The sequence below is a fragment of the Magnolia sinica genome, chromosome 4 (genome assembly GCF_029962835.1).
Source record: "Magnolia sinica isolate HGM2019 chromosome 4, MsV1, whole genome shotgun sequence".
In the NCBI taxonomy this organism is placed as follows: Eukaryota; Viridiplantae; Streptophyta; class Magnoliopsida; order Magnoliales; family Magnoliaceae; genus Magnolia; species Magnolia sinica.
This window is the reverse complement of record NC_080576.1, coordinates 78,802,896-78,874,984: the sequence shown is the minus strand read 5'-3', so window position 1 is coordinate 78,874,984 and position 72,089 is coordinate 78,802,896. Positions and strand designations below refer to the sequence as shown.

At 39.7% G+C, this 72,089-nt stretch overlaps 1 protein-coding gene across 8 annotated transcripts; it reads right to left on the bottom strand.

Annotated features, from left to right (window-relative positions):
* Window positions 1-36,077: 36,077 nt before the first annotated feature.
* On the bottom strand, window positions 36,078-70,642 carry LOC131243260 (LRR receptor kinase BAK1-like). 8 transcript variants are annotated; one of them, XM_058242465.1, is made up of 7 exons: window positions 70,348-70,642; window positions 62,741-62,873; window positions 62,212-62,283; window positions 59,334-59,477; window positions 38,106-38,131; window positions 37,264-37,362; window positions 36,078-36,319 (listed from the first exon to the last, which is right to left on the bottom strand). In XM_058242465.1, exons 1-7 carry the CDS (start codon window positions 70,424-70,426, stop codon window positions 36,240-36,242), a joined length of 633 nt encoding a protein of 210 aa, XP_058098448.1. In that variant the 5' UTR covers window positions 70,427-70,642; the 3' UTR covers window positions 36,078-36,239. The 8 variants fall into 8 exon arrangements, with proteins under 8 accessions (XP_058098448.1, XP_058098450.1, XP_058098444.1 ...); XM_058242467.1 differs by having other exon boundaries at window positions 36,078-36,363; window positions 70,348-70,639; XM_058242461.1 differs by having other exon boundaries at window positions 38,060-38,131; window positions 70,348-70,636.
* Between the last annotated feature and the right edge of the window lie 1,447 nt (window positions 70,643-72,089).

The following is a 72,089-nucleotide window of genomic DNA, read 5'->3' as shown; positions in this document are numbered from 1 at the left end:
TACTCAGTTATATTCTTAGCTAAGACTAGTATAGGTATACCGTCGTCATTGACATTTACATCGAGTAGGTCAATAATAATAAATTGATCAACCTTATATAAACCTTCTCTGCATGTAATTTTGACGGATAATTCTTCAATCGAGACATCGCTTATACAAGCGAACATGGCCTGCACAATGGAACGGTATACAGGTCCACCCCAATTCAAAATATTTTGCCATCCTACAGTGACAAGGAGAGGAATGATCTAAAATTGAGTGAGATGGTTTGCATTTATCGGCCGCTCAACAATGATCTCCTATTGACGAAAATCTCACACATAATCGGGATCATCACCGGGAGGCCGTAGGGTTCTAACGCTAACACTAGATGTTCGAGAGCTTGAAGCTCTAGTTTTCTTCGGATGGCCTTCCATAACAAGATAAAGCAAGAAAATCTAACAAAGAAAGAATGGGTTGCAAACCCAACAGATTTTTTGTTAGAAAACCCAACAAACCACAAGGAAATATGAAATAAATGCAAGATTCAAGCAAGATGAGACTCAAGGATCCTAAATCCAAAAGGAAATGAAAAATGGAGCACTTACTTGCAGGAATCGAAGATGGGTTCAATGGGTCGAAGAAGGGCTAAGTAAGGAAGATGAGGTTTTTGGAGAAAAATGATTTTTTCACCCTAAAAAGGGGTATTGGCCTACGCACCACGACTAGTCGAGTATATGCTCGACTGGTCGTGCTACGACTGGTCGAGTATGTGGTCGACTGGTCGTGAGGGCACAAAAATTTGCATATTTTTATAATAAAAATAAATTACAAAAAAATATACAAAAATACAAGCATGTAATCATGAAAATCTCAAGTAGAATTACACATACCAATATCCAATTTTAATTTAGAAAACCTGTTTCTGTCAAGTGGTTTAATGAATGTGTCAGTAAGTTGATTTTCAGTCTGCACATAGTCCAATGAAATAACTTTTTCTTCCACTAATTCCTGAATATAATGATACTGAATGTCAATATGTTTGGTAAGGGAATGTTGGATGAGATTCTTAGAGATATTGATTGCGTTAGAGTTATCGTAATATAGAATCATTGTGTCTTGCGTAATGCCGTAATTGTTTAACATTCTTTTTGAGTACAGGCATTTCTAGCTGCGATATATTCAACCTCGGCTGTGGATGGGGATACGAAACTTTGTTTCTTGCTATGCCAGGTAATCAAATGGTTCCCAACATAAAAGCAACCACTGCTAGTGGATTTTCTATTGTCTATATTCCTAGCCCAGTTAGCATCCGAGTATCCAACTAATTAAATATTAGTATCATGTGGATACCATAGACCTAAATTAACTGTACTTGCGACATACCTAATAATCCTCTTGACAGCAATAAGGTACAATTCCTTAGGATCTGATTGATATCTTGCACAGATACCTACGCTGAATGCAATATCTGATTGACTCGCAGTTAAATATAACAGACTACCAATCATACTGCGATACAACCAAGGATCTACGCTCTTACCTGATGCATCTTTAGAAAGCTTATGAGTTGTACTCATAGGAGTATCAAAGTACTTATCACTTTCAAAACCAAACTTCTTAACCAAGTTTAGAGCATACTTGGTTTGAGAAATGAAAATACCGTCTTTAAGTTGTTTCACTTGTAGACTTAGGAAGTAATTCAGTTCTCTAACCATGCTCATTTCGAACTTGGACTTCATCAACTCTGCAAACTCAGTAGGCAGGTTAGAACATGTAGAGCCATAGATAATGTCATCAACATATATCTGCACTATAAGTATGTGTTCATTATTTTTCTTAACAAACAAAGTTTTATCAACAATCCCCATAACGAAGTTATGACTTAGGAAAAACTTAGTCAGTTTCTCGTACCATGCCCCGGGAGCTTTTTTTAAACCATGGAGTGCCTTTTTTGGGCAATACACATAATCAGTGTGCCTAGGGTCTTCAAAACACTTTGATTGTTCTACATAAACTTCTTCATGTAAATCACCGTTCAAGAAAGCACGCTTGACATCTATTTGATAAATTTTAAACTTTTTGAAACATGCAATGGATATGAATAATCTAATGGATTCAAGACGAGCTACAGGGACAATGGTTTCATCATAATCGATCCCTTCTATCTGTATGTACCCTTGTACAACCAGTCTTGCCTTGTTTCTTATGATATTCCCTAACTCATCAAATTTATTTTTAAAGATCCACTTAGTTCAAATGAAATGTTTATCAGCTGGTCTAGGAACCAAATACCACACATCATTTCAAATGAATTGATTCAGTTCATCTTGCATGGCTACTATCCAGTTTTCATCAGTAAATGCCTCTTTTACATTGGCCGGCTCAATTTGGAAAGTAAAACACACATAATTACATATGTTTTCTAATTGTTTTCATGTAAGCACACCAGTGAGAGGGTTACCTAGTATTTGATCAGTAGGATGGTCTTTAATTGATCGAAGTTCAGTGTTGACTTGATTAGATGAGGAGTCAGATTTGTTTATTATATTGACTTCATTATCTTCTGAACTTGTAGACGGTGTATTCAGGTGATCATCAATAACCACAGTTATGGATTCCTGAATGACACCAGTTCTCTTGTTGAGAACATGATATGCTCGACTATTTAGAGCATACCCTAGGAAAATCCCTTCGTCACTTTTAGTATCAAACTTCCCTAAATTTTCATGGTCACACAAAATATAACACTTAGTTCCAAAAACTCGAAAGCATTTAACTGTGGGCTTCTTGTTAAACCACAGTTCATAAACTGTTTTATCTTTTGATTTTCTGATATAAACTCGGTTTATTATATAGCATGCAGTATTAACAGCTTCAGCCCATAGATTTTTAGGTAACTTCATGCTATTCAATATTAGATTAGCCATTTCTTGAAGCACAAAATTTCCTTTCAACAACCCCATTTTGTTGAGGTTTCTCAGGTGCAGAAAACTCATGTGATATTCCATGATCATTACAGAACTTCTCAAAATTGCAATTGTCAAATTTTGATACATGGTCACTTCAAATTTTAGAGATATTCGTTTCCTTTTCAGTTTGGATACGTTTATGTATCTTTTTCACTTCATCAAGAGTTTCCGACTTTTCTCTCATGAAAGTTACCCATGTATATCTGGTAAAGTCATCCACAATTACCAGAAAATATTTCTTTCCACCTCGACTATCCGTTCTAGTTGGTCCAACAAGATCCATGTGGAGGAGTTCAAGGGATTTAAATGTCGCAAAGGAGTTCACTTTCTTGTGACTACCCCTTGATTGTTTCCTGATTTGACATTCACCACAAATTTAATCCATTTTCTTCAATTTGGGTAGACCTCTTATTAGATCGGCCTTGCTCGGTCTATATAGATTCCGGTAGTTTACATGTCCAAGGCGTTTGTGCCATAACTCGGTTTCATTAGTTTGGACCATGTAACAAGATAATTTAGACAGGCTAGAATCACTTACAATATAACAATTCTCAAATGTTCTTTGACCATTCAATATCACACAACCTTTCTCATTAGAGATCTCACATCCTAGATTAGTGAATTTGACACTATGTTTATTATCGTAGATTTGTGAAATACTCAAAAGATTATGCTTAAGACCTTCTACAAATAAAACATTTTCAAAAGGAGGAAGATTGAAAAGTTGAACCGTACCTTGGCCAATTATTCTGCAGTTGCTTCTGTCACCAAATGTGACTGAACCGTCAGTCATTTCTTTGTAGTTGGTGAACACATCTCTGTCACCTGTCATGTGTCTTGAAAAGTTTTAGGATTTTTAAAACTGCTTTGATTTAAGCTTTCCCCTTTTGAGTTGGAGGACTCTCCTTTAACAAACTTAGGAGTTGTAATCTTATTTTTCAGAGGTATGTTTTTATCATAGCCCAGACCCGATCTATCTCCACACTTTCTTGATTCGGTTAGTAATTTTTCTAGTTTAGGGTCTCCCTAGGCATACATCCAAGTATCATTTGAACTCAAGATGGAAGAGACTTCCATTTTTAGTTTTTCATTTTCTGATTTTAGGTTTTCAAGTTGAGATGTTTTAAAATCTAAATCACATTTAGTTTTTTCAAAACAATCAGAAATATGCGACTATTCTAAAACTAAGTTTTCAAAATCCTCTTTTACTTTTAGAAACTTTTCTTTTTGAAATTTAAGTTTGATAGCAATCTTACAACTTTCCCTATATAGGGCATTGTAGGCATCCTGAATATCATCTTCATTTTCAGGGTCACTCCTCAGATTTTTCATATTCTGATGTATCACAACTATCTGTGGAAGTGACTCTAGTTAGAGTCATTAAGGCCTTGACCTTACTAGTAGATTCGGGTTCTGAATCATCTGACTCAGAAGAGGCTTCAGAGCAGGACGATTCATCCCATGTGGCCAACATGCCTTTTCTCTTTGGCTTGTCCCTTTTAGGGCACTTATTTGCCAAATGCCCATATTCATGGCAGTTGAAGCATTGACTGCCTTTTAATAATTTTCAATTTTTAGTTTTACCAATTTTCTTCTCAGAGGGTTTTTGAAAATCAATTCTCTTTTTTCTTTTAAAAATCTTATAAAACTTTTTAGCTAATATGGCCATATCATCCTCTTTGTTTTCACAATTAGAATTACTATCTTGAGAAATACATTTGGATGATTTCAGGGCTATAAACTTACCTTTTGGAGCTTTGAAATTTAACTCGTAGGTTTGTAGAGAACCAACAAGCTCTTTCACCCTCATATTATCCGTGTCTCTCAGTTCGTGAATGGCTATCACCTTGGAATTGAATCTCGCAGGAAGTGATCACAGTATCTTTGCGCAAACTTTGCTTTCTGGGTTGCTATCTCCAAGACCCCACATTGAGTTAACTATGTCATTCAATTCTGTATAGAAGTCTATGAACAATTCACTTTCTTCCATACGTATTTCCTCAAACCTAGTGGTGAGGATATGAAGTTTTGACTTTTTGACAATAGTCGTTCCCTCATGTGTCATTTCTAAGATATCCCAGGCTTGTTTTGTAGTATCACAAGATATTATTCTTTTGAACTCATCTGGTGATAGTGCACAAGTGATTGCATTTAAAGCTTTGGCATTGGCATTGCTCTCATTTTTCTGAAGAGTAGTCCACATATAATACGGTGTTTCTTTAACGGACTTAGTTCTTCGATGCCTAGAATTTAAGACGTCGGTGGGTTCCATCTAGTCACTGTGGCTTGTCACACGCTCTCATCGATGGACCTCAAAACGATCTTCATCCCGGCTTTCCAATAAGCATAATTGGAGCCATCAAAAGGTGGTGGCCTAGTGATAGAGAGGCTATCAAAATTTGACATATTAGAAGCTCGAATCACTTAGCTCAGGAAATTAATCCAATGGAATGAGCTATTAGGCTCTGATACCACTTGAAAAGGGCGAGCCCCAAGTCCTTGGGGGGGGGGGGGGTGAATAGGACTATGCCAAATAAAAATAAATGTGGAAAGATAACTCAGATAGCAGAAATCTAAAACAACCTCAAATGCACAAGTATTGAGTGGTTGATACAAACATTGTTCTAAAGACAACCTTACACCAAAAACCAATGGCTTATGGTAGGACAACCTGATTTTTAGAATGATGATAAGTATCAAAAACTCAAATTGATACAGAGGCAAATGAAATAAATATGGCTATTATAACAATCATCACAATTGAATAAAATAGATACAAGCATTCACACACATAACTAGATACAATCATCCACCACAACACCACGAATATAGTGGTTCGGTGTGTACACCAACTATTCGTAAACAACCACACCTACTCCACTCCTAATAACCACAACCCACGTGGTATTGGCTTTCACTAAGAAAGAAGGTTTTCCAAGGTTCACCTTATAACCTTTACTGATGTGTTTTTAAATGGGTTTACACAATAATATAAAAAAAAACTCTCACACTGAGATTTTCCTGGCTGATCTTAGTCAAAACCACAAAAGGAGATTTTCCTGGCTGAATCTCTCAAACCACAATACAAAAAATAAAATCAATACTTATCTAAAGAATAATCTTTGATGTAGCTGGTAGAACTGTCTCTTTGTAGATGAAGATGTTCAATGTTCAATCTCACAAAAGAAGGGGTTCTAGGTCTAAATGAATTTTAAATTAAATCCAACCTTAGGTTACTTGGATTCAATTTCTTGATTCTTACGAAGGGTTAAATCAAAATCCCCTTTATATTAAGTAGAATGGAATCAAGAGATCAAGAAATTAAGAAACCAAAAAGCTATTAAAATGATTTATAAATACCTCACAATAGCTTCACAAAAGTGGGGACTAATCTCTCAGAGTGGTGGCTTGAATTGGCTTGGAATGAATGAAAAAATCTGAGAAATGTCCTCAATTTATAGGCTGCAATTCGGTTCCCTCGACTGGTCTAGGGTTCGGCTCAACTGGTCCTGCCAGAACCAACTTTTAAATTTTTTGGCGCGATCGGATAAAACAGACTCTCGACTGGTTGAGTGGTTCACTCGACTAGTCGAGCACAATGCTCGATTGGTCGAGTGAATTAAATTAGCGTTGTTGGAGTTTGAATTAAGCACTGCTCGACTGGTCGAGCCAGTCTCTATGACCGGTCGAGCAGAGTACTCGACTGGTCGTAAACCAAACAACCTTATCCGATTTTTTGAGTAAAAGCCTAGACTGGTCGAGAAAAACCCTAGATTGGTCGAGCTAATGCCTGGACTAGTCGAACACTGACCACGACTAGTCGAAGCAAGCCTAAAATAAGTACTATGACCCGAATTAAATATGCAATGTTAATGACCTAATCATAAGGTCTTTCTAGGGTCACGTATACATTAAATGTGAGTATTGAAATTGAAACATCGGTCGCTTTTGGTAGATAGGTCACTTTAAAGCACATAAAGCTTGACGTCATATACTTGAGCTTGTGTCTCGAACTTGTGTCTTGAACATGTGACTTGAGACTTAAGCTTGATTAAATGTATTTGAGCTTGAACTTGAGCTTTAAGCTTGGACTTGAGCTTGAGCATGTGATGGACTCGAACTTGAGCTTGAGATAGCTCACTTGGACTTGAGTTCTTGGACTTGGTGAACTTCAATTTGTTCTTGTAGTTGAACATGTATAATTGTAGTACACTAACTGTCAATGTAGATAACATGAAGCTTGTAAGATCCATATCCTAGCCCGTACTATTCCGTAGGCTTCCGCGGTCCGACCGGTCGAATTCCGACAACCCACGATCCGTAATCAGCAGTTGTGCACGATCCTAAGTTGTATCCCATATTCTAGAGTCGGCTCGACCCAAAACTTGTACCCTAACGACCGTGCCATCGCCGCGGTTCCGTTGCCGTGTATTACGCGCCGAGGCGATACCCAAGCCAGGAGATGTTGGCCCGCGTTCAATTCGAGGAAAATACCGCGCGTTGCGAATACCGCGGGAATCTCTACTACACTTCATATCAATCCATCAATCAATGTTAAGTACACAACCTTACCTATCCCATCCCTCTCTCATTCCCCAAGTCAACTCTCTCTTACATAACCCATACCCATCCCATTCATTTCTTACCACAAGTCAACAAGCACCATGCTCTCTCATCCCATCACTCCATCTCACCACTCTTCTCTCTCTCATTTTCTCACTCCATTCCATGCTACCATGAGAGCAACCGTCCAAGCTATCTCCATGAGAGAGAGTTAGTGTGGCTCACCTTCCTACCACCCAATCCCACCCTCCAAAACTCATCCACACCATTAAATCATGTTCCATGAAGCTATAGGATACCTTGGCGGAAGAAGGAAGAAGAGATCTTGAGGTGGGTGTTTTTATAGGATTAGATTTATAATTTTTGCTTGGATTTGATGATTTGAGGGCCCACTTGTGGTGGGACCCACTTGATGTATGATTTGTATGAGGGGCCCATAGTGACGGGGTCCCTCCGCTACTCTGATCTCTCTCTCTCTCTCTCTCTCTCTCTCTCTCTCTCTCTCTCTCTCTTGATGTGTGGCCCACCAATGATGCATGCGTCTCATCCATGCTGTGGAGCCTACCTTAATGTAATGCCTCATCCAGGCCGTTCGTAGGACTGGACAATCAGGAAAGCACGTATAACAGCTGTCCATCTGGTGGGTCCCACATGTGTGGACCCACCATGGTGCCTGTTCATCCACACCGTCCACTTGGACATTGGAGTAGGATGGACGCTGGAGTACCTCCACCAGCTATACAAGCTCTGTTTTGAAGTCTAACATGAGGTATGTATTATACTCCAACCGCCCATGTGGGACCACTCCACACGTGCTGCATGTGTGGAGGTGGCCCCATTAGAGGGATGCCTTGTATACCGTTCATCCATTTCCACATGGTGGGCCAGAGTCATGTGAGATCCACACCATCTAGACACGTGGACGGTGAGTCCCACCACGAGGTATTGTTATATCCAACTGTCCATTCACGTATGGATTTCACACGTGTCTGTGGCTCTGATCATAGGCATCATATCCTAACCGTCCATCTCTGTTATGGGCCAGCTCCACACCGTCCAGCTGTTTGGACGGTGGAGCCACACTGGTTGTACATCCTAGTCCACCGTGCATGTGGACCTCACCTATGGGAAAGCCGATTGGTTGATGTACCTTACATCAACTATATAGCTGATGTATTGACGTCAACAAGCTGGTAGGGACCACCATGATATATGTGTTTCATAACTAGGCCGTCCGTACGTGCTAGACGGTCCTATGGGACCCATGTATGAGATATGTGTTCGATCCACACCGTCCAGTGATCTGGACGGTGAGGACCATCGTGATGAATTTTTGTAGTCACGTCGTCCAGGTGTTGATGTATGTATTAAATCCAAGCCATACATAACGTGGGGCCCACCATGCTGATTGACGTCAACAAGTTCTGGGGTCCCACATGATGTACGTTTTACCAGCAATCCACATTGTCCATGGCTTGGGTGTGGAGTCCAGGTGATGTGTGCTGTATATGCCTGTTGCTGGAGGGAAATTACAAATATGAGGTAGGCCACCACGTGGACCCACGTTGATGTTTGTGTTATGATCACACCATCCATCTAAAGGACCCACTAGATATATGGATTTAAATCCACACTGTCCAGCAATTTTGTGGGCCCCACTTTGATTTATGCATCTTATCTGGACCGTCCAGACACCCAGCGATCCAGACCGTCCAGATGGTGCTGACCCATCTGGTGCATGCATTTTATCTGCACCGTCCATTCATGGGTCCAACATGGCGTGTGTTTCATCCTTCCCCGTCTAGATATTTGGGACGGTGGGCCCACTGTGGCGCATGTGTCGTCCGCACCATCCAGATGGCTAGATGGTGGGACCCACCTTTGATAAATATGTTATATATCCACACTGTCTATTAGGTGGACCACACCACAAATGCAGTGGAGGATTGAACGGCTACCATTGAAACCCTTTTTGGGTCACAGAAGTTTTGGATCTACATGACATTCGTTTCCCTCTTAATCCAGGTCTTTGTGACCTTATGATCAAACTGGATGGAGAATATACATTATGGTGAGCCCCACCTTGACGAATTTATGGCCCATCCATGGGGCCCACCCGGAAGTATTTATGGCCCATCCCTGCGGCCCATTGTGTTGTGTATTAGGTCCATGTGGTGAGGCCCATCTGATGTATATAAGGCCATTATGTAAGGCCCGTCGTGATGTATTTGTGGCCTTTAAATCAGGCCCACGTGATGTATTTATGGCCCATTGATGCGGCCCACTTGATGTAATTTCGGCCCATATGTGAGGCCCATATGTGGTGTATATCAGGCCCAAGTGGTGAGGCCCGATGTGATGTCTGAGGCCCATTGGTGCGGCCCATTGATGCGGCCCACTTGTTATATCTGAGGCCCATGGGTCGTGGCCCATTGAGATGTATTAATGGCCCATGTGATGGGGCCAACGCGTATTTGAAGCCCGTGGGTCGTAGCCCATTGTGATATATATTAAGCGCATTGTTGTGTATTCATGGCCTATTTGGCGAGGCCCATTGTAATGTAATTAAGGCCCAGGTATGAGGCCCAATATGATGTGTGTTAGGGTCTTGAGTGAGGCCCATAGTGATGTATATTATGCCCTTGTGTGAGGCCATGGGCCCACTATGATGTTTGGCTCTATGTGGGCCACTCCTTAGGAGCAATGTTGGTTAAATGTCCACAATGTTAGGCAATGATGGTTAGATGTCCACATTATGACCTTCCCTTAGGCCTTGTTTGGCCGATTGTCGAGGCCAATTTCGATTTGTCGAGGCCGATTCTGATTTTTCGAGGCTGATTGTATAGGCCGATTCCGATTGTCGAGGTCGAGTATCGAGGCCGATTTCGATTTGTCGAGGCTGATTATATAGGCCGATTCCAATTTGTTGAGGCTGATTGTATAGGCCAATTCCGATTGTTGAGGTTGATTCCGATTTTTCGAGGTCAATTTTATAGGACGATTCCGATTGTCGAGGCCACGTATCGAGGTCGATTACGATTTGTCGAGGCCGATTGTATAGGCCGATTCCGATTGTCGAGGCCGATTCCGATTGTCGAGGCCGATTGTATAGGCTGATTCTGATTGTCGAGGCCGAGTATCGTGGCCGATTCCAAGTGTCGATTCCGATTGTCGAGGCCGATTTCGATTGCCAAGGCCGATTGTCAAGACCTATATGATGTATATGCAACCCATAGTTAGGCCCATTGTGATATGTATTAGGCCCATGATGCATGACTCATTTGATGTATTCGAGACCCATGTGTAGGGCCCACATGTCATGTATTTGAGGCCCATGAGCAGGGCCCACCTGTTGTGTATATGTAGCCCTTGAGTAAGACCCATTGTGTTGTATATAAGGCCTTTGTGTGAGGCTGTGGGTCCATTATATGTTTGGCTTTATGTGGGTCATTCCTTGGGGGCAATGTTGGTTAAATGTCCACATTGTCAAAGCCGATTGTTGATGCCGGTTATTGATACCGATTATGAGTATGTGACAGCATAGCATCATGATACATGCCCATACGCATCATCTGTATATTTATTGTGAGATGTAATTGACCCTTGCATATGCCATAGTACAGATGTTTATGAGACTCCCTTATAGGTGGAGTTATCCCACATGAGCGCACGGTATGCGCAGGATTGATGCATGATTGGACTACATGACTCATGCATCTTATATTGTGTGATTGTGATTATTGTACGCCTTAGCGACATTAGGGCTGTGACCTCTACAAGCCTGTCGTGGATGGCTAGATGGGACACCGAAAATGTTTGGTTCGAGCATCTGGGCACTTTGAATGTCCGTGGGTGAAAATCCATAAACCTCCGAGGCCAAGAGACGCCCCAATGTTTAGATCGAGTGGATACATAAGTACCCGAGTACCGAATACCAGTAGGCTACGTCTCCCAATGTGTCGTGGTCGGTTGGGAGGAGGTGTGGCCTTATCCGCCCAAGTGAGGGGGCTATAAGCTAGGCTGAGTTTCACCAGTTCCCAAATGGGTCCGCTATCGACGAGCCGGGTAGTCATTGGTATACTACTGGCAGGCGGGTAGTGAGGTCTTTTTCACTCGTTGGGCTATGCAGTCGGTTGGGGCTGTAGCCAGCTTGGAGTGTACTAGACCCCGGTGATGATTCCAAAGATGTATGGTGCTGATATGTGGACTTATTGAGCAGGAGTTGCAAACTCGTTCATTCATTCATTATTCACTCGGGTTGGTAGTGCACAACTATTTGTTACGTGTACCTTTGCAACGGCCAGGATTTCGGTTGGGGCATGCGACTAACCTGAGATCAGGAGTTTACTACATTGAGTCTGACTGCCCAAATTTAGGTATGGGATTGGTTTGGATAAAGTCCCTTGTGATGGACCCCATAACCTGCGATACTACATACTATCATCTTGAATTCACTCTAGCTTTTTCATTTCATTCGCACCGCATATTGCATTGTATCTGCAGCATTTAACATTTTGGGTTGCTATGTTTTTGTACTTATATGACCTAGATGGACTTTGTAGGATTTACATATTGCATTGTACCATCACCATATGATATTGGCTATCTTTGACTCATTTTCATAACTGATTTATATTGCTTACTCTGATACTAGATGACTCATGGACTTGTCAATATTTTTTCTTACTTTGATATTGTATGGCTTGTGGACTTATCGGTATCTCTATTTACTCTGAAATTACATTCTGAGCACGTATATTCTGCTCACACACTTTCACCACTCACTAAATTTTTTATAAGCTTATGCACGATAGATGCGTGCAGGTGGCGTTAAGTTTTAGCAGTGTGGAGCTTGGAGCATGCAACGGATCTCTGGAGTTTTGATTTTCGATATATGTTTTTCCCTTTCAGCATTGTATTCAAATGATTATATTAGTGGATATGTGATGATGATGTTGCCTTTGTGATTTGGGTAAACTTGTGGTTATGCTTCTTACGAGAAAAATGTACGTTGGAAAATTCACGTTGTAGGATCCCAAGATCGAAATCTGGCGTATAGATGCTGGGAGCCAAAAATGGGGTACTGCGGAGGTTATCGGCACCGGATTCAAGGATCGGGATTCCTGCGAGTCCGATCTCCGAGTTTAGGACGTGACAAAGCTCATCTTTGAATGAAGGTGAACTTTTCATCTATTTGAACTTGAAGGTGAAAATTCCATCTATCAAAACAAGTCAAACATTCCGAAGTGTTTTGGTACAACAAGATTTGACAATACAGGGTACTAGATTTACAACATAACACTTACAGGTTGAGCACCAAACCCGACCCAACCGGCTAGACTTTCAGCCCTATAACAAATGTGATAAACATAGTCATAAATAGGATTTGCCACCCTTGGGTTAGTGTTGGAAAACTATAACCCGATTTGAAATTGCCTTGGGCTCAAGTTAGGCTAATTGAAATTGTCAAAGTCTGACACAGGGATGAACGTGATGAGGTCGATCATCGTCTTCCTCAAGGATAATTACTTCAAATCCACAGAGCTTCTTTGGACTCATCACAGAGACTTCTTGAATCCACAAGGAAAGAAAGCAAGAAAATAGAAATAAATTCTAAATTTAATTGATGAATGAAATAAACAAGTTACAACCCTTTAAATAGGGATACCAAGCAATAAGAGAGAAATCAGAAGCAAACTATAACTAAAACTCCTACAAATTCATAACTTACTATAAATAGTAAATTTACTTTTTATAATAAGTTTCCTATGTGGCTTAACCACGTTATTCTCCCAATTATTCTAAGCACTTTTCATGTTGGACACAACTCCTAAAGCCCAATGGATGAAGAGTTATAATCAAACTAAAACTTACTATTTATAGTGAAAACGGAATTAAATATGGAATTTGATCATTGATTTGATGGAATCTCGCAAATTTTTTAGGTGGGCAACCCAGCTTCCACCAAGTTGGTTGGCTAAAGTAGCTCATTCTACCCCAAAATCATATATTTTACGCCTGATAACTCATTCTGGATTGTGAGATACGCCCGATCTAAGGTCCAACGGTCCGGATCACTTTTGTCATCGACTGGGCCTTTTCTGATCCATCTTAGCCATGAAACTGTCCGCGACCTGCTCTACATCAGTCCCCTCCACTTCAAAAGAACTCGTCCTGCTCTGGTTCATGATACTCAGTCAAGTCCCCGATGTTGAAAGTCCATGAGATCGCCATGTCATCTAGAAGATCAACAACATAAGTGTTATCATTGATCTTTTGGATGATTGGGACAAGTCTAATCTTCTTATTCTTCAACTTGTTGTATGTCTTGACCGAAAATCTTTCTTTGCGCAGATGGACCATAACGCGACGCTCACCTCGAACACTTTTTTATCGCCGATGCTTGTCCGCTTGTTCCTTGTATTTCTTATTCGAGACATGTAACTTGGTCTGCACTTCCGCATGGATGCAGATGATCTTATCTGTCATATGTTCTGCTGCAATGCTCATGCATGAGAGCTTGGGCAGAGGGACGAATTCAAGTGCGTCGTGAAGCACTCGTCCGTAGATAATCTGGAATAGTGATTTTCCTGTCGAGCGATTCATCATGTTGTTGAATGCAAACTCTGCTTGAGACAAGGCCAAATCTCACTGCTTCGGTTTTTCACCTAAAATACAACGAACGAGGCTTCCCAACATGCGATTCACAACCTCGGTCTACCCATCAGTCTGTGGGTGGTAGGCGCTACTGAATTGAAGTCGTGTATTGAATCGAGTCCACAAAGTCTGTCAAAAGTGTCTAATGATCTTCGTGTCATGATCAGAAGTAATGGTCTTAGGGACCCCGTGTAGAAGTACGACCTCCTTGATGAATAGGTTTGCTACGTGTGTTGTATTGAGGGTCTTCTTGCATGGGATAAAGTGCGCCATCTTGGAGAAATGATCTACCACTACAAACTTCGAATCCACACCGCGTTGTTTTTGTGGGATGGCAAGCACGAAGTCCATAGATAAATCCTCCCAAGGACGGTCAGGCACAGGTAACGGAGTATAGAGGCCCGTATTCTAAGATCGGTCATTGAAGGTCTAACAAACATGACAACATTGTACGGCTTTTCTCACATCGTGTACCAGTTGCGGCCAGTAATACCGCTCTTCCACAAGAGCTCACGTTTTGTCTCACTCAAGGTGTCCACCGAGGCCACCTCCATATAACTCTTGAATAATCTGCTCTCTCAAAGAACTTTGGGGGATGCACAATTAATTCCTTTTGAAGAGGAAATCGTCCTGTATATGAAGGTCACTAGGGTGACCTTTTTGGCACTTCACCCAAGAATCTTTGAAGTTCTCGTCCTCAGGATACAGCTCCTTGAGACAGTTGAAGCCGATCAACTCGTTGCTCATCGTAATAAGTAGTGATGCACGACAGCTAAGTACATTAGCAACCTTGTTCTGCTGCCCTAACTTGTGCTTCAGAACGAACGTAAATTCTTATAAAAACACAACCCATCTAGCATGCACAAGATTTTATTAGACTGACTATTAATAAACTTTAATGCTTGATGGTTAGTGTACAAAACAAACTCTCTTTGAATCAGATAATGTCGCCAATGTCGCAATACCTGAACAAATACGTATAACTCAAGCTCATATGTCAACCACTTCTTTTGGGCTTTGCTGAGCTTCTCGCTATAAAAGGTTACCGGCTTGCCTTCCTGTGATAATACTCCTCCAATTCCGACATATGAAGTGTCACACTCAACCGCAAACAGCTTGTCGAAATTAGGAAGCACCAAGACCGTTGTTGTGGACAAACGATGCTTGATCTCATAAAAGCTCTTGTCAGCTTCATCAGTGCACTGAAACGGTCCATTTTTCATGCAATCTGTAATAGGTGGGACTATTGTGCTAAAATTTTATACGAATCGATGATAGAAGGTCACCAACCCATGAAAACTCCTCACCTCATGAATGTTTGTCGGGATCAGCCATTCCCTAATAGCTCGCACCTTTTCATCGTCCACACAAATGCCTGTGGATGTTACAACAAATCCTAAGAACAATAGGTTGTCCGTTAAAAAACTACACTTCTTCAAGTTGAGGTAAAACTTGTTAATTTATAGGGCCTACAGTACCTTCCTAAGATGTTTCTTGTGTTCCATCTCATCCTGGATATATATTAGTATGTCATCAAAATATATTACCACAAATCGACCAGTGAATGGTTTTAGAACTTGATTAATCAAACGCATAAAAGTACTTGGTACATTTGATAAGCCGAAGGGTATGACCAACCACTCATACAACCCATCCTTGGTCTTGAATGCCGTTTTTTACTCATTACTAGGCCGGATACGAATCTAATAGTACTCACTCCTTAAGTCTAGTTTAGAGAACACCTTGGCCCCTTCTAGAATATCGAGCATGTTGTCCAATCATGGTATTGAGAACCAATATTTGATGGTAATTTTGTTGATTGCCCAGCTATCGACACACATGCGCCAGCTTCCATATTTTTTTGGCGTTAATAATATTGGTATGACACATGGGCTCATGCTCTCTCTCAAGAGACTCTTACAAATCAATTCCTCCACTTGCCCCTGAAGTATCTCACACTCATTCGGACTCATTCGATAATGAGGGCGGTTGGGCATGTTAGCCCCAGGGACGAGGTTTATGTGATGTTAGATGTCCCTCATGGGGAGCAATCCATTAGGTAAATCTTTAAGCTAAACTTCTTTGAATTTATTTAGCAATAGGCTTAAATATGGAGGAATGTTTGAGGCTTTTAATTCCTTGCCCTTCACCACTACGGCGTATACCTCGCCAGTTTCCTTCGATTCCTCCATGAAATCTTGAATGGTCAAGAGGGAACTCCCCTCCACTTTAGAGGCTTTAGGGTGGTTCTCTGGTGCCATAAGGGCAATGATTATTTTTCGACTATCCTTAATGAATATGTAAACATTGTCTCGTCCTCGATGGGTCACATCACGGTCCGACTGCCAGAGTTGACTAAGTAACATATGACATACTTCCATGTCTACCACGTCACAAAGTAATTGATTCTTATAATTTTTGCCAATTAAAAATGAGATAGTGCATTATTTAGTTACCTTAGTCTCGTTCACTTTTTTTTATCCAACCAATTGAGTATGGGGGACGATGTTTTGTCATTGGTAGCCGCAACTTGTCCACCATCACTCCTGAGACGATGTTCTCGCTACTACCACTATATATGATCACAGCACAGACCTTTCCGTTGACAGTGCACCGCGTATGAAATATATTGTGTCGTTGTCGATGTAATTCATTCCGTGAGACATACAGTAATCACCTCACAACTAGAGATTCGCCATGATCCTCGCCTGTCAATTCATCACTATCTGATATTTCCTCAGTGACTTGTTCATGTTCATCAAAGCCAAGGTCTTCTTCTGCGGCCTCACATTCAGTGCCCCATTCGTTTATGGTCAAGTGTGCTATGGGACGTTGAGGACAGGTGTTTGATCAGTGGCCTGGTTGGCCACGACGGTAACAATTGTTTGACCATAGTTGATCGTAAGGATTTAGAATTCTACTCGGGCTTGCTGTTGTGGATGTTACACTTTGAGGCCTAGATGAGCTACTCCCTGTATCACGGTTTGTGGTTTCAGGAGGTTGAAGACATTCTCCTACTGGTTCTTTTCCTCATGCCAACATTGGATCCTACGCGGGACATATTATGGGGGGTTGAGTTGAATGATAAGGTCGATTCGAAACTCTTGCAAGCTGCGTTTCTACCCTACCTGCCAACTGAACCGCTTCATCCACGGTCTCGACTAGGTGTATCTGAACTCGATCTTGAATTGTCAATTGTAACCCTCCTATAAATCATGCGACCTTTTGTAACTCAGATTCTGACAAATCGTTTCGTGTTGCCAACCGCTGGAATTCTTCAGTGTAATCTGTGACGGTTCAATTTCCTTGTCGGTAATTCTGGTATTGCTAGAATAATATCTACTCATAATCACTGGGGAGAAATCGTGATTGAAGAAGACGTCTCATCCGTGGGCATGATGAGATAGGTGTCTTGTTCTGATTGGCTCGTGAGAGTTGTAATTGCTCCCACCATGTAAAAGCACCAGATTTTAATTTAAACGCTATCAATTTTACCTTTTTATGATCTGGTACGTCCATATAATTAAAATATCTCTCTACTTCGATTAGCCAATCGAGGAAATCTTATATGCATAATAAACTATTAAAACTAAGAAGGTTAGCCTTACCTCAATAGTCTCTTTCAGCACAATTTAAATAATCACCTACACAGATTGGTCGTCAGGCAAAACCTTTATTAAGGTCCTCATTACTAGAACTTAAATCATCTGGTGTAGCCCTACGGTTTGCCACTGGTAATGCTCTACGGAAATCGGAATTGTGTCGTATTGCAACCACAGGTGGTGGAGCAACCATAGGCGAAGGAGCACCGCCTAGGGCTTGGGGTGGAAGTAGCGCATCCGCAAGACAGTCGAGGGTTGCCTGCAGCCCTTGCATGGTCAACTGACTATCCCGATGGAAAGCTTTCATTCTTTCCGTAAGATCACAAATCCCTAGATCACCGTCCACAGGATTTTGGCTCATACCTTTGTTGTTTGCCATCGACCCGAGGGGAATCCTCGCTTTGATACCAATTGACGCAGGGATGAATGTGATGAGGTCAATCACCGTCTTCCTCAAGGATAATTACTCCAAATCCACGGAGCTTCTCTAGACTCCTCATAGAGACTTCTCTAATCCACGAGGAAAGAAAGCAAGAAAATAGAAATAACTTCTAATAAATTAGAAATTTAATTGATGAATGAAATAAACAAGTTACAACCCTTTAAATAGGGATACCAATCAATAAGAGAGAAATCAGAAGCAAACTATAACTAAAACTCCTACAAATTCGTAACTTACTATAAATAGTAAATTTACTTTTTATAATAAGTTTCCTATGTGGCTTAACCACGCTATTCTCCTAATTATTCTAAGCACTTTTCATGTTGGACACAATTCCTAAAGCCCAACGGATGAAGAGTCATAATCAAACTAAAACTTATTATTTATAGTAAAAATGAAATTAAATATGTAATTCGACCATCGATATGATGGAATCTCGCAAATTCTACGTGTGGGCAACCTGGCTTCCACCAAGTTAGTTGGCTAAAGTATCTCGTTTTACCCCAAAATCATATATTTTACGCCCGATAACTCATTTCGGATTGTGAGATACGCCCGATCTAAGGTCCGACGGTCCGGATCACTTCTATCCTCGACCGGGTCTTTTCTGATCCATCTTGGCCATGAAACTGTCCGCGACCCGCTCTACATCAAAGTCCTTCGCCATCTTTTTAGTGATAGGCAATACGTCCCCAATCACAATGCAGCGTGTGATACGTCAGCCAATAGGGTGGTGTCACATCATTAAAGTTGTATTTAAGTGGGAAACATCTATCCAACTGAATTTATGCTTCCATATAAAACCCTAAGTCCCAAGCTACTAAGTGTTAATTAGCTTATCTTGGTTTCTATTTATTAAGTTGAGATGATTAAATTTAAGTAAAAAAATTTACTTATAATTGATCTTAAACTAAACTTATCTTAAATAAGTTACTTATCTACTGTAAGTACAAAAAGTAACTTTTTGGTGGTATCCAAACAGGCCCTTAACCTCGCATTCTCCATGAGGGTGCTTTTGTAGTTCTGTTGATTCAGGAAAGTGGTGATACAGCTAATGCCACTCCTTTATATGGTGCTTTCTATATTGCACTGATAATAATTGTCCATTTCTTCGGCTTATGTTTGTAAAGCTAGAATTATCTAACCAATTTGAAGTTTGAATGGATTTAATGAACAATCTAAATGAATTGATCAAACTCTGTTAACTTCACATGGTATGTGGAAACTTCTGTGTATTTCATTGATAATAATCAAGAATAAATATAAAAGAGTGTTGGTATTTAAATAGATCTTATGAGCTAATAGAGGATCCAGACTAATCTTAGGAGATAATTCGGAATCTAGAATAATTTAATCTAGTATCTAATGTATGCCAACACCTCTCCTCAAACTCAAGGTGGTTGTGGAAGTAGTTTGAGTTTGAAAGGCATATTTGATCAGAAATAAAAGAAAAAAAACTTCTGTAATAATAATGGGTGAGTTACGACACGTAGCAATGGGTAGCATGAGTTGCGAGCAAGCGGACAATTATTGATAGATATCATAATTGGGGTAGCGAGTAGACATGATTGCAAGGTGGGTCCTTACTCTTGCTCCAGTGGTAGACTGATATAGAGCGGGTCGCAGACAGTTTCATGGCCAAGATGGATCAGAAAAGGCCCGATCGACGACAGAAGTGATCCGGACCGTTGGACCTTAGATCGGGCGTATCTCACAATCCGGATTGAGTTATCAAGTATAAAATATATGATTTTGGGGTAGAATGAGCTACTTTATTCAACCAGCCAGGTTGCGCAAGCCGGATTTACGAAATACCCCTAGATCGACGGTCGTTTCCCTATTTTAATTACGTTTTTACTATAAATAGTAAGTTTTGGTTTGATTATAACTCTTCATCCGTCGGGATTTAGGAGTTGCGTCCAATGTGAAAAGAGCTCAGAATAATTAGGAGAACGGTTTGGAAAAGTAAAATAGGACACTTACTATTTTTGGCCGAAAACCTTACGCACTAGTAGACATCACAACCGTCTATAAATAATAAGTTTACTATTTATAGTAAGTCACGAATTCTAGGAGTTTTAGTTGTAGTTTGCTTTTGATTTCTCTCCCATTGCTTGATATCCCTATTTGAAGGGCTGTGAACTCGTTTATTGGAATTCATTAATCAATTTCGAATTTATTAGAATTTATTTCTATTTTCTGCTTTCTTTCCTCGTGGATTCGAGAAGTCTTTATGAGGAGTCCAGAGAAGCTCAGTGGATTCAGAGTAGTTATCCTCTTGAGGAAGATGGTGATCGACTTCATCACGTTCATCCTTGCGTCAATTGGTATCAAAGCGAGGATTCCCCTCGGGCCGATGGCAAACAATGAAGGTATAAATCAAAATCCTGTAAACGGTGATCAAGGGATTCGTTATCTTTCAGAAAGAATGAAAGCTTTCCACTGGGAGATTAAGTTGACCATGCAAGGGCTGCAGGTAACCCTCGACCGTCTTGCGGATGCGCTACTTCCGCACCAAGCCCTAGGCGGTGCTCCACCACCTATGATTGCTCCACCACCCATGGTTGTTGTACGACACAACCTCGATTTTCGTAGAGCACTACCAGTGGCAAACCGTAGGGCTATAACAGATGATTCAAGTTCTAGCGACGAGGACCATAATGAATGTTTTGCCCGACGACCAATCCATGGAGGTGATTATATAGATCGTGCTGAAAGAGACTATCGAGGTAAGGCTGAACTTCCTAGTTTTAATGGTTTATTACGTATAGAAGATTTCCTCGATTGGCTAGCCGAAGTAGAGAGATATTTTGATTATATGGACGTGCCAGATCATAAAAGGAAAAAATTGGTAGCGTTTAAATTAAAATCTGGTGCTTCTACATGGTGAGAATAATTACAACTCTCATGAGCCCGTCAGAACAAGGCGCTCATCTCATCATGGCCACGGATGAGACGTCTTCTTCGATCACGATTTCTCCCTAGTGATTATGAGCAGATATTATTCCAACAATACCAAAATTGCCGACAAGGAAATCGAACCGTCACAGATTACACTGAAGAATTCCATCGGTTGGCTATACGAAATGATCTATCCGAATCTGGATGGCACGATTTATAGGTGGGTTGCTACTGACAATTCAGGACCGAGTTCAGATGTGCCTAGTCGGGACCGTTGATGAAGCAGTTCAATTAGCAGGTAGGGTAGAAACACAACTTGTAAGAGTTCCTGCTCGTCCCTATCATTCAACTCGACCCCCCATGACGGGTCCCAATCAGGATCCAGTGCTGGCACGAGGAAAAGATCCAGTAGGAGAACGTCTTTAATCTCCTATAACCACAAACCGTGATACGGGGAGCGGCTCATCCAGACCTCAACGTGCAACACCCACAACAGCGGGCCCGAGTAGGATTCCAAATCCTTATGCTCGACCAAGGTCGAACAATTGTTACCGCTGTAGCCAACCAGGCCACTTGTCAAACACTTGTCCTCAATGTCCCACAGTACGCTTGACTATAAACGAATGGGGCACTGAATATGAGGCTGTAGAAGAAGATCATGGCTTTGATGAACATGAACAAACCACCGAAGAAATAACAGGTGGTGATGAAGTGACAGGCGAGGATCGTGGCGAATTTCTAGTTGTGAGGCGATTACTTTATACCCACGAAATGAATTACATCCACATCGACACAATATATTTCGTACTTGGTGCACTGTCAATGGAAAGGTCTGTGATGTGATCATAGAAAGTGGTAGTAGCGAGAACATCGTCTCAAGAGTGATGGTTGACAAGTTATAGCTACCAACGACGAAACATCCTTCCATGTACTCAATCGGCTAGATTAAAAAAGTGAATGTGACCAAGGTAACTGAACAATGCACTATCTCATTTTCAATTGACAAAAATTATAAGGATCTAATACTTTGTGATGTGGTCGATATGGAAGCTTACCATATGCTACTTGGTCGACCCTGACAGTCGGACCGTGATGCAACTCATCGGGGATGAGACAATGTTTACATATGCGTCAAGGATAGTCAAAAAATAATCCTTGCCCCTATGGCACTAGAGAACCACCCTAAAGCTTCTAAAGTGGAGGGGAGTTCCCTCTTGATCATTCAGAATTTCATGGAGGAATCCAAGGAAACCAACGAATTATACGCCATAGTGGTGAAGGGCGAGGAAGAGGAACCCTCAAACATCCCTCCAAGTTTAAGACTATTGCTAAATGAATTCAAAGAAGTTTAGCCTAAAGATTTACCTGATGGATTGCCCCTCATGAGGGACATCCAACATCACATAGACCTCGTCCCTAGGGCTAGCCTGCCCAACTGCCCTCATTATCGGATGAGTCCGAATGAGTGTGAGATACTTCAGAGGTAAGTGGAGGAATTGATCCGTAAGGGTCTTTTGAGAGAGAGCATGAGCCCATGTGTCATACCAGCATTATTAACGCAAAAAAAGATGGAAGCTGGCTCATGTGTGTTGACAGTCAGGCAATTAACAAAATTATCATCAAATATCGGTTCCCAATACCACGGTTGGACGACATGCTCGATATGCTAAGAGGGGCCAAGGTGTTCTCTATACTAGATCTAAGGAGCGGGTATCATCAGATTCGTATCTGACCCGATGATGAGTAGAAAATGACATTTAAGACCAAGAAAGGATTGTATGAGTGGCTAGTCATACCTTTCGGCTTATCGAACGCACCAAACACTTTTATGCGTTTGATGAATCAAGTTCTAAAACCGTTCACTGGCTGATTTGTGGTAGTATATTTTGATGACATATTGATATATAGCCAGGATGAGGCGGAGCACAGGAAACATCTCAGGTAAGTGCTGCAGGTCCTACAAATTAACAAGTTGTACCTCAACTTGAAGAAGTGTAGTTTTTTAACTGACAGCCTGTTGTTTATAGGATTTGTTGTAACGTCTACAAGCATCCATGTGGATGATGAAAATGTGCGAGCTATTAGGGAATAGCTGATCCCGATAAATATTCATGAGGTAAGGAGTTTTCACGGGTTGTCGACTTTTTATCGTCGATTTGTGCGAGATTTTAGCACCATAGTCGCGCCTATAACAGATTGCATGAAAAAAGGATCGTTCCAGTGGACTGATAAAGCTGACAAGAGCTTTCCTGAGATCAAGCATTGTTTGTATACAACATCGGTCTTGGTGCTTCCTAATTTTGACAAATTGTTTGAGGTTGAGTGTGACGCCTCCTACGTCGAAATTGGAGGAGTATTATCACAGGAAAGCAGGCCAATAGCCTTATACAACGAGAAGCTCTGCGAAGCCCGAAAGAAGTGGTCGACTTATGAGCTTGAGTTGTACGTAGTTGTTCAAGCGCTGCGACATTAGCGGCATTATCTGATTCAAAGAGAGTTTGTTCTGTACACTGACCATCAAGCATTAAAGTTTATTAATAGTCAGACTAACGTAAATCGTGTGCATGTTAGATGGGTTGCGTTTTTCTAGGAATTCACGTTCATTCTGAATCACAAGTCAGGGTAGCAGAACAAGGTGGCTGATGCACTTAGCCGTCGTGCATCGCTACTTGTTATGATGAGCAACGAGGTGGTCGGTTTCGACTGTCTCAAGGAGCTGTATGCCAAGGATGAGGACTTCAAAGATTCTTGGATGAAGTGCCAAGAATGTCACCTCAATGACCTTCATATATAGGACAATTTCCTCTTCAAAGGGAATCGATTGTGCATCCCCAAAAGTTCTCCGAGGGAGTAAATTATTCAGGAGCTACATAGAGGTGGCCTCGGTGGACACCTTGAGCAAGACAAGACGCGAGCTCTTGTGGAAGATCGGTATTACTGGCCGCAATTAGTACGTGATGTAGGAAAAGTCGTACAACATTGTCATGTTTGTAAGACCTCCAACGGACAATCTCAGAATACGGGCCTCTACACCCCATTACCGGTGCCTGGCGGTCCTTGGGAGGATTTATCAATGGACTTCGTGCTTGGTCTCCCACGAACACAATGCGCCATGGATTTGGTGTTCATGGTGGTAGATTGTTTCTCCAAGATGACGCACTTTATCCCATGCAAGAAGACCCTCGATGTAACACATGTGGCGAATCTATTCTTCAGGGAGGTCGTACGGCTACACGGGGTCCCCAAGACCATTACTTTTGATCGTGACACGAAGTTTATTAGCCACTTTTAGCGGACTTTGTGGACTCGATTCAATACACGACTTCAATTCAGCAGTGCTTACCACCCACAGACTGATGGGGCGGACCGAAGTTATGAATCGTACGTTGGAAAACCTCCTTCATGGTGTTTCAGGAGAAAAACTGAAGCAGTGGGATTTGACCTTATCTCAAGCAAAGTTTGCATTCAACAACATGGTGAACCGCTCGACAGGAAAATCACCGTTCCGGATTATCTATGGACAAGTGCCTCGCCACACACTTGATTTGGTCCCTCTGCCCAAGCACCTAGGCACGAGCATTGTAGCAGAACATATGGCAGACAAGATCATGGGCATCCATGCGGAAGTGTAGACCAAGCAACATGCCTCGAACGAGAAGTATAAGGAACAAGCGGACAAGCACCGGCGACAAAAAGTGTTCGAGGTGGGCGACCGCGTTATGGTCCATCTGTGCAAAGAGAGATTTTCGACGGAGACGTACAAGAAGTTGAAAAATAAGAAGATTGGACCCATCCCAATCATTCGAAAGATCAATGATAATGCTTATGTTGTTGATCTTCCAGATGACATGGCGATCTCACGGACTTTCAACGTCGCGGACCTGACCGAGTATCATGAACCAAAGCAGGATGAGAACTCGAGGACGAGTTCTTTTGAAGTGGAGGGGTCTGATGTAGAGCGGGTTGCCGATAGTTTCATGGCAAAGATGGATCAAAAAAGGCTCGGTCGACGACAGAAGTGATCCAGACCGTCAGACCTTAGATCGGGCGTATCTCACAATCCGGAATGAGTTATCGGGCGTAAAATATATGATTTTGGGGTAGAACGAGCTACTTTATCCAACCAACCTTGCTACACTGGGTTGCGCAAGCTGGATTTGTGAAATACTCATGGATTGACGGTTGTTTCCCTGTTTTAATTTCATTTTTACTATAAATAGTAAGTTTTAGTTTGATTATAACTCTTCATCCGTCGGGCTTTACGAGTTGCGTCCAACGTGAAAAGAGCTTAGAATAATTAGGAGAACGGTTTGGTGAAGCCAAATAGGACACTTGCTATTTTTGGCCGAAAACCTTGCGCACTAGTAGACATCACGACCGTCTATAAATAGTAAGTTTACTATTTATAGTAAGTCACGAATTCTAGGAGTTTTAGTTGTAGTTTGCTTTTGATTTCTCTCCCATTACTTGGTATCCCTATTTAAAGGGTTGTGAACTTGTTTATTGGAATTCATTAATCAATTTTGAATTTATTAGAATTTATTTCTATTTTCTGCTTTCTTTCCTCGTGGATTCGAGAAGTCTCTATGAGGAGTCCAGAGAAGCTCTGTGGATTCGGAGTAGTTATCCTCTTGAGGAAGACGGTGATCAACCTCATCACATTCATCCCTGCGTCATAGACTCTCAGGAGTTTTAACACCTGGTCAAGGGTTCAAGTACCCATACATGGTGAAATCCCACTAGCGTGAGTGTGTGGGGGTGTGTGTGCGTTGTTATGTTTTTTAGATAAAAATAAATTTCAAAAATAAAAGTTATTTTTAGAAAGTAAATAAATATATTAATTATTTAAACTTTCCATAAATAGTGTGTATAGCCAGTTGGTAAGAGAAGGGGTTTTTGCTTATGCAACTAGGGTTCAAATCTCCTTCGCACCGTCCGCGCACGCGCGCGCGTGGCGTGGGTTGTAGGGCTACTTGGGCGCTTTTTGGCGCTTTATTAGGCACACTTAGCACTTCGCACGTTCGCATCGTCGCAAGGAGCAAAAAGATAGTCTTTTTGGCACATGGTTCAAACTTTTTTGGCCATGGTACAACTGGAATTGAACGAGGGTTTATCCTGATGATTTTATGACCTTTGTTGATTAAGAGTAATTGTGACATGATTGTACATGTGACACCTATGCCATGTGTCGCTTATGTGGATTCAGTTTTTCCTGTTGGATAACTGCTCCTGTCTGAATGGGTACAGAAATAACCGCCATATGACATAGAGTCATGTCCTTTCATGGAAAGGCAATTATTTGTTGTGAATGGGTATGAATTTCTTGAAGAGGCTCTTTAACACCTCTTCAGGAAGAAATCCATAACTTTTCAGTTGATATAAATCCTGGATACTATAATCTAGAAGAATAGACTCTTAATTCTTAACATTATATCATCTTCTGTGCAATTACTCTCGATCTAATCTCTTACTGAGTTTTTTCTGAACGTCTTAAGGCATATCGGTGTCAAAACTAGAGATCTGTTCAACACTTAAATGTGCAAATTTTCATGTTGAAAATTGGATTGAGAGTTCATTGTATCCTGAAGACAATTTGCAGATTTCCTTCGTTTGCACTTGCTGGAATTTCCAGAAAAAGGGCAGCAAATCTATCTTGAGAAATCGACTATTCAAGTCAAGCCTTGAACCCGATAGATCTGATCGTTTTCTTCTATCCTTCGTTGTGTATTGAATTTGTAACATTCAAGACAGATCTAACTCTAGTCACAATGGAGGCAATTCATTCCATTCAAGTTATGAACCAAGACTTTGTAAGACCGGATCGTTTCGACGGTCAATTCTTCTCAAGATGGCAGCAGAAGATGTTTTTCTTTCTGACAACTTTGAAGTTATCTTGCATCCTAGATGATGATCTGCCTTCTCTGACCAAGCCAAAAGATAATGACTCAGAACAAGTGAAGGCAGAACAGAAGAAAAGGAAGGAAGACAATTTTCTATGCAAAGGTCATATCTTAAATGCCCTCTCTAATTCCATCTATAACTCATGCCGTAAAATATCCTCTGATAAAGATTTGTGGACAAAATTAGATGAAAAATATAAAATTGAAGAGATCAGTACTCAGAAATTTCTGATCGACAATTATGTCCACTTCAAGTTTAAAAATGATCAGCCAATTCTCTCCCAAGTAACCGAACTACAGAACTTGGTTGATGAATTGAAGATTAGTGGTATAGATCTTCCTGAAGAATTCATAGTCGGTGTAGTAATTACAAAATTACCCTTATCATGGTTTGATTATAAAAAGAAACTGAAACATGATGAGAGGAAGTACAATCTTGAAGGGCTTCAACGACATCTTCGTATATAAGAAGAGTCCAGAAACCGAGACAAGAAAGAAAGTGCTTCAGAAAATCATTCCAAAGCAAATATAGTAGAAGATGACAAGTTGAAAATTCAGAACTCCAAATCTATTCCCCCAAAGAAAGATACAGAATTTAAGAAAAAGGAAAAGAAAAAGGGTAAGTGTCACTTCTGCAATAAGCCAGGAAACTACATAAAGGAATGTCAACACAGGAAGAAGTAACTAAAAGCTCAGGCTAACATGACAGAAGAACAACTTGTAGCAATGATTACTGAAGTTAACACAGTAATATCCGACGGTGGATGGTGGCTAGATACTGGTGCAACCATTCATATATCGAAGGACCGAAATATCTTTAAGACCTATGAAGGTATTACAACTAGACAAGAAGTGAAGATGGGTAATAACGTTCGTGCGAACGTTGTTGGAAAAGGAACAGTCGAGCTTCAGTTTACATCAGGCAAAAGACTGACACTACAAATGTATTGCATGTACCTGACATGACTAAAAATCTAGTGTCAGGCGATCTTCTCAATAAGAGAGGATTCAAAATAGTGATTAAGTTTGATAAGTTGGTTATCACCAAGAATGGTATGTTTGTTGGCAAAGGATATTCATGTAATGGTATAATTAAACTAAATATTAATAATAATAATGATGTTTCCGTTTATATAGTGGATTCAGTATCTTTATGGCATGCTAGACTAGGTCATGTTAATTATCATTTAATGAAAAGAAAGATGATCCTGGGACTTATACCTAAATATGAAATACAACAAGAAGGGAAATGTGATGTGTATGCCCATTCTAAAATAACCAGAAAACCATTTGAGACTGGCATGAGAAAAACACAACCCTTAGAGTTAATTCATTATGATATTTGTGATTTAAATAATACCTTAACTCGTGGAGGAAAAAAGGTATTTTATCACATTTATCGATGACTTCACTAGATTTTCATATGTATACTTGATAAAATCTAAAGATGAAGCCTTTGAAAAGTTTAAGCTTTATAAGGCCGAAGTAGAAAATCAGTTGAATGTAAAAATTAAAACCCTTAGAAGTGATAGAGGAGGTGAGTACTTTTCTAATGAATTCAATGAATTCTGTGAATTAAATGGTATAATCCATGAATTTACGGCACCTTACACACCTCAACAAAATGGCCTAGCGGAACGCAAAAATAGGACATTAGTTGAGATGATCAACTGTATGATATCAAATTCTGGATTACCACTGAATTTGTGGGAGGAAGCATTATTAACAGCAAACCATATTTTAAATGTTATCCCACACAAAAAATTAGATATCTCCCCATATGAATTATGGAAAAAGAAGAAACCATATTTTCATTACTTCAAAGTGTGGGGAAGTATAGCAGAAGTCAGGATTATTGATTCTAAGAGAGTTAAATAAGGTCTTAGAGGAATCAGGTGTGCCTTTGTGGGTTATGGGATTAATAGTCCCGTATATACATTCCTAGTTCTAGAACAAACTTCTTTTCCTGACAAAAACATGATTATAGAGTTTAGGGATGCTATATTTTTTGAAAATACAGTATACAAAGACTATATAAATAATTATACAAAAAGGCGGGTTGATAAAAATATAATAGAACCAATGAACAAAGAGCTTAACAACTTTCATGATAAATCTAATACTCATCCAGAAGGAAATGAACCAAAGAGATCGAAAATGGAAAGAAAAGAAAAATCTTTTGGCCCAGATTTCTATATGTTCCTTATAGAAGGGGATATAAATGAAATAAGAAAGGAGATTACTCTACCACTAAGTATTGAAAGTGATCCATCAACACTTAGTGAAACTCTCTCATCTCCTGATGTACAGTTTTGGAGGGAAGCCATTAACGATGAAATGGATTCTATAGTCTCCAATAATACATGGTGTTTGGTCGATCTTCCACTAGGTTTAAAGCCTATAGGATGTAAATGGATTTTTAAAAGAAAGTTCAATCCTAATGGAACCATAAATAAGTTTAAAGATCGATTGGTAGCCAAAGGATTTAGATAAAAGGAAAGTATTTATTTTTTTGATACATATGCTTTTGTTGCTCGAATATCTACCATTAGGACTTTAATTGTTCTTTCAGCAATTCATCACCTAGTAATCGATCAAATGGATGTCAAAATGACATTCTTAAATGGTGATCTAGATGAGGAAGTCTATATGGAACAATCTAAAGGGTTTGTTCAACCCAGGCAAGAGAAGAAAGTGTGTAAACTGGTCAAATCTCTCTATGGGCTCAAGGAAGCTCATAAACAATGGCATGAGAAGTTTGATCAAGTAGTACAATCTAATGGTTTTAGAGTAAACCAAGCAGATAAGTGCATATATATTAAAGGTCAAATCATTATTTTTCTACACGTAGATGATATGCTAATATTTGGACCAAATGAGGACTGTGTGAAAGAAACTAAAAAGTTTCTAAGTACCAACTTCAGTATGAAGGATATGGGCAAAGCGGATGTAATATTAAGTATTAAGATTTATAATCTTAATGATGGAATAGCCTTAACACAATCTCATTACCTAGAGAAAGTGTTAAAGAAGTTTAATCATTATGATGATAAACCAGTTTCAACCCCATTTGATCTAAGTATTAAATTGATTAAAAATACTGATAGATGTAAAGCACAACAAGAATATGCGAGTGCTATTAGGAGTTTAATGTATGCAATGAATTGCACTAGACCCGATATAACATTCACAGTAGGAATGCTAAGCAGGTATACCAGTAATCCAGGACAAGTACACTGGAATATGATTTTCAGAGTTTTAAAGTATCTAAGAGGAACCATAGACTATGGACTGCATTATAAATCATATCCTGCTATACTTGAAGGGTACAGCGATGCAAGCTGGAATGCAGATAACATAGAATCTAAATCTACAAGTGGCTGGATATTCACTCTTGGAGGAGGAGCAATATCATGGGCATCTAAAAAACAAACGTGCATATCTCACTCTACAATGGAAAGTGAGTTTATTGCACTTGGCACTGCTTGTAAAGAAGGTGAATGGCTAAGATACCTACTGATGGAAATCCCATATTGGCCAAAACCTACTCCTGCCATATCTATCTTTTGTGATAGTCAGGCTACTCTTTGTCGTGCTATGAGTAAGACTTATAATGGTAAGTCTAGAAATGTAGGTCTAAGGCATAACTTTGTTAAATGATTGTTTAGAGATAGAGTAATCACAGTGGAATATGTTAAATCCATCCTGAACTTAGCAGATCCCTTGACAAAAGGTTTATCAAGAAATCAGATAAGAAGAACCACTAAAGGAATGAGACTAAGATCCATAAAGATGTAACTTTCACTCTTGATAGCTACCCTACCTATGTTTTGAAATATAGGCTAGGTTCAAAGGAACAAACAACTCAAGTATGCGACTGAAATATACACTAGAAAAAGAAAATTTGAGTCTCATTCCTAAAAGTCTAGTATTTGGTTTCTGCATTTCATAAGAGGCTGAGTACTAATTCTTAATAGATCTATAAGCAGACTTTGCTGAGATGAAGCAGAATCATCTTTGATAGATCTACATATATGAGTAGAGAAGTGAGGCCGCTTTTAAAGAGATTGGAATCGTCTCTATAATACTCATGAAATAAGGATACGCACAAGGCCAGAAATGTGCGAACTTTTAGATCTCCGGTTATATATGAATAGATGTGTGTTATGTGTCCAGTGAGTCATTTAAGGTCCTTAATTCAAGACTAATGAGTCACTAAGTACCTGGCATAACTTTGATACATATACACTTAAGTAAAGGTTCAAATCCAAAAGATACCTTTATTTATACACCTATTTATATTGATATGTCATTCGTTCTATAATCTGATTCTATTTTTGAAATTGTGGGGAATTGTTGTGTTTTTTAGATAAAAATAAATTTCAAAAATAAAAGTTATTTTTAGAAAGTAAATAAATATATTAATTATTTAAACTTTTCATAAATAGTGTGTATAGCCAGTCGGTAAGAGAAGGGGTTTTTGCTTATGCAACCAGGGTTCAAATCTCCTTCGCACTGTCCGCGCATGCGCGTGTGTGGTGTGGGCTGTAGGGCTGCTTGGGCACTTTTTGACACTTTATTAGGCACACTTATCACTTCGCACGTTCGCATCGTCGCAAGGAGCAAAAAGATAGTCTTTTTGGCACATGGTTCAAACTTTTTTGGCTATGGTACAACTGAAATTGAACGAGGGTTTATCCTGATGATTTTATGACCTTTGTTAATTAAGAGTAATTGTGACATGATTGTACATGTGGCACCTATGCCATGTGTCACTTATGTGGATTCAATTTTTCCTGTTGAATAACTGCTCCTGTCTAAATGGGTACAGAAATAACTACCATATGACATAGAGTCATGTCCTTTCATGGAAATGCAATTATTTGCTGTGAATGAGTATGGATTTCTTGAAGAGGCTCTTTAGCACTTCTTCAGGAAGAAATCCATAACCTTTCAGTTGATATAAATCCTAGATATTATAATCTAGAAGAATAGACTCTTAATTCTTAACATTATATCATCTTCTGTGCAATTACTCTCGATTTAATCTCTTGCTGAGTTTTTCTGAACGTCTTAAGGCATATCGGTGTCAAAACTAGAGATCTGTTCAACACTTAAATGTGCAAATTTTCGTGTTGAAAATTGGATTGAGAGTTCATTGTATCCTGAAGACAATTTGCAGATTTCCTTCGTTTGCACTTGCTGGAATTTTCAGAAAAAGGGCAGCAAATCTGTCTTGAGAAATCGACTATTCAAGTCAAGCCTTGAACCCGATAGATCTGATCGTTTTCTTCTATCCTCCGTTGTGTATTGGATTTCTAACATGCGTTTGTTAAAAAAAAAAAAGGAAAAAGAAGAAGAAGAAGAAGAAGAAGAAGACATGATTGTAGGGCGAGCTTACAATAACAAATTCAAAGTTAGAAAATAGTTGCATAGTAGTGCACAATGGTTCAGGTTAACAGATCCGGCGATCAAACAATAATTGAATATCAAATTCAATTAGAATTGGATGAAGAAAGAACATGTCAGGCCAGAAAGGCCCGATGCACCAACAGGTTTAACCAAAATACTCCAAACAACAGAACATGAGCTCCTCACACAACAAAACAGGTCCCGTCAGAAAAGATCACCATAACGTAAAAACTAGTATGTGATCAAATATCCTAGAACAACTAATAAAGTGGGAACTTAAGCAGTGATGGGAGCAAGCATGCACATATGGTTTATGCACTCTCAAAGTATTAGACATGATGTACTCGAGTGGTAGAGGTGGTAGATGTGCATACAATAAATGTCACAATAAATGTAAATTGACGCAGGGATGAACGTGATGAAGTTGAACACCATCTTCCTCAAGGAGATAATTACTCCGAATCCATGGAGTTTCTCTGGACTCCTCACGGAGACTTCTCAAATCTAGGAGGAAAACTAAGGAAAATAAAAATAAATTCTAGAAAATTCGTAAATTGATTGATAGATGCAAATAAACGAGATTACAACCCTTTAAATAGGGATACTAAGGCTTTGAAGAAGTTTCACAATTAAACTACAACTAAAACTCCTAGAAACCGTGACTTGCTATAAATAGTAAGCTTAATATTTATAGACAGTTGTAATTCCTACTAGTGCGCATGGTTTTCGGCCAAAAATAGTGTCCTATTTGGCTCAACTATGTCACTCTCCGAATTATTCTAAGCACTTTTCATGTTGGACACAACTCCTAAAGCCCAACGGATGAAGAGTTATACTCAAACTAAAACTTACTATAAATGGTAAAACCGAAATTAAAATAGGAATTCGACCATTGATATGATGTTATTTTGCAAATTCGGCATGCTTAGGTGGCTAAAATAGCTCATCCTACCCCAAAATCATATATGGCACGCCAGATAATTCATTCTGGTTTGCAAGATATGTCCATTTTAAGGTCTTGACAGTCCAGATCACTTTCACTTCCGATTGGGCCTTTTCTAATCCATCTTGGCCATGAAACTATCCGCAACCCGCTCTACAACATAAACACTCGCTGAAACAATGTCCTTGAATTATAACCACCATATGTGCATATGGGTAGCACCGAGACGTGGATAACGTTTTAAGAGAAAAGAAATGGGAGTGGCAGGTGTGGGGGCAAAGATGGCAACCCATCAGACCGACAGTAATAGAATGGGCTGTAGCGGGCAGCTGACTGCAATGACAGAGTATCAATGGCCATGATGCAACCGTGAGGGTAAAGAATGGAGATGGCCGGAGATGTAGATGATCGCTGCCAGATTTAATGGTGGCTAGAATGGGATGTGTGGTAGAGGGTTGTTGCATGGCGACAGAGGTTCCCTTCAATGTTGTTAAAATCCTTATCATATCGCAAATTGTAATACGGGTTGAATAGCAAATCATAATAAAATTTATGATCTTCTTAAAAATATAAATAAATTATTAAAAATATTAAAAACTCAGTAATCATCCTTTTATCATCAATACGTACAAAGTAATACCATGTCATGATTGTGTTGAAGGATTCTTATCTTTACGTGTTTTAAGAAATTTTTATAAGGATCCTTTAATAATTTATTTTCTTGTTAACTTTCTTGGTTGTAGAAGTATGTTGGAAAAGCAGCATTTGACTCCGTACACCGATGAAAAAAGATATTTTGATTTCTAACCATCATTCCACGAGACATACAAGTTAACATGATCACAACCATCCATAAAAACATTCTAGATAAGTCATACATCAATTTAGTGTTTTGACTGGCTAAGAAGAAAAGGAAAAAAAAAAAAAAAACTCTACGATTTAACTCTGAAGATAATATATATCATTTAATTTTTTATAAAGAACAAATAAAATAATTTATCTTTTCTAAATGATTCTTCTTCTTCTTCTTCTTATTTATTTATTTATTTAAATACCCACTAATTTAAAACATAAAATGTAAGCTAAGAAGAGCTTAAAATAGAAAATAATAAGTATAATTTGAATTGTAAATTGGGATTTGAATCCTAAATAGTAGGATTCAAATTATTATATTGTAGGATTCATATAAAAAGAGATTCAAAGCTGGGATTCAAATCGTTTTGTATAAGATATTGTTGGGGGATTGCGGAGCACACAGAGATGAATTTAGGATAGCAATCCAATAGCACCAATCAAACACAAAGAGAACACAGGGATTTTAATGTGGAAAAATCCTTTCGGGAAAAAACCATGGCACAAAGCGACAGATGATCACTATGAAAGCAGAAATTACAAAGAGAAAGCTTACCCGATTCGAACAATCTCGAATCTCACCCTTGCTGCACCCCTTTTAAACATTAGGACGATTTAAAAACCCTTACGATTCCCTCCCCATCCTGTTTACGCCCATATATATATAGCCTCGGAAAGAATTCCATACGAAATCGGAAACAAATCCCACAAATTCGCAGTTTTGCATAAAATCTGCGCAGAATATGTCGATACCATCGAAGCCCTGTCGATGTCATCGAACACTCATAGATGGCATCGAACTAACACCTCAACTATCTAGAGACAAAACATGATTTTTCAGAAATTCTCGATGGCATGGAACACTCATCGATGACATCGAAAAAGTGCCCAATTAGTCCAGCAACCAACTGAAGAAAATTCAGAAGACATCGATGGGATCGAGAATTGTTTGATGCCATCATAGGTGACATCGAACAGACTGTCGATGGCATCGACAGACCCAGTAACAGACCCAATTTAAGACATCTATTACTACAGATAAATCATAAACCGTAGGATTTTGACAACACTAGTTTCCCTGTGGACGAAACAAACATGATAGATCAGAGCGACAATCGTTAACAGATCTGAGGGACACTGAAAAAGATGTAGTTGATGGGTGAGATTGGAATGGTTAGTGATGGGTTTGAGTTGCAGATCCAACGGATTGTTGGACCTGAGAAGAAGATGGCAACACCAAGTGGGTTTGGAACATTTACTGGAGGAGAAGATGCTACGTGCTGCAATGGTAGCGGCTGAAGATCCAAAATCGGCAGGGCAACCGTAGGCGATGGATTAACAATGCTGAGAGAGAGAGAGAGAGAGAGAGAGAGAGAGAGAGAGAGAGAGGGTGGGGGGATCAAAAGAGGAACTTGATGTGGACTTTCATTGATAATAACCAGAAATATAAACATACAAGGAGGTTCATATCTAAATAGATCTTAGAAGATAATAGACGATTTAGACTAATCATAAAAAATACAATAGAATCTAAAATAATCTAATTTATTATACCCTAACATCATCCAAATTTCATGATGCAACCAGGTAAACTATTTAATTCAAGTACTAGTGGATCACACTACATCTCTTAAATTTCAACTGCTGCAAATTTCACTGGGCAAATGGTCAGTTTCTGGTTTATCTTTCTAAAAAGTAGGATTTTAGAAAGTTTCAATATTTTAAATCACTTTTGTACAATTATTCACTGAAAATAGAGTATTTCGGTAATTTTCTCCTGTAACTTTTAGCAGAAACTCTTACTATGGCTTGCTGCCATTTAAAAATTGTGGTTACTGTTAAAGGCGTTAAAGGTATGCATAACATCATTTTCTGACAACCCAGAATATTCAAATTGCCAACCTTGTTGTGGATGGAACATACACAAATCGAGCTGAAAAAATGATAGTAATCATCTGATTTAGATGGAGCACATAGAAATTTAGACGGTCAACCGAGGTTCCTATCCAATAAATGTTACGAACTTTTCCAGATGGTAGAGGTGGAGAAAAGGTTTTCCAGTAAGCGGTCCACGTAGCTGTTTGTTAGTAGCAAAACTGCGAAAGTAATCATTCCACATAGCTGTTTTTTATAAGCAGAACTGTGAAACCAAAATAAAAATAAAAAATCAGTTCAGCGTGCCTAATCAAAGTCAAGCACAATTCCTATTATTCATGGATTGCCCTACACTGATTGTGCATTGTCACATGGAAGGTGTGTCTATGCCTAGCCAAGCACCATGTGGGGAAGTGTGCAACAGATCCATCCTGTCCATCAGGTTTGCCGCCACATTTCACTATGGATCCTGAAAATAAGTTGGATCCAAGACTTAGGTGGACCACACCATAGGGAACGGTGTAAAATCATGCCTAAAAACTCTAAATCCACGTTGTATGGCCCATATGAGTCCTTGAATGTCCTGATTTTCAGTGAATCCATTCATCATGGTGTGACACGTCAGATTATTAGATTGGATGGAATATACACATCACAGTACCCCACATACAATTTGTATGGTTTTAATGGCAGGGATTCCATCTCAACTGTTCCCATGGTTTAGCCCACTTGAGTTTTGAATCGGCACACTTAATGGATCTTAAAAGTCACTCCAATCCAAGACTTAGGTTGGCCACAACATAGGGAACAATGTAAAATCATTCCTAAAAACTCTTAAATTCATGTGGCCTACCTGAGTCTTCGAATGTTCTGAATTTCTGAGAATCCATTCATCCTAGTGTGCCATGTCAGATGACTGGAGATGGTATATACACACCACAGAGGGCCCCACAGATAATTCAGATGATTTCAGTGGTGGACTTCACATCTCACAATGGTGTGGCACACCTGACCTTTCAATCTGCCTGATTTTTTTGGCCTAGTCAAAACATAGGGTGGTGCACCTGATGGATGGGGTGGATCTCATACACATGAAGCCCTCATCCATGCAAGCAAGTTTTTTTTTTTTTTTTTCCATAATTTGTACAATAAAACAATGAGAGACCTGACAGGTGGTGTGAATTGTGAGAAGGCAGATGGTGTGAATTGTGAGAAGGAGCCATTTGATGGAACTTCTCCTGACAACTTATTGCCGGATAGGTCCCTGCATCCATCATTACAAATGGTCAGTGGTGAGATACAATCATCAAGTTAGAGTATATACAAAATAGAGTTTTGCTAAGGTCCCATTTGGATACCACCGAATAAGTTACTTTTTCTACTTACAGCAGTAGATAAGTAACTTATTCGAGATAAGTAAGTTTGGTTTAAGATCAATTACAAGTAACTTTTTTACTTAAAGGTACTTGATCACTTCAGCTTAATAAGTAGAAACCAAGATAAACTACTAAATACATTAGTAGCTTATCTCAAATAACTTGTGATCCAAATGCCTCCTAAGCTCACAAGCGTGTGTACAAGTCAGCAAATGCACACACGGCCACATATGCCAAGGTGGCAGACAGCTGCAATACCCAAGCCATTTGTTAGAGGGGTACTGCTTATGTAGATTTCCTACACCACGAATTCGGTTGGTCTGCTATTAAGGTAAGTCACAAATAAAAATGTACACTTGTAAAAAGAAATCAGCCAAAGTTTCTAACCCATCAACTTATTTCTAATGTCATGGCACACCTATACCATGAAGTCCACCTGATGGATGGCTTGGATATTTCAACTGTCTGCCATGATAGCATAAGTGGTGGCATGTGTATGAGCTACATGATCCGAGCAAAACTCTTCAAAAAATAATAATAGAAGAGATGCAGATTTTCCATGTGAAACAAGAATGATCTACTTACAGAACTTTCAGCGTACTGATAGTTGTTAAAGACATAGGAATATGACCTGACAAGCTGTTGTTGTTAAGCCGGCTATACTTCCACGGACATGCCAAGGAGCAACATAGTATTAACTCTTGCAATTGTTGGCATGATAAGATGCTTAGTTTTATTTTTTAACAAAAAAAAACCTGACTCACCATAATTGTAAATAAACCTCAAGTTATAATTCCACGGACATGCCGAGGAGCAACACAATGGAGTTTTTTTTTTTTTTACAACCTCCCTTTTAATCATTAAAAAAAGAAAAAGAAAAAGGACTTAATGCAATTGTAAATAACTCTCAAGTTAAACTCCATTGTGAGAGTGATGGGGACATCACGTGCATACACACGCCCCCCTATGCACGTACGCAAGGAGGAGGACGACCCCACCGTCGATCCGAATCGATGACGACGTCTACGGAGGACCTCCTACCTAGAGGACTGCGTTTTGGTCCCTTAGAGTGGACCCAATCGTCATGTGAATCCCACCATGGGTTCTCATGATCGTGGCCCACTATTCTAAACGATCTAGTACTTTGAGTTTTGGTTATTTTTGTTATTAGGAACATCATGGACAGTTTATATTGCTTTGATTAGTTGTTATTTGTGGTTACTTCATCTTTAAGTAATAAGTTGCGCACATGGTGCGAGTTTTGGGGTTCAGGGTTTTATTATAAATAAACACTCCTTGTAGGTTTTTTTTCATTGAATATTATGACTAAAATTCTGCATTTTCCTGCTTCTCTAATTCTCTAAGTTGTGGAAACCCAATTGGGTGCGAAACCCTCCCTTCTTCGAAGGGCTAACTACCGTGGTGCGAAGCCACACTCATCCTGATTCGCCCCAATCTCATACCATCAATATCCACTATCTCCTACGACCAACCAATCATCAAATCCATCATCATTTCTTAGCGACTCTCCCCTTACAACAGAATTACAGAATCTAGCCTTACAGGAGGGTTGAAATTCCGGCGGAGCACTGTGATCAAACCGATCATCCGTTTGGCCTGAAACTTGGAGGGAAGGTGGCCCACCCTTGGCCGACCAGGGCCAAGCTGACTTCTTTTTTTTTTTTCTAGGCCCCACACACGTGTGTCAGGCGGGTTAGCTGTCCACATGTGAGGAATCGGTTCCTGGTTCTCTCTTTCCTCTCTTTCGCTCCTCTCTCACCTGATTTCCCTAACTCTTACCCTAAATTGCCCTAAATCCCTATTTTCATGCCTTTTTTAAACCTTAGGGTTCCCCGAATTGAAATCCGTGAATCCCTTGGATTGGGGAAATATTTTTGTGCATGTGTGGATGAATTTATTCTCCTTTGAGTATTGTTTGGTCTATAATTTTATTGATCCAGTCTTAAAATGAGTAGGCCTGGACCCGCATAAATTTTCCTTGATTGAGTGCTTGACTTTATGTGGGATGTGGAATTTTGTGTGATTGTTTCTAAATTAGTATGATCTTAAGCCTGAATTTTTTTTGCATATCATGTTTAATTTCCATGTCCTGCATTAGAGAGGATGATGCCATGATTTATAGACAATGTGAGGACATGTACAACTAAATGTTGATGGATCGGGTTGATGTACTTGCTGAGGAGTTTTTGAATGAATTAGAGCATGGAAATGGGGCCCAAATATCTTCCATAATTGATTAAATCCGTAGAACCATTAATGGACCACTCATTGTGGCACCCGTGCTACACTTTTGGGTCTAGAAAATGATGTTTTGGTGGCATTTACCTTAAGTTACGAATTTTGGTTTATTAGTAAGCGAATTTTGGTTTATTTTTGCTTTGCTTATGTTTCACTTAAGTAGATAGGAGTATTTTAGTCATTTTTTCTTAAAATAAAGAGTGTAGGGCTGACATTATAATATCTACCCCATAGTTTATGCTTGATGTAAAGCTTGGATTAGTGCCAGGGCTTCTCTTTTGTTCTGTTTTTTTTTTTTTCATATAAAAACTCAATAAATAGAAAATATCCAGTAGCTTTTGGGACATTTATCTTCTCTATAAGACTTGGGTGTCAACCTTTCTCTAGGGTTTATGCAAGTGCATGTTTTCACAAGTGGGGCGTATGATTTAGACCATCAAAACTGGTGAGAGTTTTGATTATTGCATTGTTCTTTGGTTATTCTCAAGCACAAAAATCTCTATTCTTGGATTCGGTGTTTCTAGAATTTGATAAAACTACGTGCGGATTGATGAATCTCGTTCGTTAGCCACACTAGATTTGGTATCAGAGTATCTGTTTTTGCTATTGTTTCGTTCTTTGTTTATTGTTTCGTTCTTTGTTTGAGCTTGATGTAGGGGCTAGGGTGTACAAGAAAGGGACAAGGAAGATGCGAGTCTAATAGAAAAGAGATTTGCAATGTTAGAGAGGCAAATGTAGACCATCTCCCAACAACTTGCTATACTATTAGCGATGAAGAATCACTGACTCAGGAAGATGATGACAATGAGTTAAGTGGGAATGACATTAACCCCTTTCATCGTGAAGCTCCATTTGTTAAGTTGCAAGTTGCAACAAACAGGAAGGATGGATTATAATGATCGAAGTCGGGAGTGGAAGTAAAGGTAGAAGTCCTTGAATATCATGGTAGTGTGTGCGGCGATAATTTTTTGGATTAGATGGATGCAATGGAAATGATCGGATGAAGTAAAAAAATGTGAAAATAATTGCCATGAAATTGAAAGGTAAAGCTTCAACATTGTGGAAATAGGTTAAGGTCACCCGGGAACGGCACAGAAAGTCCAAGGCGAACATGGGAAAAGATGAAATCTCTCATGAAGGGGATAAGATCGTAAAGGACTAAGCAAAACAGTTTCATCATCTGGTGGCCCCGAATAATTTATTTGACACCGAAGAGCAGTTGATTACTCATTCCATGGATGGGTTGTGACCTACTATTGTAGATTAATTAGAGATTTAACTAATGTTTATTGTTGCAGAAGCTTGCAGGCAAGCCACCTTTGTTGAAAAGAGGAGCAAAGCCAGGTATGGTCGCATGGAATCTCTAATAGATCTACTGCCATTTGAGATAGCAATAGTAAACCTGCAAGGGATTTGAGTCTCGCAAAAAATGTCACTCCGGTGTCAAGGTGACAAGTTTTAAACGATGAGGCAAACTGATGGATAGGTCACAAAAGCATCTGGTGCTACAAATGTAAGGAAGTTGGGCATATTTCCTCTGAATGTAGGACGCGACAAGTCAATTTGGCCGGTAGATCTAAAGCAGTTGTGGAGGAATAGTTAGTTAATGATGAAGGTGAGACCACATAGGAAACACATGATGCGGATTATGAGGTTGATGATGGACATGACGAAATATATGATGATGGTCCAAAAATGTTGGTGATCCAAAAGGTTCTTCTTGCACCCAAGTCACCTAAGGAAGATGATTGCTTGTTGACTAATATTTTCTATATGAACTGCATAGTGAATGGTAAATTCTATGGGGTGATCGTCGATGGGTGGCAGCAGTGAAAATGTCAACTTGAAAGAGGTAGAAGAAAGCTCTTGTTGAAAACCAAAAGGCATCCAGTTCTATAGAGACTTTTTTAGTTTCAGCAAGTTAGTGAGGTAAAGGTTTTCTGTCGTTATTTAGTTTCATTCGGGATTAGTAAAACCTATCATACAATGTGTGGTGCAACATAGTCCAAGGGATGGATGGATGTGTATCACATATTAGTGGGTCAACCATGGCAGTACGATTGGTGGACCATTCACAGTGATTGGAAAAATACATACACCTTCATGAAGGATAATAAAAAAAAAAAGTATTGAAACCCAAGAGAGAGGGTTTGGGTAAAACCCACAACCATGGGTGATGTCAGCCTTCTATCCCATGCAAGGTTTTTGGAGGAGATTGAGGGCTATGATGTGGTTTATATGTTGATTGAAAAAAATAATGCTAATGCTACCACCCCTATGAGCAAACCGATGTAAGACCTACTTGGTGAATACAAAGATGTATTCTTGGATGAGCTCCCTCTGGGATTACTACCAATGAGGGATATCCAACATTACATTAACTTGGTACCTAGGATCGAGTGGAGCAGCCTTCAGGATAAGCCTAAAAGAGCATGATAAATTGAAATGGCAAGTCACCGAGTTAATAGAAAATGGATACATTAGGGAGAGTAGAGCTCGTGTGTAGTCCTGACTCTACTAGCTCCAAAAAGGACAACACGTGGATGATGTAGATCTATAGCAGGGCAATCAACAAGATAACCATAAAGTATTGGTTTCCGATACCCCGATTGGATGACATGTTAGATATGCTTTTAAAGGCGAAAATCTTTTCTAAAATAGACCTACAGAGAGGATATCATTTCGCCCAGGTGATGAGTGGAAGACCGCGTTCAAGATGCGTGTGTTGTATAAATGGTTAGTGATACCATTTCGTCTCTCTAACACACCAAGCACGTTCATGAGGGTGGTTAACCAAGTGTTGCGGCTGGAAAGTTCATGGTGATATATTTTGATGGCATCCTAATTAATAGTACGGATATGTGCACCCATATGCATGATCTATGGAGTGTATGTGACACTTTGAGACAGGAGTAGTAGTATGTTAATCCAAGAAAGAAATAAAAAGTAGTTTGGGGATGGATCTGGTTGTGTTCATTGCCTATGTGGTGGGTTTAGATAGTATCAATGAAGGTGCATGCGCAGTACAAGAATGGCCCGTGCACAAGATAGTACATGATGTGTGGAGTTTCCTTGTATGGACTACTTTCTATTGCTTATTCATTAGAAACTTTAGTACATTGGCATCTCCTTTGGCAGATTCCTTGAAGGGATGGGTTTAACTAGCGAAGATTCAACTATTTCCGATCCGAAAATATTTAATCCTGGCTCAAGATGAAAGCTAGTGGGTGGTCTACAACGACACTGAGGAGTTTTCAAGCTATGACGAAAAAGTTGACAAAAGCACCTGTTTTAGGTTTTCCATACTTTGATAAGGTTTTTTAGATAGATTGTGAAACATCCTACATTGGCATCAGGGTGGCACTCAGCCAAGATGGCCGGCCCAGAGCCTTTTATAATGTGTAACTAAGTGGTTCAAGGGTGTAATACACTATATATGATGTGGAGTACTATGTGAGTTTGCATTGTTCTCCGATCACGAATCTTTGAAGTATTTGAATAGGCAGCATAAACTTAATCAACGACATGCGAAATGGGCATCTTTACTTGAAGAATTCACCTTCAATTTGAAGCATAAAGTAGGCACACACAATCGGGTAGCGGATGCATTAAGTCATGAGAGGAGCTTAATGGACTACATTGCAAGCCAAGGTGGTTGGCTTTGATTGCTTTGTTGATATGTATATTGGTGACTGAGATTTTGGATAGATTTGGGCCAGAATGGAGAGTGGGTAGCAAGAAGAATATACTTTATATGAAGGTTTTCTCTTTCAAAGCACAAGATTATGCATCCCGGATTGTTCTTTCTGAGAAAAACTATTAGCAAAGATTCATGCAAGATCATTATTGAGGCATGAGAGTCCAGGTTGAACTCTCGTGTTGATTGAAAAAAAAAAAATTATTGGCCACGATTGAGGAGATGTGGCCAGGTACGTGGAAGAATGATGCAGGACCTGAAATTCAAATATGATGTGCAAGAATTCAAGCTTAAGATCACATTAGTTCAGAAACAACTACACAAATTCCATATCCCACATGAAAGTCCAAACATTCAATCAAGGGGAATCTCTGCAGGTCCAGGCCTACACAAGCTAGGGCTGGAATAATAAAAACTATAAGCTAAACGATACTCAAAGGGAAATAGAATTCAGCCCCACATGCATAGTAATTAGTCCCTAATCCAAGGAATTCCCTAATTTTGATTCAAGGAACCCTAGGGTGAGAGATGGGGCAAATCAATTAGGAATAATGTAATCTAAGGTTAGGATTTATGAAATTAGGTATAAAAGAGGAAAATAGGAAGAAACCGTGAACCTAAGGCAGCTCCTGCGTGTGGACAGAGGGCCAGGTGCGTCCGCACGTGTGGTGGGGGACTGAATACAAAAAAGGATTCCTTTGCCTTGGTCGACCAGGCTTGGGCTACAAAACTTCCAAATCTCACATTGATCTGAGCTATGGTTTGAGCGTGGTGCTCCGTCGAAGTTTCAGCCCTCCTGCAGGGTCAGATTCTGAAAACTGGCTGTAGAGGGACGAACAACTGCAAAACAAATGGATTTGACGCGAAGATAGTTGTGGGATGGATGAAATAAGATGGATGGGCAGATTGGGATAAACGTGGCTTCGCACCACGGTAACTAACCCTTCGAAAAGGGAGGACTTCGCACCCACTTTAATTTTTCCACTACTCAGAAACTCAAAGGGTAGAAAAACGACGCAGGAATTTTTATTCAACTTCAATCAATCCAAAGAACTACAAAGGGGTGCCTATTTATAGGGAAAACCTTATACCCCAAAACTCGCGCCATGTGCGCAATGTATTACTTGGCGATGGAGTAAACTAAAATAAAAACCAATCAAAGAAATCTAAAGCGTTCATGATGTTCTAAATAATATAAATAAGCAAAACCTAAAGTATGAACTTAATTTGACTAGTGGGCCACGATCATAAGATCCCATGATGGGCTTTTCTTGACTATCGGGTCTACTCTTTGAATCAAAACTGGATGTCGTCATCAAGACTGATCGACGGTGAGGCCCTCCCTCTCCTTCCGTACGTGCATAGGGGGCGGCGTGCATGCGTGTGATGTCCCCATAAAAAAAGTCAGATATCCCAGATTGCTAAGGGGATGTGCAAAATGAAGGGTTATATATATGCCATTACCTATTCCACAGGCACCATGGTTGGACATGAACATAGATTTCATATTGGGGTTGCCGCGTACATTGTGTGACAACGATTCTATTTTTGTTATTGGGCATCAATTTTTTAGAATTGCTCACTTTGTTCCATCAAGGAAGACTAGCGACATGCCGTACATTGCAAGGTTATATTTTCAGGAGTTAGTGAAGCTACACGGGGTGTCAAAGAGTATTACTTTAGATAATAATAACAAGTTTGTTAGTCGTTTTTGGTAGACATTGTGGAGACAATTGGACAATCATTTATGTTTCAATAGTGCCTATCATCCACAAATTAATGGGTAGACTAAGGTAGTCCACTGGAGTTTGGACAAATTATTGCGCACTTTGGCATGGAACAAACCAAAGTAGTGTAACTTAACCTTGCCAAATGCGGAGTTTACATATAACTGAGTGAAGAACAAACCTACCTAGAAGAGTCCGTTTGAAGTGGTCTATGATGTTAACCCATCAAACGTGGTTGATCTTATACTAGTACCCAACATGACAAAGGTGCCTGAAGATATTGATGAGTTGACAGCGTAGATTTGGAAGGTGCATGAATGAGTTAACAAGCAATGCAAGTTACAAGTTGCAAATAGATGACATCAAAAGATGGCTTTTGAAAATGGGGATCTAGTGTGAGTCTACATGCAGAAATAAAGGTTCGTAGTGAGTACTTGGAACAAGTTAAAGAAAAAAAACAAAAAATAAAATAAAATGGCCCATGCAAGATCTTGAAGCGGATTAATGATAACACCTATCACATTAAGCTACCACATGGAGGCTAATCTTACATCATACATGACAATGGACAATAAATCAGACTTAAGGTCGAGTCCTTCCTAACCCAGGGAGGATGATGAGGGCTTGGACAACCAAATGTTGATAGATCGGGCTGATGTACCTGTTGAGGAGTTTTGGGATGGATCAAAGTTAGGAAAGGGGGCCAAATATCTTTTATAGTGAGCCAAATCCGTAGATCAATCAATGTACCACGCATTGTGGCACCCATGCTACACTTTCAGGTCCATAAAAGGGTTTTTTGGAGCCATTTACCTTAAGTTACGAATTTTGGTTTATTTTTGCTATGCCTTATATCTCACTTAAGTAGATAGGGGTATTTTAGTCATTTTTCTTTAAATAAAGAATGTAGGGCTAACATTATAACATCTAGCCCATAGTTTATACTTGATGTAAAGCCTAGATTAGTGTTAGCGCTTCTCTTTTGTTTTTCTTTATATAAAAACTCAATAAAAAGAAAATGTTCGGCAGCTTTTGGGACATTTATCTTCTTTACAAGCCCTGGGTGACAACCATTCTCTAGGGTTTGTGCAAGTGCATGCTTACACAAGTGGGGTGTATGATTTAGGCCATTAAAACTAGTAAGATATTTGATTATTTGTTAGTTATTGCATTGTTTTTCCTCTATTTTCAAGTGGAAGAATCTTTATGCTTGGATTCGATATGTATGAGCATGATTTGGTTCTAGTGTTTAATATAACTACATGCAGATTGACAAATCTCATTCATTAGCTACACGGCTACACCACAATGTTAATTTAATTGTAAGTTTTCATCAAGTACCATTTTAACCTTAGTTTGATAACTTGCCTTTATCTTATATATGACGCATTATATGTATTTTAGTCTATACGTTAGTTGGATGGTTGTTAGGATTAATTTTGATTAGTTGAAAGTTAGTTGTAATTTGAATGCTAATGACCAATATTTGTCGGCAAGTATAAAAACATGTTATTGCTATAACCAGGGACTCTTGAATTGGATTGTTTGAAATTAACAAAAAATTGAGAGGAGTTTGTTCTAGCCCGTTCTTCTTCGATTTTAGGTGTCTGGACATCCCAACTACTTGAATTTATTGGATTTCCTTCCCATCTTTCAAGTGTGTCTGGACATCCCAACTGCTTGAATTTATTGGATTTCCTTCACATATTTCCCCCACTTCTGCTTGGAAGCTGTTTCGGAGGGTTTTCTACATATTTGAGTGATGCGAACCTGCATTTCAAATCCCATAATTCTCCTATACTCCACATTTCTCAAAAGAAAAAATCCATCCACAAAACCGCAATGGAATCCAATAAATTTCGGAAACCCATAAACAAATTCTAATCTTTCCTAAAATCAAACCAAAAACTCACAAATCCAAAAGCTCAACCATAAGTCAACCAAAATACCCAGATTTTTCCTCCTGAAAAAACCACAACATCCAACAACCCATAATCTAAGCCCCACTAAAATCTGCACAAATCCAGGGAACCAACAATACAAACCACCCACGTTCGAAAATTAATAATAATAATCTAACATCAACGAACAATGAAAACACCACAAGAATCTTTTTTTTTTTTCCTTCTCTCAATCTCCAAAAACTCAAATATCGATATGAACATGAAAAATTGAGATTCGAAGTTCTTTGTTGGAAATCATTGATAGAAAATTTGCCTGCCAAAGATCAAGTGTAGAGAGAGATGGTATAACAATCATCTGTGATGGATTCAAAGGATGAGAGAGAGAGAGATAAAGATGGCACTCAATGGAAGGAGGGAGAGTGGAGGTGATGGATGTACTAGTGGAGCGATGAGAGCTTGAGAATGTAGGGTGAGGAAATAGGTGAGAGATAAGATAGATGAGGAAATGAAATACAAAATGATAATTTTCAAGTAAAAACAACCAACCCATTTTATTCTCACATGGGCTGAACGAGACTCTTTTCTTAGGAAAAAAATGATTTAATCTATAGTATATAATAAGGCAGGTCGCTTTTAGACGGTTTTGCACTTACGATTAGTTTCATGGGCCGGAAAGCTTTGAATATTCGAAGGTTATGTGAAGACATTTAAAATGAAGTCAAGGTATTTTGGGAACTGAAAAGTGGGGCTGTTATCCAGTGTATGGTTCAGACTTCACCCGTAAAAAAGCCTGCAATGACCTGGATCTACCCACAACTTTTCGGTTCTTTGATGTGAGAGCTACTCAAATTTCTCCTCCTCTTTGCGTGTAGCGTGTAGCCTGCACGGAGTGTAGTAGTAGAGAGTGATATGTCGAAGCTGAAGGAGGAATTGGTATTGTCAAAACTAGGGGAGAGAAGCTGGGTACTTTTAGGAAAGAACAGTGGTAGCATACCTCATGCTATGTACTGCTGGGTTACTTCCACAAACTGAGAGCGACATGGGTGGAACTTTAATCAAATCCACACCGTCCATTAGGTACACTGCCTCATGCCAACCATTGAACCAAAACAACATGATGATCCAAAGCTCATGTAGGCCACATCATAGGAAATAGTTGAGATGGAATGCCCACCATTAGTTTTGTGTAGGGCTCACATTGGTGTTTATATGCCATCTAATCCATTCATTTGATGTGCCTCATCAGGATGAAAGAATCACCCCAAAATAACAGTATTACAAAAGTTAGGCAGGCTATGCATCCATGTCAGGTGAATTTAGAAGTTATAGGTATATTTTCTTTGGGTGGCCGACCTGAGTGTTCTTTGAGCCTGGGGTGACATACCTAATAAATGGTGTGGTTCATGCACTTTAAGTAATTTCCTGATGCACTTTAAGTCATAACAATATGCAGCAAGTTCTGTTTTGTAGTGGTTATGCAGGTGATTTGTTAAAATATGCCAGTCTTGCAGCTGACTAGCCTGTCTTTAGCAATTCTGTAGTTCATTTGCCGGGCATTCAAGCAAGTTGGAATGGGATAGGAAGAGAAGGAAAGAAGACTATTTCTCCTGCTTGTTTCTAGGAAGTAGTGGGAAAGTTAGTGTTTTTTTTTTTTTCAAGGCTTATACTGTGATTGATATGTAATGTTTTCTATGTATTATTTGAATCAAAAAAGAAAAAGGGCCTTTTTTGGTCAAAAACAAAAATAAAATCATTTCCCCATGTTCGAGAAAGTAACCATGGTAAGTACCTAGCTCGAGGTATGCAGGCGTTTTCCTATAGAGCATGTTTGGATACATGGAATCCAATGTAAAAGAAAGGAAATAAATAATAACTATCCAATGATGATTTTCATGAGAATTATTAAAACATGGATTCCAATTTTGACTTCTTTTTTGGTTACCAAGTAGAAATCTATATATTCTTCTCGCAATACTCACCTATTTTCATATGCCAATAATTCAAATAATAGAAAAGTATAATTATTACTTGGTGGAATGCACCATTTCCTTCACTATACAAACAATACAAATTGTTACATCAAAAGAAAATCCTTTTCTGCTATTTGGAATGAAATCCATGGTTTCTAAACATGCCTTAAGAAAAGGGTGGTAGAAATTGGGAGCTAAATGCACTATAGAAGGAGGTTATTGCCAAAAGGTACAGAAAAGTTGAGAGGGGATGGTTCTTGAGGGTAGTGATTAGAAGTGAAGGTTCAGATGAGTGGAATGTGGTAAGTGGGAATCATAGCCAATAACAAAGGCAGTTGCAGGGATATCTTCATCAAAAGTAGGTTGTATTATCAGTCGAGGTCTAAGCATCCATGTGGGAGTAGCCAATACCCTTTCTTTTCTTTCTTTCTTTCTTTCTTTTTTTTTTTTTCCCGTAAGTTACATTGGTAGTATTATGGGTAAAAATGGATTGACCAGATGTACAGACTTAAAGACAATGGATTGCTTGAAGGCTGAAAAAAGACCTTGATCTTGGAGGTCGGCCTTGGATACCAACCTCGGCCTTGGAGGTCGGCCTCGACCAAAGACCTCGACCTTGGAGGTCGGCCTCGGATATCGACGACCTCCTCGGAATACAAATTACATACACACTTACAATATATTAAGATAGGATTATCCTTCGAGATATTTGCCGAGGATATCAGGAAGTCAACACGTCCGAAGGAAGATCTCTTCCGTAATACACAATCACCACCCAAGAGGCATTGCGAATCTGCGATATAAGTCTCTACAACCAAAGGCTATAAATAAAGGACTCCTCTACCGTAAAAGGTACAATAAATATTCCAATTCTAATATGCCTCCTGCGAGTCCATATAATGACCTAGGCATTGGAGGGTTCTCGGTCTTAACCGACGCCCCCAATGTCTCTCTCTCTCTCTCTCTCTCTCTCTCTCTCTCTCTCTCATTTTTTTCCCCAATAAATCGCAGCTACTCTGGCTAATAAGAGCTGAGGCAAGATCAACCAAATTTCTGCATCAACAGTTGGCATCGTCTGTGGGAATGACTTTGACATCAAAGTCGTTCCCATCTCATCAAGGTTCTATAATGGCCAAAGGCAAAAAGAGAGCTCTAGCTGCCATTACTGCAACTGCTCCTACGCCAATGGAACAATCAGCAAACCAAGGAGATCCACCTTCCCAACCCCAGGATGATTCTTCCCCCATAGGCCCTGTGCAGAGGTTACATAACCGAGGAGGTCAGCTCGTCTCTCTGGAACATCAAATCGAAGCCTTGACCGGTAATATTAACCGGATAATACAAATCTTAGAGAGACAAAACCCACCTCCTGACTAAGAGAAAGATGCACAGGCAGTCGAGGTCTCTGTACCACCTCAAGCACTGGTCGACTCGTAGAGAACCAAGCAACATCCTGGGCAGCCGAGCCATGCGCCCTCCCATACCTCGGGAACTGTCACACCCACTGACTCTGACTTGCGTCACATGTTGGAGAAGAAGAGACGTGGAAAGGCTCCCAAGGAGATAGCCAAGAACGAGGACCCCTAGAAGGCAAAACTCAAGGAACTGCGAGGTGAGGTTGGCGATATCCGCCAAGCCTACTGCACCCAAATACCGACCTCCGTTGAGGCTATGCTGGAGGAGACCGAGCCGCCGTTTACTGACGACATTATAGGATCCTAATGCCCGCCCCAATTCCGAATACTAAAAATCGCCCCCTACTCCAGGTCTAACAACCCAGCTGAGTATTTAGAATCGTTCAGGGCATGGATGAAGCTCCACGGTGAGTCGAGCTTGGTTATGTGTCGAGCCTTCTCCCTGACTTTGTAGGGGACTGCACAAAAGTGGTATAGGCAGTTGAAGCCGAGATCCATTAACTCCTTCACACAGCTTGGCAAAGCTTTCATCACCTAGTTCATCGGTGGGAAATATAGAAGAAAGCCATTGACCCACCTCCTTACGATCACTCAAAGGGAGGACAGACTGTTAAAAGACTACATCATCCGTTTCAACGTTGAAGTTGTCCAGGTCGATGGTTATTTCGACCAGATAGCTTTGGTCGCCATGGTGGCCGACCTTAAACAAGGAAAGTTCTTCTTCTCTATTAGAAAGAAACCCCCGACTACCCTTGTTGACCTACTTAATCGAGCTCAAAAATATTCCAATGTCGAGGAGTTTTTAGTTCATGAAGAGCTACTCAAGAAGGAAATAACTCAGCTATGGATAGGAAGCGAATGGAAGAAGGGGAGCCCTCTGCCGTTAACGCCAAAAGAAATAAAGAGGACGACCAAGACCAAGACCATCGTACCAACCGACATCCGGAAAGTCGCTTCCATCAATACATTCCCTCGAACACCAAGCCGGATCAGGTACTTGAGGAAGCTGGGCTGGTTAAGGAAACTTGACGACCGAGCTAAACCAATCAACCGAGCTTATTAATAAAATTCGTTGGCCAACCCCGACCTATTCGACTAAGGTCGACCTCCCTTTTTAAAAGGGAAAAAAGTGCTCATGATTCTATTATTGTGTTTTCTACTGCTTTATGGGTTCTACAATAAAAGAACTTCCCCAAGTTAGGGGAAGAAAATTCTTATAAATGATTTCTCGACTATCGAACTACGCGATCAATTATAAGGGCTTTCCTTAGTGTAAGGGAAGAAAGTCCTCCACTACACTATCGACTACAAGGGCTTCCCTTAGTGTAAGGGAAGAAAGTCCTCCATTATGAATTCTACTATGAAAGAACCTCCACAGGTCAAGGGAGGAGAATTTCTTTCAAAATCCTATTATTCAAGCTACGCGATCGATGACTGGGACTACCCTCAGTTGAAGGAAAGAAAAGTTCCTCCTTTTAGTTCTACATTGCCTGACATACTCGTTCTACTTCGATTGGCCGACGACTGGGACTTCTCTGAGTTGAAGGAAAGAAAAGTCCCTCCTATTAATTCTACCGTGTGCAATCTACCACTAAACAATCGAATTATCGATCCTACGATTGCTCGGCCCACTCGCTCTACTCCGTCCGACCTCTCGACCTCCCGACCTCTTTGGCGCAAGGCATCACAAAGTGTCAGTCCACACTAACTTACTTCTTGAGCTCTTGAAGAATGCTCGGAAGTAGGGGGCTATTGTTATGGGTAAAAATGGACTAATCAGATATACAGACTCGAAAACTATTGATTGCTTGAGGGTCAAAAAAAGACTTCGACCACGGATACCAACCTCGGCCTCGAGTACCAACCTCGGCCTTGGAGGTCGACCTCAACCAAAGACCTCGACCTTAGAGGTTGGCCTCAGGTACCAACCTCAGCTTCGAATATTGACACCACCTCAAAATACAAATATACTTATAATATATTAACATAGGATTATCCCCCGATATGTTCACCGAGGATCCCAGGAAGTCAACCACAACACGTCTGGAGGAAGATCTCTTCCATAACACACACTCATCATCCAAGAGGCATTGCCATATACGTCTTTGCGACCAAATGCTATAAATAAAGGCCTCCTATACAGTAAAAGGTACCACAAATATTCCGATTCTACTACGCCTCTTGCAAGTTCATATCGTGACTTGGAGGGTTCCCGGCCTTAACCGACGCCTCCAATGTCTTCTCTTTTTCTTTTTCTTTTTCAATAAATTGCAGGTACTCCGGCTAATAGGAGTTGACGCATGATTGACCAAATGTTTGCATCAACAGGTAGCATTGTTCAAAAAGTCAAAAACTCAACTCGATATCTAGTTGGGTCAGGTCATCTTGAAGACAAGACTGAGTCTCTACTTGACCGAACTTGATACTGTACTAGTTAAATTTGAAGTATTAAGTGAGATTATTATTATTATTAAAAAAAAGGGGAATCACGAAAAGAAAATAAAATATCCTTAACTTAGCATAGATGTTTGTCATGGTTAACTGTTCGCAGCTCTGTATAGATGTTTGTCATGGTTAACTGTTTACAGCTCTTTGTTCTAATGGAAGTTAGCCTGTTCAACTCTCATTGCCTTCAATCCTTATTGCAAGGAAAAAAAATGTTGATTGATTGACCAGGCAAGTGATTTGATAAGCCTTACCAAGTAGGGTCAATACTCTTGCTTAATCCTTTCATTCTCTGTCATCCACCCCTCTTGCAAAGACTTGGTGGTAAAGGATTGTTATGGGTTCCTTTGGGCAGTAGTCATTTAAAATATAAGTTTAGCAAAATCTTGAAGTTGACAAGTTCAGTGTTCGAGTTGTCGGTATCGCTACAAGTTTCGCTGGCTGGAGATAAAGATATAATATCGTTATCTTTGATAACCGGAAATGCAGAGAAAAAGGGGGAAATATGGGAAAAATGGTGGAATTTTTCAGTGAAACTTCAGGACATGCCTAAATACACATATTTGCATATTCAGGAATGAAAATTTTGCAAAAAGAATGCATTAAATTAGAAGTTTCCATTAACGGGGCCAAAAAGTATGCGTTGTCGTAAGAAATCACTCAAATAGTAACCAAAATTAATTTATATAATACAAATGCAAGCTTACAATAATTAAGACATGCAAAAGTAAATGAATTAAAAAAATACACATTTCTGGTCATGTTTCATCCCCACATAGAGTGATGAGGTGGCTCGTAATCATTGTCCGGATCCCGTGGCAGTTGAGAGTAGTACTGCTGCCCAACATATTAGTAGTACTGTTCCCAGGTCATCCTCTACTCGTACCAATTGAGGAACTCTCTTATGTACCTCTGATAGTCATCCTCCCCAAACTGTACGACTACGCCTAGACGTGGGAATTGCATGACATACATCGACGGCATTTCCTGAACAGGGTACTGAGGGAATAGATCAAGTCCAACCCCGACTCCTTGATAGTATTGCTGTCAGTCATACGGGTACCCCGAATATCCTCCTGTCAAAGGGTCATGACTCGAAGAACTATGTTCCGGCTGCATGTACCCATGGGTAGAAGAGTGTGACTGAATGTCAGAGCTGCCATGGCTATACCCGTGATATCCCCCATGAGCATAAGGTGGGACAGAGGTGGAGCTCCCCTGATCTGAACTTATGTTCATAAATGACAAGCTACGTGTGAGAGCATCAGCCGCGGCGCGTCCGGCTTTCTTCTTCGAACGACGCTCGAAAATATATCTGTGCTCTGATGCTCTCGCCCAGGATGGTGAATGAGATCCATGATCCTCGTCCTGAGTGGCATGGTCAAAGCTCTACTTCTCAGTGAACTGGCCAACGGATCGTTGGCTCTGAGCCATCGTATACCCCCCACCACTGCCACCCCCACCCCCACTAGTACCACCTATACTAGTGTCGGTGCTTCCATCCCCTCCCTCATCACCATCGTCATCGTCGTCGTCGTTGTCCCCAAGACCAGTGTCAAGTGGGGGTTGAGTCTCATCATCATCATCACTCACTACGACTTGATGATGAGGAGGGGGGCGTGAAGATGCTTCCTCACCCTTATTGGAACGTGCCGAACTCCTCACCAAAGGATCAAAGGAGTCTGTATCCGCCTTTTGTTCCTCTGCTACCTGATCGACATCGATACCCAGAGCCGCTGCTCCCTCGGCTACCTGTGGAGCAGGGCCTCCCTCCGCATCATCTAAATCAACTGTTTTAACCCACTCATAAAGTGGGTCCTCGTCATCATCACCTATCTATGCCATGTTACCTACAGACAACAGGTCTCCATGTCTTGGTCTACCCGCAACTGCCTCTCTCTTAACTTCATATTGTAATAACAGTAAATGAGCTTTTGCAGCTTCTCATATGCTAGTCTGTTCCTTTTGCTGGTTTGTATGAGTGATCATGTGCTCCAATTCCTCTCACATGATGAGGAGGATACAGTCTGTGCAAGAACACGGACTGCCAATAACTGCAGTGCGGGCGTGTCGACTCCGTACATTGCCCACTACTCACCTATATATCCATGAGGAGCTTGTTTTAGTTTGAAGTTTAAACGAAAAATACAATTACCTAATTATGTTACCATACTCACACGGCATCATCGTTTCAGTCGATGCTTTTGCTAGTGCGGATGAGAACGTACCCCTGGCATCCCTAAACGGCACGGATGAAACACATTCATCATGGTGGGGCCCACAGAGCACCGACCACCTGCCATTGGCGGGTGGCAGGGGTTGTAGCCAATCCGTTTCTTTTGGCTACGGCTCTTGTCATTAGCCAATCCAACCCAAATCCAATCGCGTACTGCGTATGCTCTTATTGTACTGAGTAAACTCAGTTGGGCCCACTGTGAATTTATGTGGTTTATCCACACCTTCCATACGTTTTTCCATCTCATTTTAGGCATTGAGCCTAAAATTGAAGCTTATACAAATCTTAAGTGGACCATACCACAAGAAATATTGGAGACAATGATTTCCACCGTTGAAGCCTTTCTATGCCCTAAAGTGATGTTTATTTCTCATCCAAATTGTGCATAAGATAAAAAAAAACATGGATGGATGATAAAAAAAAACAAATATAATCTTGATCCAAAACTTCTGTGGCCCCCAAGAATTTTTCAACGGTATAACTTCAATTCACACTGTTTCTTGTGGTGTGGTCCATTTTAGCCTTGTATATCCTTTGGTTTTGATATAAGGCCCTAAAATTATCTTGTAAAATGGATGGACAGACTGGATAAAATACATAAATCACGGTGGACCCCACAGAGTTTACTCAGTGTTGTACTTAGTACGCAAACCGCTTCCATTCACGCCCCTTTCAACAGCAGCGCAGGACTCGGATTTCCTTCCTGCGCTGCAAGCTCAGGTGGGGCCCACTGTGATGTTTGTGAAAAATGCTCCCCGTCCATCCGTTTTGTGAGTTCATTTTAGGATATGATGCAAAAAATGAACCGTATCTAAAGCACAAGTGAGCCTAAAACGTAATAATTAAACGTCCACAGTTGAAATATTGGTGGGGCCACAAAAGTTCTGATTCAGCTAATATTTTTGTTTTGAGTTAATCCCAATAGTAATGACGTTATTAACGGTACGGATGGCATCTAAACATCACTGTTGAACTCGAGGAAGGTTTCAACGGTAGGAATTTCCCTAACCACATTTTCCTATAATACGACTCACTTGATCTTTGGAAACGGATGGGCTACTCCCCTGCCGTGCTCTGTGGGCCCACCCACGAGGTATGTGTTTCATCCATGCCATCCATCTATTTTTATAGATAATTTTATGGTATGGAAAAAAAAAGAAGGTATATCCCAATCTCAATTGGACCACATTAGAAGAAACAGTGTTGAATGAACTTTGACCATTCAAAACTTTTTGAAGGCTATAAAGGTTTTGGAACAACCTGATCTTTGTTTTTTTCCCTTAATCTGGGTCTGTATGACCTAATTAACAGATTGGATGTCAAATAAACAATACAGTGGGCCTTAGGAGGATTTAAATGATGGATATCCAATGACTATTATTTTCCTATGGTGTGGTCCACCTGATATTTTTATCCATCTCGTATTTGGGATAAAACCCTAAAATGATCTTTAAAAATGGATGAACGGAGTAGATAATACAATACATCATGGTGGGGCCCACATACATCATGGTTGGACCACACCACAGGAAATAGTTGAATTGCACGTCTACCGTTGAAAAATTCTTGGGGGGCCACAGAAGTTTTGGATATGCTTAAATTTTGGGCTCATCCCCTTGAATTAGATGAAAAAACGGATGGACGGCTTAGATAGACCACACATACATTCAAAGTGGGCCCAACTGAGTTTAGTCAGTACGATAGGAGCGTACTCCTCAATCCGCACAGGCGTCCGTCGGGTTTACCTCCCAGGGCGAGAGGTTTTTCGCATTCGCAGGGTGCGAACTCCTCACCGCGAGAGGGATTTTCGCTTGGTGAAATCCGATTTCCCGGTGCGAGAGCGATTTTCGCTCGGTGTGAAATCCGATTTCTCAGTGCAAGAGGGATTTTTGCTCGAAGGAAGAAATTAAAAAAACCCTAAAGAGGGGAGCTGGCGAGAAAAGAGGGGTTTTGCGTACACATACCGGCTCTGTCGATCGAGAAGCTCCTCTTCCAGCTCCGATTCTGACTTCCGATTAACTAGGCACGAAGTTTTTTTCTCGATATTCTCGATATTTATCAGAGAAAAGAGGGGTAGGTAGCTATAGTTTTCACGTGGGGTAGGTGGCTACAGTCGATATTTCGAAAATATTGGACGGACGCCAATAATATCTCCTGATATTTCGTCGATAATGGAGTACGAAATGGCATCTTCCAATAATATCACCCATCTCAAAAAAATCGCTGATATTTCGCTGATTTTTTGCCGACAACTGGAAGAAAAATGAATTTAGGGGTTTTCGGTGTCACGGGGCTGGCGACACCGATATTATCGTCGATATTATTGACATTTCGCCAATAACTCGAACACTAGACAAGTTTAAAAGTCTTATTGTTTTGTTGAATGCTTTGAAAGTTGTTTTCATGGATGTCTCCTTGTCGATCAGGAAAACCTATAAATAGATTTACAGATGGTAGGTTTTCTGCCAATTCTTTCCTTTGAGCTTTATGTGCAAATGGAAATGAGCCTCCTCAGTTTGATAAAGATTGATAATCACATTCCACTGCAAGTGGAGACTTTTGCTTTGGATGACAATGGTAAATAAAATTCTAACTAAAAAGAATTGTGAATGCGCTGAGCAACCCTCCTTAGCATTTGTTTCCTTTATTGGGATAACAAGGAGATGATTGGTCAAATTCTTTATTCATTGTGATGTAGCCAGTGGTGTGTGGAGCCATTTCTTCAACCTGTTTTGGTTGCGCACGTGCTCAATTGTTCAGTGGGAGATTCAATCAATGGTTGAGCTGCCTTAACATTACGGGCCTAAAAACAACTGAGAAAGATGACACTTATCTCTAATTTCATTAACATCTTCAGTTCACCTAACTTTCTTGCCTCTCTCTCTTAGAACATTGGCATACATATAACTTTCGAGGTATCTATGAAAGATTATATGTCTGTATTAGATAATTCATACCCTTTTTTGATTTATTGGACTAGGCAGCTGCCGCCTAAGTGTCTTACTCTTGATAACCTAATCATGTTGGAATAGGCAAAACCCGATTGGGCTTCTCGTGAAGTCCCCAAAATCTAGGAGATAAAAAGTTGGTAGAAGCTTTCTTTAGAGAATTTGTAGGTAGTGGTTAAATTCAGTACATTTTAAGAAGGATTCCCAAGAGTTTTTTCAGTCAGTGGAATCCCTTATAAATAGGTGTTGTGAGAAGGTCTTTCGGTCAAGTCAAAACATGTGAAGGTAGTGACTAAGAAGGAAATATGTCATATTTTGTGAGTCTAACAACTCGTGTAGTGTTTTTCTTAAAGTTTGGTGAGTGTAGAAACCCTAGAAAATCTTGTAGTGATATAATAAAAGTATAATATTTTGTGGTCCATCTCTTGTTTCATCAGGGTGTAATAACAAATCTCCAACAGACCACTCATTAAAGAATTTTCAATCATAGCGAATTCTACCTACGAAAGTCTACATTTATAACTTGATTATATTAAATAATGCCAAACACAAATATGAAAAGTCAAGTACAATAATTTTCCATTCATATTTGCTCAAAAATCCATCCTTAAAATGTTGGTTAGGAAAGGCAAACCAGCATGGATGCATTTGTTGCGAACATGTAATTCTCTTGAACATTAACTATGAGGAGAAGTAGCCAAATTATTACATGAATCTCATTGTTGATATTAAACAACATATTCTAAAGCCGAGCATGCTTCAATAGAGTTTCTCTAAAAACCAGTGTTTAAATCATAACATAATTTATGAAGAGAAATGCTCACATCTGACTGGTCGGATGATAAGACATCTGCCCTATCCAATAGTTTGGCCCCACCATGAGAATTACCTTATGCATATATCAGCCCCATCGACTCATCAGGTGGGCCACAGTATAGAAAATAATGTGTAGCCACTGATAAATAATAAAGTACAAGGGATGTTTATCTAATGAATGGATGGGGCAGATTTTTGCACAAGATGAACCTCATGCTAGGGCCAACTTACTTGACGTGTTGGATGTCATGCATGCACATGACCTGTTGGAAGTTATCCACTAGGTGGATAGTAACTTATTGCCCAACCAGTTTCATGTGAACATTTCCTGCTACCTGGTCAGCATGCATGCCTTCTTCTACAAGTAAAGCCAACTCAAACGAGAGAACATGCAAAAGAAAACTACAAAAATTCAAACAAGAGAAAAGATGAGTGTTCATACAGGAAACGCAGCTTCTTTAGGTTGCCCAACGTGTCAGGTATGGAACCAGTGAAATTGTTTAAATAGAGATCTAAGCTCACCAGGTTGGTCAGATTTCCAAGCTCACTAGGAATCGTCCCACTTATATTGTTATTATAAAGTTCCCTGTTTAAAAAAAAAAAAAAAGAGAACGTGAAATTCATAAGCTCTGACCTGATATGAGTTCCTTCATGATATAAAACAACCTAGCTGACTGAAGAAGAAACTCATTTTCCTTGATTTTATAACTGATCACACACCCTTTTTTAACATATAGGCAAATGTTGTGGCATGTTAGAATAGCATATAATCAGCAAAACTCAGGAACCATGGCTCGACAATAAGGTCATCAAGTTAGGTTTGACTCTCATCGATAGTGCTTCTGGCTAACATTATTTACACACTCATTTACCATCCTAAAACTCCATGATTTAGCATCTTCATGACCAACTCAAGTTGATAACATCTATGTAGCAATCCCTCCAAAAAATATTATGGGTGCAATGCTGGCACCCTCACATTGGTGATTGGTTCAATAACCTTGGCACGTCCACAAGGGGGGTCCAATATTTTTTCAGTAAGGCCAATTGTCTTAATGGCAATACTTTTCTAAAGAATATTTTGATGAGATAATAGTCTTTTAAAAGGAGCAATGCCATGGATGACTTATTGATACAGAAATTTGTAGGTTTAAATAAAGCTAACACCAACTAGAAGCACCGACATAAAGATCTATAGAAATCATAGACCAAAGTTACCTAGATCCATATATTGTTCCATCACATGTTATCCTTTTATTGTAGATTTAAGGATCTAAATACATGAAGGATGATTGATGGAGGCCATAGAGCTGGTAGTCTCCACTATTTTAATAGTTGGGTGTTGAAGCTGTCCTGCAGATATATATTTCCTTCATCAATGGCATTGCAGGCTTGGTTGCTCGTTATTGGATGGTATAAAAGTCTTGTTCTATCATTGTCAATCTCCAGTGTCTAAGGTAGAGTATGAAGCATGTGAGATGGGCAAGCATCAAAAGAGTCACATTTCCACCTTGAGTAGATAGATGTAGCGTCTATCCTTTTTTCTTTAGTTGATTTAGGTGTCTAGGTTCTCGTATGTGTTCATAGTTTGCCTAACTTTAAGTAATTTCTTATATTTGTTGATGACTATTTGCATCCATGGCAATATATAAGAAAGATTAGTCTAGTTTTTATTTTTCCCCTCTTCTAAAGTATTTCATATGGAAACATAAAAAATCCATTTGATGCTAAGATTTGTAATTTTCACTCACATAATGATAGGGACAATATATATCACGTGGATTTAATTTATATCTTTCTACTAATGACATAATTTATCAAACATTATATGCATACGCACCGCAATAGAATGGTGTAGCCGAATGTAAAAATTGACATTTGATTGAAGTTGCTCAACCTTTATATTATTTAATACGAGGGTATTAAAAATAATTTGGAGTGACGTAGTTTTAACTGTTTATTACCTGATAAATCGAATGCCCTCTTTTGTTCAATTTGGAAAATTGCCATTGTTTGATTTGTGTCTTGACATTTCTCTGTTCGCTATTACCCCTTGGATATTTAGTTTTGTATAATTTGTAAATCAATTATTTCATTCATTTGATAAGTTTGAACTAAAAACCATTAAATTTGTATTTCTTGGGTACTCTCTTACCTGAAATGCTCACACACAACTAGTTGTACGTCCAACTAGTTTCCTGATTTACGTATTAATTAATGCTGATACCCTATTTAGCATGTCTGAGTGATCCAGGGTTCAATCCCTGGTAGTGTTACTTAAAATAATAATAATAATAATAATTTTAGGTATTAATTAATGCTAATAAATGCTTGAGAGAGGAGTTATTTCACATAACTTTGCAAAAAAGGGGCAGCATCTTGTGTGGGCCCCACCATGGTGTTAATGTTAAATCCACCATGAACATTAGGTGTGTCACCCCATGTTAAACCCAGGGCCCGAAAATCAGCTGCATCCGTGATTTGGGTGGACCACAGGATAGGAAACAATGTACAGGGAAAAAGCCAACCCTCCAAACTATTTCCTTTGGGTGTCCTACTTGAATCACACGTGGGCCTACTTTTTGGGATCCAGGCCTAACTTTTGGTAAGGCATCTAATGGATGGAGTGGATTTCATATAATCACCACGGTGGTTCCTATAAAAATCAAGGGTGTACGTCTCTCTTACAATTGTTTCCCTTAGTGTGGCCCACCTGAATCACACATCAGCCTGATTTTTTGGCTCTGGGCCCAAAATGGGATCACATCTAATGGTTAGAGTGGATCTCACATACACTCACGGTGGGCCCCTTCAGAAATCAAGGGCAAGCATGCCGTAAATTTGCTTTTTAATAAGAATGTCTCAAATCCATTAGGCCAGACTACAGATTAAGGTCCAACTAGCTGATGACTTCTAACCTTTTATATGTATATGACATCCAACCCAGGTCGGCCATCATGAACATCACTCTTTAGAAAACTCCACAATAGCCACTCATTGAGGGGACCAGACTTGTGTTTCGTTATTTACCAATGTCTTATCATTGTTCTATATGGTATGGACCACTTGATGTGTAGATATTACTAAGCATTTCACTAGGCGATCCCCACCAAATGAAACCTACTTTCTATAGCCACTTCCCCTCCCCACTCTCTCACAATTTATAAACAATCACCTTTATATGCATGTGCATTGTGTATGCCATTTTTACTAGTCTATATGGGGGTAGCATGTGTGTATACTAATTAATTTAGCATGTGTGTATGTTAGTAAAAAAATCAAATAAATCACATCAAATGTTAATCGCATGTACAACTTACAAGTATTGCAAATCTTCAAGTAGGCCAAGTTCCGGGACTAGTTGACCAGATAAGCCTGCATTTCCTAGATCACTGGCAAAAGGATTGATAGTAAGTGAAGTCAAATAATATGTCCATTGCAATTTAAGGGTCCATTTGACAAGGGGGAAAAGAAAGAACAAGAATAAAAAATGAAACACTTTTCCCATGATGGCACACTTCAGTATGTTTGGTTAACAAAGAAAATAATCAATTCCACATAGCAATCAGTATCCTTTTCCATAGTCAATTCTCTAGCACAAGATACAAGGTGACCATTGTTTTGCACATACGAGATTTCTACTTGTTATTCAAACTAGACCCCTAAAAATGGAGTCCATCGGAATCCATGTTTCATTATTGCTTATGGAAATCATCAATAGATAATTATTACTTTTTCTTTCTTTTCCCATGAATCAAACAAGCCATAAAAGCAATCACTTACTAAATGCTACATGATGAGAACCTAGGGTGGTCCCAAAAATTAAGAACAAGCTGGGAATCCACTTACACTCTTACAACACTGTCATCTACGTTACATGTAATATTGTGCCATGTGCATGGATTGGGAAGGGTTGAGTCCCAACTTTGTAGCGCATTATTAGGATCACTTACACTAGAGCGTAGCTTATGCAAAGCATCGCCTGTTGTAAAAGCATGCAACTATAATTAGGATTTGACAAATTCAATAATATGTATAGGTAAATAGTCATAAATCTATGAAGTGGATATGAATAATGCTGACATAAACAATTGCAATAAAGAGTTCAACTTATTGTATTCTGTCATTAGGTTCCCATGATAATTACAAGCTAACAACAACATATGAGTAGTTTGTAACTTCCAATATAATAGGATAATTGTGTCTACCTACAAACAGAGTTTCACCACAAGATTGCCCAATGAAAATGAATTAGAGCTTTTTGGAATTTCATTAATGGAATTCTAAACAATAGTTGTCCATATTCATCAGTCAAAACAATAATTGAAGTCCACTAGCAAAGCTCATCAAAGAGGCTTCTTTTAAATCCCTCAATGGTAGCTTATATAAACATGAATAAGCATGAATAAGCAAGGGATGTTATCACCGATAGATCATATCATCCCTCTAAAGAACCCCCTAAGATGGGGAAAGGTCTGTTATCACACTGCATATCCTCCCAACCTTGAATACAAGATCCGTCCCTTAGATAAAAGTATATATCTCCCTTCTGAAGGAACTTTTAAACCTTTAGACAGTTTTCCAAAATCCCAACACTTATGAGATCAATGCTTAATGAACCAACTCCCATTTATGCTACATATTTGCATGATATCACACTTTTAAATGTATTGCTCTCCTACCTAAGTCAGTGGGCATTTCCATACGTGCATCTTATGCCTTTGGTATGCAGAGTCAATGGACCACCAATTTACGCAATGCAAGTTGTTATCGTCTGCTTATAGGATGTTCTTCAACCTTTTCAAGGTTGAATGGGTGATGCCTTTATCGAGGATTTCTTTCAGGCATGGCATGAGGTTGTAGTGGTCATATACTCATGAAAGAAGGTTTTGTGGAGGATAGCTTTACCTACTAGACTTTGCTTGATGTGGTATGCGCGTAACAATAGAACATTTCATAATAAATCGAGCCAAAAGAAGAGGTGTTTATGAAATCCAGGTGGAAAGTGGTCGGTTGGGCTAAGCCTACTGATGTATTAGCTAATTGGCCTCAAGGCACTTTTGTATATGCTAATTCAATGAAACTACCTTTTTTTTAAAAAAATTATTATTATTATTTTTTTTAATGAATATCATTGAATTTTATTAAAAGAGAAGGATAAAGAATCAAAACAGCTAAAATAAAAGAATTCTTTCAGGCCGGGTTTATTCTAATTTTCCCATTTGCACGCTCACGGCTTGACCCATTGACAACCGTTAATACAAACCTTAACTGAAACCCAACTCCCGCACCTAAGGCCCACATACTGTTGTGGTTGGACTCATGCATTAGGATGCACTTGAGGCCCAAGTGTTCTGACAAGGGATCCATTAGTTCACTTGAGAACACTTTAGTTGGTTAAATCTTAATGATCGTATTGTCCACCATGTTATTTCCTAGTTGGGCCCAACACTTGAAGATTTTAGATGTTTTCAAAAAAAAAAAAAATTAACGTGATCCTTATTTTCACCCTTAAATATGATTTTTATGACTTGAGGAACATTCGATGGTTGAGATCTTGAAGTCCATCTCTTAGGCTTGTATGACATTTATGGCAAAAGGGTGGATGCTACTGGTAATGGAGGGATTTTGATTAATTTGAGTACATGGATAGGTAGGATTACAAACTTTTAATGACGTAGGGCACACAAGGTTTATAGGATAAGGAAGCACCATAACATGTGTACCCCTCTGGAATCTTCTCTTTATAGGGGAGAGAGAGAGAGAGAGAGAGAGAGAGCTTGACCCCCAACCCCTAGGACGTTTGGAGAGAAGAAAGGAAAAGAAAAGAAAAGAAAAAAAAAAACAGAAGGGAAGAATAGAGAAAAGAAAATCCACTATCTCCTTCCTCCATGACACGTGACGTGTGGGGTCCACCCTGTGGATGGCTCATGGCTTCAAGTACGCACGCCCCAGCCCTATCGTAGGCCTTGTGTTTGCTCTTGATTCTCTTCTCATTTTTTAATGATAAATTGGGGAGAGATCTCCTACATTGGAAATCGATATTGACTTTCATCACGCGATAAGTAACGAATGATGGTTTTCTAACCTAGGATTAGATGAAATCAGATTTTCAGCTTAAAACATGAGCAACAAAAGCATGAAATTTCAGCAACATCATCATAAACCAAACGATTAATCAAATAAGCAATTACATGTAATCCTACACAACTACATGCTCATATGAAGGAACTAGTAAGATGTAGATTCGAAATATGCCCAATGAAATTAAGAAATTCCATCCAAAACATGAGGGTAGAACCATTTTAAAGGGAATCACTTAAGTCTTAAATGGATTCTAAAGGATTTTAAGTTTAGGGAAATTAGGATTAGGATTTGAAAATTGGGGAAATCTAAAATTAGGGTTTATTTGAAAGGGGAATCTAAGATTTTAGATTAGGATTTGGTTGAAGAAAGAAGAATAAGGAATGATGTAAAAAATGGCTGAAGTGAGGTGTATAGATTCACATGTACGATTGGACTTTTTGTTCGGGTATAGGTTGGGATGGTTTGGGTTGAAGAAGAAAAGGAAAAAAGAAAAAGGAGAAGAAGATTTGAGAGGAAAATAGAGACGAGACGAGAGAAAATCCCTTTGGAGCTTGAGAAGAGAGAAGAGATGGATGAACAAGGGTTCACACCAAGGTAGTTTTCATTCGGATTTACACCAAATGGGGTTTCACACGACATTCTCTATAAACACGAGAAAGAGGAGAAATTCAAACCTTTTCATTAACATCACATTAAAAAAGACTAGGGTTGGACATTCAAGCCTTTATAATCTAAAAGTTGGTCTTTTACAAAAAGATCATTAATGAAAAACTTGTTTGTTTTCAAACCCCTGTTTTGTTAATTACAAATACACCCCCCCCCCCCCCCCCTTTAAAGTAAAAAACCAATAAAACATGTAAATAAAATTTCAAAAAGTAAACTAAGTGCTCAAAACAAAATTCACTATAATCCTAAGATACTAAGCCTATCCGATGAACTCTAAAGACATCCACGATCACAACGAGCCACGATCAAGTCACATCCAATGGTCCGATCGTGAAGTCTTCACGATCCAACAGTCCAAAAACATCCTCCACGCAACCCACATGTTATGGGGTATTCGCCTCCTCCTCGGGACTCAAATGGGTGCTCTCCTAACCATAGGGACATTGGGGCTCGCACCCTCCTCTGATATGTGCGTAATGATGTTCGTAATGTGATGTCCCCATCAACTCTCCTCGGCTAAGAAAAATTCACCTTTGGCGAAATAAAGCTCCAATACCATTCAAGCAAGTCTGGATCGACACCCTAAAACTCTATCTCTATGATCCGAGTACAGTCTAAAAATGGCCTATTCTTCCACTTCACGAGGAACTTCTAAAACCCTCCTTGGCGTGTGGAAACTACTTGCACATCCAAGATACTCTCAATCTCCTCTCATCTAGCAGGTATGTATGGCAAGGGAGGCAAAGGCTGGGAAGACAAGTTAGGTAAAGGCCATGATTGATGTTATAGGTCTGGATCACTATGATGGTCAGGTAAAATGCTGGTAGCTGCAGGTGGGAACCCCGTATAAGACACGAGATCTTCCACATTAAATGTACAACTAATCCTCATGGAAGGTAGACGAACTATAATGTACGCATTAGAACCAATTCGTTTCAGTATCTTATGAGGTCCCACATTATGAGCCTGTAGTTTCTTAACGGTTCCATGAGGAAACCACTCTGGCCTAATGTGGACCATCACATAGTTGCCTACATGATACTCTTCATGTAGGATACCTGATCCTCTTCAGGTAGGAGTTAGAGCAATACGTGAAACCGTAGTTCATGAGGTGATTTGACTCCCACAAGTCTAATATTAAGGCTAATTCCCAGGGGACAAAGACTAACTTTGGGAGTTAGTCCCGGGCCTTAGCTAATGCACAACCTAACCCTAGGGATACTGAGGGTCAAGGTACGGCTAGTATCTATGCAAGAGGAGGTGGGCCCATGGGGTGTTACAACTACCAAGGGTTTGGTCATTACGTTTACCAGTGCCCCACAAAAGAGAAAACCATGTCATTTTTCATTGATAACTCTTGTGAGGATGCAGGTGACGAGGTTGGATATGAAGAAGAATTGTATGAGCTCGAAGGAGATGCTAGTGATGGAGAAGGAGTTGAGACCTTGCCACTTGCAATAGTCAGGTGCGCCTTAGCTCAGGCTAAGGTTAGCGATGTTTGGTGTCGAAATATTATCTTCTATACTTATGCCAAGTATGGAGAAAAGAACTGCAAGGTGATAATTGACAGTTGCAATGCACCAATGTGGTCTTAGCTAGCGCCTTTAGCTAGTTGGGTTTTGACACCCATCCCTCACCCTCAGCCCTATAGAGTGTCATGGGTTGATGCAGCTTCTATTCCAGTTTCACAGCAGTGTATTATTCCTATTCAGTTCGCATCTTATAAAGATACACTTTTATGTGATGTTGTACCTATGGATGTGGGCCACATCATTTTGGGTAGGCCTTAGTTGTACGATAGAGATGTGACACTATTCGGTATCACGAATACATGTTCTTTTATGCACGAAAGCAAGATGATAAAGTTAAATCCTTTTTTCGCTCAAAAGTAGTCCGATTAGGCTGATTTCCTTGAATATTGGTTCAATAAGACCATTGATCTTCAATTTTGGACTAATCTTGATCCAAAAGGACTCCTCATCTTTAGTATGTTTGAATCAAATAAATTGAATTCAACATCAGTCCAATGTCTGCCAATCAGACCGTTCAACTCCAATTTCAGCACAAAAGAACCGTCATCTACAATGTTGACCATTATCTTCAATTTTGGGCTAATTGGACCATTCATCTTTGATATCGATCCAATTGGATCATTAATCTTTGGTATTGATCAAATCAAACCAATCAAACTCAACGTTAGTCCAATCCTACCCCTGATTTCAACATTCATCCAATCGGACCATTCGTATCTAATTTTATCATAATTAGATCATTCATTTTCAATATTAGTCCAATTGGATAATTGACATTCAATTTTGGACTAATCAGATTGTTGATCTTTGTATCGGTCCAATCAAACTATTCACTTTTAGTATTCGGCTTCAACATCAGTCTAATCGAGCCATGGATTTTCAATATCAGCCGAATAGGACCATTATCTCCAATTTTAGCACAATCCAACTGCTAATATTCAATGTTTTTTTTTTTTTTTGAGATAATTGATTTTATATAAAGAAGAAAAATGAAAACAACAAAACAACAAACAGAAGGGAAGAGGACAGACCACTGAGGTAGCGGGACAATCACTCTCCTAAAGAAAGAAAATTACAGCCATCTAAGTTAACACAAATAGAGGCCCACTCAGCTAAATAATGAAGAACTCCACACCAAACGGATTCCGGCGTATTAGAAATATCCTTGAAACACCTCCCATTTCTTTCTTCCCATATAGCCCACCAAACGGCCAAGAGGGCCATTCTCCAAAATATAGTCTTTTCCTTCCCGAGGGAAGGACCATGCCAAGCATTAAGTAACATGTTTGTCGAGTCAGGAGATACCCACGAAAGACCAAACCACTGTAAGGTTGCCGTCCAAACCCATTTAAAGAATGGACAATTAATGAAAAGGTGATCAACGAATTCTTCATTAGCTAAGCAACATAGGCAGGCGTTAGTGATTATCATACCCCTCTTTCTCAAATTGTCTACTGTCAGGACCTTCTTCTTAACCACCAACCAACTGAAAACTGCAATCTTTGAGGGGACTTTGAGCTTCCACACTCGATGAGTCATAGAGTCAGCTGAGGGGGGGTGTGGATGCTACTAAGAGAACTGTAGAGGGATGAGGTGGAGAACTTTCCCAGCTTATCGACACTCCAAACAAGCCTGTCTTCACTTGACAAATCTGCAATAGAGCTGCTGATACACCCCAGAAGAGCCACATATTCTTCTATCTCCCTGTCAAGAAGATTTCTACGGCAGATGGGATTCCAGATTATATCGTCCTCACCTGTACAATAGCACTCGGCTACCGAAGAAGCAGGGTTAGAAGCTAGGCGAAATATGTTACGAAAGCCTTCTTTAAGAGCCACATCACCCACCCAAATGTCATACTAGAACCGAATGTTGTCTCCCTTGCCAACTGCAAAACTTATACCTTTTAAGCACCTTTTTTTTGACAGATAAGACATCTTTCCAAAGAGAAGAAGCACAATAGGCTGAAGAATTTTTGGTCCACCATCCTCCTGCTAAACTACCATATTTGCACTTAATTAACGAATTCCAAAGAGTCCCTTTTTCAGTCCCTAGTCTCCATGTCCATTTACCTAGGAGGGCCCGATTCATTTGTTTCAGATCTCTGATCCCTGCACCTCCTAGCTTTACGAGATTGCACACCTCCTTCCATTGAACAAGATGAAATTTTTTCTTCTCCTCTTTCCCATGCCACAGAAAATCTCTTCTCAAATTTTCAAGCTTCAATAGGACCGAGGACGGACATTTGAAGAGGGACATAAAATACAGGGGCAGGTTCAAAAGCGCAGATTTTAATAGGACCATTAATCCTCAATTTTAGATGAATCAGGACTGTTCATCATTGATATAGTTCTAACCGAACCGTTCATCTTTTGTACCAGACGAATTGGACCATTTGCCTTCAATATTAGTCTAGTCTGGCAATCGATTTTCACTATCAACCACATCGGACCAATCAATGACGAAGACTAGACCTACAATCTTGTGGGTTCAAAATTGCTATTGATCAAAGGTGTGGTCCATATAGATTTGAACTATTCATGACATGGACACAACAATTTTCAAAGAGAGAGAGAGAGGGAGAGAGAGAGAGAGAGAGAGAGAGAGAGAGAGAGAGAGAGGTCCCTTATTTCTCTTTCATGGCAATTCAAGTTATTTTTGGTTCTGAAGAAAAATAGTTCCCATGAAGAAATATTCCCAAACACTTTAGGCCCTATTTGGTAGATGCAAAAAATGAGTTCATGTCATTTTAGTTAATGGTATAATTATGTATTATTAGCCTCTAATTCATAATTATGAAATTGGTCTCTAATACGTAATGAGTTCATCATTATGGGTTAGAGATCAATATCTCTAATACATTATTACTGTTTACAAAAAATGAGAAATGATTATCTAATTAAACTTATCATTACACTTCAGAGAAACTTCTATTTTAAAAGAGAGGCCATCACAAGCAGCTTCTGTTTGCTTTACCAAACAAACCCTTAAGTCATGAGCGCTCTGAAAATCTCTACCACACCTTTTTTTTTTTTTTTTCCTATTGCATTAGAACCAATCACTTCACAAATCAAGTAATCAGTCACTTACAATTTCTCCCACAGACCAACGGCCATCTAAATCAAAGAAACCTTAAGAAAATGAAAGAAGAAGAATGAAAAGCACGCATACCTTCCAGGTTCCCATGAATATAAGAAAATAGGAACACGAACATCAGGAAGAGAACGGAAGCTGGAGTTTTCCTGTCCATCTGATCGATGTACCCCTACTTCATCAATCTCCTTATTTATGTTCATTTTAGGTAAGGCAAGGAGGCTGGCCTGGAGAGGTCTCCGCTGCCGGCACTACTAGTCAGAACGGACCAAGTCGTTCCGCCTGTTCTACGCAGCGCTTAAAACACCACATCTCTCTGGCGCCACTCTGTCTAATACGTTCATCATGCGAAATCCCTTATTCTAACCGTACAAACAATTTCAGCCTAACGACAATCTCATATTGACCACACTAAGTGGGAATAATGTAAAACTGTGCATAGAACATGTAAATTCACCCGTCGTTGTGACACACAGCTGTGTTGGATGATCTTGTCTTTTCGTGTTTTTTTTTTCTTTTTTTTTTTTTAATAAAATGGAAAGATACGTAGCATTGGGGCCCACACATAAATCTATGGGTGGCATCCCATCCTCATTGTTCACTGTGGGGTGCCCTGCTTTAGTTTGGAATCTAGCTGAATTTTTTATCATAGGGGCCGTACACAGACGACGCACCTAATGGATGGAGTGGATTTCACGTATACAACATGGCGGGCCGCAAAGAGCTAGGCTACCTTACACGCGCTGAGCAAAAGAGGTTTTGTCATAAATGGTTCTTGGACCGGTCCTTCTTCTTCTCCTTATTATTATTATTTTTTAAAATGATAAACGGCCTCAGTAAACAGAGTAATTAATTGAAATAATTCAGTAGTTTTGTATCTACTGAAAACTTGAATGCGACATGCCTCACGTGGCATAACTTGAATGAAAGGTCATGGATCGGTTCCGTCCATATGGTAGATAAAGCTCTTGATGGCCTGATAATAGAAAGCCATATTATAGTACAATGTCTTAAGATCTAAACTAAAACAAACATGCTATCGTTTCATTTGGAAGGAAAATATCATGGCTAATATCTTTTGATCACTTTTCTTTTGTAGAATGCGTGGTAGTGGAATTTGATGAACGAATCCTGATTTACTAGTGTTGCTGATACGTTTACAAAGAAGATAGGTTGGATTGGAGTCAGGGAAAATGAGCACTGTAGACAAAACCCTTTATCCAGCGATCGATTTTTATGAAGGAATACAAACTTATGTTACCAACTTAGACTAGCACGTGCGGACAGCAAATTTGAAGACGAAACTACCCCTCCTTTTCACTTTTCACTGATGCGTCGTTTCCTCTCCCTCACTTTTCTAAAAAATAAAAAAAAAACGAAAACTCCACCACTACATCCGTTGCTTGGATCGCACCACGCTCTAGCTGGATCCCACCCTCTCTATTCATCAGCGTTAGGGTGTTTTTCTGAAAATGGTCCCTCCATGGAAGAAAGTACGTACTACAAGTATAATGTAGTACATTTACCTAAACGGTGTAAATTTTTTGTGGGCCATTGAACTGCTGGATGAAGCTCGCATCTTGGTTTTCAGTTCATCCATGCAAAAATCATCTTATGAACATGATAGATTACAAGTAAAACATCATTGTGGGGGCATAACAAGGTTTCTACGGTGGAACCACTGTTTCCTGTGGTGTGATCCACTTGATATTTCGATATGCCACAATTTTGGGCTGAAACCCTTACTTTAGATGGAAAAACGGATGAACGTCATGGATAGTCCATGTAGATTCAAGGCAGACCCAACTCAGTTTTTTATT

Excerpts from the sequence above, each read along its gene's own strand:
- LOC131243260 (XM_058242460.1), bottom strand. The coding sequence starts at position 70,426 with ATGGACAGGAAAACTCCAGCTTCCGTTCTCTTCCTGATGTTCGTGTTC. Across the intron at positions 62,874-70,347 it reads TATTCATGGGAACCTGGAAG|GCGATGCTTTGCATAAGCTA; the intron begins GTATGCGTGCTT and ends CTTTTACAACAG. Across the intron at positions 59,478-62,211 it reads CTTGAAGATTTGCAATACTT|GGAACTTTATAATAACAATA; the intron begins GTAAGTTGTACA and ends TTTTTTAAACAG.